Genomic DNA, 52,970 nt, shown 5'->3' on the forward strand with positions numbered 1-52,970 from the left:
TGATTTCTGTTTCCAATATTTTAAAAATTAGTTGTGTTGATCAAGAACTTCCATCCAAATTCACTTTTTGGTGTTTTTGATGCCCACACTATCTAACTATTTAAGATATTAGCTTCTTATTTATTATTTTGACTATTTGTTTTTTTCCATGTATGACGTACGTTTTGTAATAAATGTTTTATTTTATTTTATTTATTTTATTATCATTAAGCTCAAATATCAATATAGTTTTAGTGTGGGTAGGGATTGAACATATTTTTTTTTTTTTTTTTTGAGAAACATCTGGGTTTAACACATGAGACCTCTTATTCAACAACTTCTCATATATGATTCTCAAATTAAAAAAAAAAAAAAAAAAATCTCATATAGGTTAGAGAGTTTTAACTTATGGCATCTGTTCCTGATAATAGTTCTTTATCATCAGACCAAGACACCAATCGATTTTTAGAGTATGTTTGGTAGACTGTAATAGGCATTGTAATGTAATAGTTATTTCTATAGTTTAGCTATTCAATATTTTTGTTATGTTTTTATTACAAGGAATAATAATTTCTTATGAATAGTTATTTTTTAAAATAAGGAATAACTATTTATCTCTAAAAGTGATGTTATAGCTATTCCTTAGTAGGTGTATTAATTTTTACAATTAATATATTTTTAAATAAACAAATTTTCCGTATGCACATAATAATTATGAAAATAAAAAATCATAAAAAATAACTAATTTATTTTTCAAATTGAAAAAAAAATGTTATTAATTATATTTCCTAAAATATACCTTAAGTTTGATTTAAAATGCTTTCATTTCATTATTTTCAAAGTTTTATTATTGTGTTGTCACTAAACAAATGAATAGTAATAAGCATTACATTACAACATTTTATATTTCTTGTAATATCTATTTTTATTCTTATGTAATTACTGTTACAGTCTATTAAACGTGCCATTAGTGTAGGCAGATATTGAACCCATATCTCTTATTCAACTACCAGAATTTTTATCAGTAGAGCTAACTAGAACATACAAATCTCCTATAGCTTATAGACAATTAAATTGCAACAACTTTTGATTTAAACAAGCTGGCCGACTAATGAATTTTTTTTCTTATTACACATGAATCGTAAATGAAACACAGCCCATCTAAAACATCTTGTGCACTAAAATGGACTATTAAATGTAAAACATAAACTTTAAAGCACTGTTGATGGGCTGCTAGGTGGCGTCTGAGCCTGCATATCATAAAATTTTGATCCAGGGAGGACATAATAAAACACTGTGGCCTGTGCGGTGCAGTTTTGTTCTGCCCTTCCATCAAAAAAAACACTGTGGCCTGTCAACTACCTGTCACCAAACATTGCAATTTGCAAACACGTAATATATAGTCCATTCATAACCCCCCCTTGCTGATCCATACGAATCAAAAGTTAAGGCAGGTGAGTATTGAACACTGTCGTAGTCAATTATTTTCTCAAGAAAAAAAAAAAAAATCTTACTTGAAAAAGATAACATTTTCTGTTTAATGTAATCCACCAATTGGTTCAATTCGTGTGTGTTTGACTCAGTTTAAAAAGTCAATTTATTTTATTATTTAGTTTATTTTTGCTATTATTCATAGGTTTCACAGCATTTTTTTTGTACTATTTATGAGTTCTACTGTACTATTTTAGCTAACTTTTACCTTTATCTACCGTATTTTCAGTAAAATTTTTTTAATTTCAACAAAGTAAGCAAATCCCAAACATATCATTCATGTATTTGTTAGGGGTATTTTATTGTTAGCTCAACCCATCAAATCTCTTTGCGACTCTACCCACACAAAAAAATTATTGGTATCTTGGCATAATTATAAAGAACAATAATCATGGGTGGGTTCTCATTAGTTTAACTGGTAAAATCTTTTGTCCTTGAATATGAGATTTAGGGTCCAAACTTTGCGGTTCTATTTACACAAAAATTCAATTGGTGCCTTAGTCTGATGATAAAGAACAATAATCATGGATAAATTTCCATTAACTCAAATAGTAAAATCTCTTGCGATTGAATTTGAGATATAGGGCCCAAACTTTGCTTATACCAAAAACTAATTGGTGTATGGCCTAATGATAAAGAACAATAATCATGGATAGGTTTCAGTTAGCTCCACTGGTAAAATCTCTTATTGTTGAATATGAGATTTAGTATCCCAACTTTGTGGCTCTACTTACACTAAAAATCAATTTGTGCCATAACATGATGATTAAGAACAATAATCATAAGTAAGTTTCCATTAGCTCAATTGGTAAAATATTTTATTGTTAAGTATGAGATTTAAGGTTCAAGCTCTATAGTTTTACCTACACTAAAAACTAATTAGAATCTTGGTCTGATAATAAAAAACAACAATTATGGAATAGACCCGCAAATCCAATCCTGGAACTCATAAGAGCATCTACAATAAGGTTGCTAGATTAACTAAAAAGTCAATTTAGCAACCAATACTGAGCTCACTGTAGTTTAAACTCAAAACAACATACATGCGTGATTGTGGTGGCTAATTTATTTTATTTTAATAAGTTGTTTATATTTATTTTAAATGTCATGCTAACGAGTACCTTTAAGACACTCATTAATAGTCCATTTCAAGAAAGTTTAAATACTACTTTTATGATAAATAAAAAAAAGCTGTTAAAATATTAATTACTTTTTTTTCATTCTCCATACAAATTTTCTTTAAATGGATTATTAACGACTAGCATTTTCCTTATTTTAATGGGATGAATGTAAAAATAAAACTTTTAATGTAGAGTATATTGTAAATTATGTTGTTAAAATAGATAAAATAAAATTTTTTTTTGGGATAAAATGATTTTTTGAATCGCAAATTTTTTGAGAATTGAATGCGAATGCTTTAACCGAAGATTAGAAGCAACTGGCGCAATCAAGGGCCGGCCATGATGTGTTGTGACAAAAACGGGGATGTCGTGTTGTACTCTTACCTTACCCACCAAATAAATTACTCCTACATTTATTAACAAAATTAAATCAAGGCCCCATTCTGGCCCCTATATTTTTTTTTAATTTAAATTTTCATTTGTTCAAAAATTTCAAATGTATAAATTATCCGCCTTGGCTTAAAACTGGGTCAATGACCTTTCTCACTCAATTCAGACACAAATTTCCCTCCCAAATTGATGTTTGGTGAGACAGAAAAAAAAAAAAATGAAAGAAAGTGAAGGAAAGCACAACAAAGAACGAAACCTACTAGCTCTCACCGGAGCCGCTGCTCTTCTCGCTCTCGCCGCCAACCTCGCTTTCTCAGCCTTCAACTCTCACAGGAAAAAGACAAAGAAAAAAGGTCCTCTCTTTTTTCTCTCTTTCTTTCACTCAAATTTTCCACCTAACCAAACACAAACTACACTAGTTTCTTTATACTGTTACTGTTTGATTCTCTAATTAAAAATTTTCGTTTTGGTTCCAGATCTTCCGGGCTCGAATGTCCGTGTTAATCTTTCGCCATCGGAGATTCTCCGATTGGCGGACCGAATCATCGCGAACTCTAAAGCGGTTCACGATAAAGTTGCTTCTGTTCCTCTTGACAAGGTATTCAGAAACTCGAAGCTTGTTTTCCACATTTTGATTTGCGAAATTTCTCGTTTTTCAAGTTTGACTGTAGTGCTGGTTTTGAAAAGTGCAGGTTTCGTATGTGAACGTTGTTTCTCCTCTGGCGGAATTAGAGGCGGAGCAATTTCCGCTGATACAGTCTTGCGTGTTTCCGAAGTTTGTTTCCACTTCAGATGAAGTGCGCAAAGCCAGTGCTGAAGCTGAGCGGAGACTAGATGCTCATGCTCTCATGTGCAGGTTTTGTTTATTAATTTGTTTTTTTTTTTTTCAATTTTCATCGAATTGGTGCAATATGATAAGGCTTTTTAAGTTGTGTGACATTTCCATAATACCATATATTATATATATCCTATGGGTGCTTTAGCTCGAAAACCGAAAAAAAGACTGCACCTTGACATACTTAACTCAAGCTGATTAGAAATGTGATTTTTAATTCTTTTTGATAATGTAGGAAATCTTTATAAAGAAGAGACATTTGGACTTGCGTTTAGCCACTAGAACGTTAATGGGCAATTGACACCACCCGCCAGAACCATTTGATTGAGAAATGTGATATCAATGGAAGATTGTGAGAGAAAATACTAAACTTATGCTAAAATGAACTCTAGCAGTCTAGCTCAAGTAGTTCCACTTCCCCTCTTAAGAATGGGATGGAGGATCTGGTCAATGGTTTAAGACCAATTGGGTCTGGGTGTAATCTGAAAATTAAAAATTTAATGACTAAAACTTACTTAAAAAGTTGTTTCAAGTGCACAAAGCACGTCTCTTTGGGTGGAAAGAATTTGCTGTTGTACCAAGGCCCAACATCTAACACTAATCCTTACATTGTTTTTGAAAAGAAAAAAAATAAGGGTTTTTACTTTTTTGCTCACTTTTTTTAGTATGGAAATAAATCTGTGCTATTTCATGCAATTTAATCAGCATGCGTGAAGATGTATACCTTGTCATGAAAGCTGTTGCTGCAAGGGGGGAATGGACGAGCGCTGAAGCTAAATGCTATATTCAGAGTCTGGTAAGGACACAGCCACATTTGCATGCTCAGATTCTATGTTGGTGCACGTGTGATCCCATACATGTGTATTACTTTTGTTGGTCAAATGTATTGATTTTGTAAAAGTTGTTTGGACTTCTCGTTTAGTTAGTACTTGCTTTATGGTACTTGAAATGGATAATTACTCAATATCATCCATGGAACACGAGCACCATCTTGAATCTGAATGGACATAATATATATGTTTGGTTGATAAATGTCAAAAGATTTTAATAATCTGCATCAAAAGTTAGTTCTGGATGTTGATTCTTTCCTGATCAGTGACAGATGAGAGAATTTGAGCAGAATGGTTTGAACCTTACTGTAACCAAGAGAGAAGAAGTGCAGCGCTTGAGAACTCAAATGGATGAGCTAAGCTTGCAATATATAAAAAATCTGAATGATAAAAGTACTTTTCTTCTCTTCAGTGAGGCTGAGTTAGCTGGGTTACCGCCAGAGTTCTTTAAGGTTTGATATGTTTATTCTTTCCTCATCTATTTTCCACTATTCCAGATATGCTTTTCTTCTACTTAGTAATGGAACTAATGAATAGATTCCTTTCCCTTTGCCTTATCCAAATAATATTTCAGGCAGTGTTAATTTTGTTTTTAGGTGTGTGCTTGTAACTAGTAAATTCTTTTATAATAATGGTCTGAAGTAATTTACAATTCTATGTCAAGATTATCAAGAAACATACCTCTGCTTGTGTTGAAAGGGATCAGTTGATAGGGATCAGACCCTGCATATTTGTTCAATTATGTGATATTGGACAATGCCTGATGCAAACTAACCACTTGAAGATGTTGAACGAAATATTTTCTTAAATAATTTAATATGAGAATGGCCACAGCAGAAATAAAGGCAGATTGAAGATTTAAAGAAAGATCTAAATATTAAATATTTATTGAATATGGTATGTACTGCCGATGCTCAATCATATCAAGACTGACCTATGGTTTAAATGTTGTTGATATTCTTCTCAGTGAAATATGATTTTTAATTTAAACCTTAACTCAAGCAAACCATGTCCAAATAAAGGGGGTGTGTGAAAGCTCATTACTGCATAATCTCTTCACACTATAAGGAAGTCAATGTATTTTCACTGTAATGTATTGTGTGCTGAAATGATTTTTTTCCTGGGCAGGGCTTAGACAAAGCTGAAAATGGTAAATTCAAGGTCAACCTGAGAAGTAATTTTGTTGCTGCAGTGCTGGAACTCTGCAAGGTATTACATTCTGGTATCATTAATTGTGCTCTGCTCTGTGCTGGTACCAAATTTACTATGATATGTCAATCTGCATATGTTAATGGAATCAACAAATGCATTTACTGGCATACTGTGCTTTTTGGTTATTGAATCTTGGATGCATTTCCATGTTAAATGCATAATTATAATAATCATATCTGAAAGAAAACATACCTATAAATATATATATATATATATATATCTCTGAGAAGAAACTTAAATCATTTTTATGTTTTGTTGTTTTGGCCTGTAATTATTTTATATTTAATTCTTGCTTTGAATGTTTGGGACACGTATTTATTTTGTTAACAAAATCAATTTTGAGCCTGTGAAGGTAGGAAGGACAAGGAGGATGGTAGCTGTGGCATATGGGAAGAGATGCGGAGATGTCAATCTTTCCGTCTTAGAAAATTTGGTATGAATCCATTAGATCAGTTGTAAGTTTATAAGATATATAAAGCTGAAACCGAGCCCCTTTTTTAACAACTTTTTTCCGAGTTTCTTAAATGCAATCAACAAGTTAGAATACATATGGCGGACCGTAACTAACTTGTTGAGGATTTATAGCGGACTCCAAAATTTTGGGACTAATGTTTTGTTTATTGTTGTTAAATGCAATCAACAAGTAGATTTTATTAGATGAGCATATGTAGATCAACTTGTGACTTAATCCTGTCTTTCAGCACCAAAATTATTTATTTCCAAGACTTTTCAATTATTTGCCATGAATGTTTATTGAATGTATTAATTGTAAAAGAAATCACAATGGGCTTCTTTGAAAACCAAGACATTGTGGTTGTTTTGAGGAAAACTTCTAAATAGCATGCCACAAGTTTAGCTTTTGGTTGGCAACTCTAGGAAATCTCTTATTGTCAAAGTTCTGATTGGCTTTGGTATTTGAATGTCATTAGATGATTCCTATCAGGTGTTGTATGCATATTACTGATGCTCAATGGTAACTGTTTTACTAAACAGGATTCTTGTTGGAATATCTTCAAAAATTTAAATAAGAGAGCAGGATTTTCTGCTTGAGGCTTGAGTTTTTCTTTCTGCCTTCTACTAATATTTTTTTGGCTGTTATGCATTGATATTATTTTCTTATGATTCAGGTCCAACTGCGCCATAAATATGCCCGATTACTTGGCTATTCAAACTATGCAGACTATGCCGTGGATCTTAGAATGGCAAAGACAACATCAAAGGTTTAAATAATGTTGATTAAAAAGTGATAATGTACAATATTACTCTTAAGGCCAGATTTATTATTATTATTCTTTATTTTTCACAGTTCAATAGTTACAATAATGGGGGAGGGGGATTTGAACCTTGGATGTCTTTGTTAAAAACACCAGGGGGTGCTAATCGAGCTACAAGGCTCTTGGTTTTAAGTGATAATGTGCAATTTTACTCGAGTCCATATTCAAATAATGCATTGTAGTGTGTACTTTTTTGCTCAATATTTTTTTAGATGAAGCTTGCATTGACTTTCTGTGAATCTTCTTCCAGGTATTTGAGTTCTTAGAGGACATCTCCATCAATTTAACAGACTTGGCGACTAAAGAACTTAATCTGTTGAAAGACTTAAAGGTTATTATTTTTCCCCGTGTATTTATACTTAAAGAATAGAATGTGCTTGTAATATGTTCTCCTCTGCGACAGTTTGTTTCTTGTCTGATCGGTTTTCTTTCTGATGGTTCATCAGAAGAAAGAGGAAGGGGAGGTTCCATTTGGAATTGAGGATTTATTATATTATGCAAAGAGAGTTGAAGAACAGAAGTTTGATATTGACTTTGGAGCTCTTAAGCAATACTTTCCTGTCAATTTGGTCTTATCTGGGGTCTTCAAAACATTCCAAGACCTTTTTGGTGATTATATATTTTCACTTTGGATGAGATTTGGAGTGTCTTTATAATATTCTCACCCCTTTATCTTTATATATTTTATGTTGTCCAGTTTACTTATTCATTTCAATTTCAATAAGTAGTGATACTCACCCCTATATCTTTGCTTCATACAGGTTTAAGGTTTGAGGAAATTTTGGATGCTGAGGTTTGGCATGGTGATGTTCGTGTATTTTCAGTTTTTGATTTAAGTTCTCGTGAACTCTTCGGTTATTTCTACCAAGATATATACACAAGGTTGGTTTTACTTAAATATGTTTTTCTAAAATCTAATTTTCAGCTCTTGATTTATTACTGGTTCGTTTGAGTTTGAAAGAAATGGCCATATGTTGTAACTTGGATAGGGAAGGAAAATATGGTCAGACCTGTGTGGTGGCTCTGCAAAATGGTGCATTATCATCAAATGGTGCACGGCAGGTGACTATTATAACCCTAATGGCTCTGCTTTACTTTTGTGGAACTAAAAACTTTATAATATGTGAAGTCAAGTCTTATGGTGTTGGATTGGACTTCTCAAGTATTTATCATGTAATGCACTGCATCTGTTTGGAAAGATGGAATCAAATGATGAATATTTCCACAAAAGAAATATATAAATTTTTCAGTGGAAGTAGAGAAACTGTATAATTCTGGATGTGTTTTCTGTGTGCATACCTAATGCCCTTGTTTTCCAAATGATTTCTTATTGCCTTTTTAACCTCAGGCAATTTAATTAACTTTAGCATATTCAGATGGGAGCATGTGTGTCTGTTCCATGGCTTTAACGTAGATTTGGGGTAATAATGATAAATAAATATGCATGACAAGGCAGAAAGATAAGTCTACAAATTGAACTATCAAAGGTCTTCAATTTGGAATTACTGTGTGTCTCTTGGGGAACTTATTAGAACCCTTTGTGGAGCCTGCTCTTTCTTTTCCATAGGCGTTCTTTCTATTTTTTTATTAAAATAATTTCCAATTATTGCACTTATGCTTATGGTTTTCCTGTGCTTCATCCCTTCATGTTATCCGAATAAATGAATTTGTATAACGTAAATTATTAAACCTAGGTTTCTGCAATTAGGTACCAGTGGCACTACTTATTTCTCAATTTGAGAAGGACATCAGTGGCCATCCTGGGTTGTTACGATTCTCTGAAGTGGTTAATCTTTTCCATGAATTCGGACATGTGGTATGTTTTCTTTGATTTTACACTTTATCTGCAATCAGAACTTGCGTTCTCCTTCACTGTATCTATTTTAGCATTAGAAATTGTATTAAAAATGAACTGTATTTGTTTGGTGTAATGAATTCTAGAAAGAGGTCTGAGTAATGGCAGACTGATTTACTCTATACTTCAGATAACCATTCTCTCAAGGATGTAACACTTTTCAGAAATAGAATGAGTCCCCATTTCAGTGGCTAACAGACCCAAACATTTTTGACAGTGGAAAATAATGTTCTTTAGACCATGGGTGTGTGGTTGCTTTTATGTGTGGAACCTAGCTTTTAATATGCAATGGTTTTTCCACACTACTTAGTAAGTAATAACAAGATCCACTTCAGTCAATGTCTTTTCACTCGATGTATTCTCTTGGCAAATAACTGTTTTTATAGCAGATGTGATAAATTATAATGTCCACTGTGATATGATGTTTCTAACTGTCTTTTTTTGAACTTTAGGTCCAACATATTTGCAACCGTGCATCATTTGCCAGATTTTCTGGGCTGCGTATAGATCCTGACTTTGTGGAGATCCCTGCTCAGGTTCTAGAAAACTTGTAAGTAATAAATCATGTTGTTCCATGTTCTGATTAGATAAAACACAAACTCACCTTTCAATAATCATGGAATTTTAGGTGTTATGAGAGCTTTGTACTGAAGTTGATATCTGGATTCCATCAGGTGATACATGCTTCCAATTGATTCGTTACAAGAAATGCTTGGCCTGTTAATCTGGTCCCCCCTCCTCTTCTTCACTCCACATATACAAAAGTGGCCCTATTATATAACTTTTTCATTTAATTACCATGATTTGTCTGAATTGTAGGATATCACAAAGCCCATCAAGGATGATATATGTAAATCACTTAAAAGATGGCGACATTCCTTTTCTGCACTTAAATTGAAGCAGGAAATTCTTTATTGTAAGTTCTCTTATTATTCAACTTGCTTAATTAAGACTAAGGAATGTTTCGCTTTACTGCTTGAGAGATGGACATTTTTGGAGAACAGATTATGAATGATCAGGATCTGCAGATAATTTCTTTTATAATGTTTGTCTTCTCAGGCCTTTTTGATCAAATTATACATTCTGCTGACAATATTGATGTTGTTGAGTTATTCAAACATCTTCATCCAAAGGCAAGTAACAATTACACTAGTTCCTTTATCAAGTGGTGTTCATAGATATGTAATAACCCTTTGTTCCTCCAGGTGATGTTAGGTTTGCCAGTGTTGGAAGGAACCAATCCAGCTTCATGCTTTCCACGTTCTGCTATTGGTTATGAAGCTGCTTGTTACAGTCGTATTTGGAGTGAGGTGTGGATCTCCTATTTATCACAAGTTCTTGTTGTGTGCAACTACTGTAGAGCAACAAATTTTCTCTAATTGTATTGATCATTATTATTGTTTTACAATTATTGACTTTTTAGTTACTTTGCTCAAAAATGCTGTAATTTATGTCCAAGAATTGCAAAAATGGTTAACTTGAAGGACTTCTGTCCACATTTCTTTGAATCTAATGATCATTACTGATGCCTCACATATGCCAATAGGTTTTTGCGTCTGATGTATTTGCCTCAAAGTTTCATGGTGATCCTTTGAACCAATATGTTGGCATGCAGTTCAGGAACAAGGTGAATAAATTACGTAACTTAATCAACCATTGGTTATATAGTATTTTGAAGCATTCAGTTGAATTCATTTGTTATTAAGGACCTCAGGAAGTGTGCCTTTGGGGTCATTTCTTGCCTTTTATTGGCAGTTGTCTCACTCTAAAATCTGTCTGGGCTTAAAATTTACAATTGTTTAGGTCTTTTTTTTTGGTTTGTATTTCGATTTAATTTTTTTTTAATTTTTTTTTATATATATTAATAATATGGCAGGTATTTGGCCCGGGAGGAGCAAAGGAACCTATTGAAGTTCTTTCAGACTTTCTTGGAAGAGAACCATCAATTCAAGCTTTTGTTGACAGTAAATCCGAATATAGTTTGTAATGCAAATGAATTTAGGTAATGTTTTCGCCCCCCCTCTCTCTGCTTCTGTGAGATAAAATTCACTCAGCATCCTGAAATTTTGTTGTCAGCGGAAACTATAGTTTCTACTTTCAACTATTTAATCATTGAACTTTCATGTTCAATTTGATGATCACATCTTGTTCTCGCTCTTGTAACGATTGTATATTTAAAGCAGCAATCAATCTTAGCAAGCACTAGTAGGATGAATGATTAACAGATGAGCATCCTACAGTTTCAATTGCCATAAAATTTTTGTTGTATTTATGTTTTGTAGATAAGCCTTCTTCTCAGAATGATACATTTCACTGTTTCTGTAATGCTTATATAACTTATGTATTCAAACATTGAATGCTAAATGAAAGCTATTGCTAGAATTATGTTTCAAATTGCATCATGAACTTTGTTAGTGGAGTGTCAATGGAACAATGCTATTAACAAAGGTTCACCCCATGGTGCAGATGTGTCATCTTGGGCATCCCATTATTGTTTTGAACAGTCCCACTTATCTGCTTTGATTGTAGTAAGTTGGCAAGGTTGACCTGCATGATGATTTCATCTCTAAATATTCACATTGCTGCTTGTCAAAGAATAATCAGTGAGATTGATCATTTGGTTGCCACAATATGCTTTCAGCCACTTGAATATAGGCTTCTGTCATGGACTTAGGTTATGTAATGCTGCATTGTAGAGACTATCAAATTGGGTTGTATTGTCTGGTCATTATGATGGTGTCTTCCACTCATTGCCTTAGTCTTGAATTCTTGCATTAGCTCATCGACATTGCTACATACATGGGATACGGGCATGGGACAACCTAGTTGAATAATGAGAGACTACAGTACCTCCAACAATACCAGTTCACCCGGAAAAAGAAAAAAAAGGACTCAATAGTGCAGAAGAAAATTAAGAAACCTATTATTGTTTCATTCAACCAACTTACCAAATGCGCATTGTGTAATATTCTTTTCCTTGTGGTCACATGCATTGTATCAAGTTGATGTTTTCAGACATATTATGAAGATTGCAAAATCTGCTGTATTTGGAGGACAACAATGTTTTGAAAAGTACAATAACATGGGCCAACAAGCGGAACTTCGCTGGTCCAATAAGCTCATGCCGCCAGGAATAGGATCATGATTGCTTTTGTTTATTCATTGTACAATTCTATTGCTACATGTGCCTTTGAAAAAAAATCTTTTGGCTTTGAGGATATATTTATTTATTTTAATTCCAATTACAAACCCATGATCCCTTCATACGTGCATGCGTGTGCTGGTTGATTTCTGTTTGTGATTTTTATTTTTATCTTTTGTCAAAGTCAACAATAATCAATAAACACGTTCTGTACTCGGTCTAAAAAAATATCACATAAAATTCCCATCTTGACGGTCAAATAATATTAATTATAATATCAAACAATATGTAAAACAAGATATTTTAGTGACTAGGACATTTTTGAAGCATATTTTTTGGTCAAATAAACGCAGGCCTGCACTCAATTCTGATCTTAGTCCCTTGGTGAAGGCGAAGACAGCGCATACATTTAATTTCCCAGTTTGGCACTCCACCGCGAGACTTTGTGATCCAATACTTTTATCTCTTTTTGTTAACTCACTCCCCACGGCAAGTCCAACACAAGGCAAAATGGAAAAAGCTGAATGGGACTCTATATGTTTTTAAGACTAATAAATAAGTTGATAATTTTAATTATAAGGACACATTTTGTTACCAAACTTTGTAGGTAGAAATTCCCTTCTCATTCTATTTGGTTTCCTTGTTTTATGGGTTAGGTTTTAGGTATGCACTAACATTAGCAAATGGACAGGATGATGATGATCCTCTACAATATGAGGGGGTATCTTCTACAGTAGCTGCATCGAGAAGTATGCTTTATTTGAAAAGGGCGTTTCATTTGAGAAGGTATATGTAGCGTGTCTCTCATTGTATGCGAGTCTTATATACTAATGAAGTTTACATTAAATGAGAGACATAATGTATATAGTGGATGCAGCATATCATTTTTCACCCTATCTTGATATTAGATGTCATGACTCATGAGTAATTAGAAATTAGAAGGATGGTGAGACAATGCTTAAGGCAGCCAAACAAAAAGGCAAAAGACTTTTTTTTTGGGTGAACAAAAAGCAAAAGACTACCTTCTTGGTAACTTCTCCAACACAAGAAAGAAAATGGAAAGATTATTAAAAAGCAAAAAAAAAAAAAAATTTCCTTTTGGGTAGACATTGGCACATTACTATCAGGAAAAAAAACAAAAAAAACACTAGTAGCAGTTTAACAGTAATTTTTGTTTGAAAAATAGTAAAAGATATTACAAATTGTTTTTATAACTTTTACAATTTAAGGTGATATCAACAAATGTGATCAACAGATTTTACTTCAAGGGTTCGGTTAATGTATCATGCATATATTAATTATTTATTTTAAAATTTTTTTTTTATAAAAAATGGAAAAAATTGTCGAAAAAAGTTAGTCACTTTTTTCACTTTCTTATAAAAAATTTCTTGACATATATCCTAAAGCCATTCGTTACTAAAACCCTTTCCTTAATTACTTCTTTTTGTTTTGGCAAGTGCATCTCATATCACACTTTGGTATGTAATTACTAATTAGTAATTACTGGACAGACTCAGCTGGCATTGGGTTTTCACTGCCCGTTTTGTTTTGTCTCGAATTTGAAGTCTCAACTCAAAATCAGCCCAGAAGAAGTAAGTAGAAAAGCAAAGGTTGACTGGAATTCAAGAAAAGTAAATTATAAATAACGGACACACGGAAACACTTATAGGGAAAAAAAAAACACTTTTCTAAAGTCAGCAAACAACAACTAGACCAAACTCAAGCCTTTTCTCTGGCTGTAAACTGTAAGTGATATCAAAACTCAAAACAAAAAGTCTTTCTTTTCAAGTTCTGTTATCACTTCTCACGTTTCTTCATCTGGGTTTCTCTTTATTGGAACTCTCTCTATGCCCTTTCTTGCTTTTATTTTTTATTTTTTGTTTTTTTCATCGTTCATAATCATTAGTCTTTCATTTGATTCATTTTCTTGCTGAATAATCATATTCTGATAGGTTTAGGGAAAAGGAAATGGGGTGCATGTTGTGTATTTTCCTTGCTTTTTAAGTGGGAAACACAGACAAGAAAAAAAGGGGTTTGTGAATTGATTGTGGAAAGTTGGTTGGGGATTTTTTTTTGGTTTATAGTGGCTTTGGGCATCTGGGTTTTTTTGAGTATAGTATAAAAGTTCGATTTTTTTTTTTTTTTTTAAAAAATGGGTGGTGGGTTTTGATGAAAGTGAGGGATTTTGTAGGTTTTTAATGAGGGCATAAAGCTTCATGTGGGTTTTTATGTTGGGTTTTTGAGACTGAGATATAAAGTTTTTTGGTTTTTTACTTTCAGATGAGAAGGGGGTTTTGCCCCCCCTTTTTGTTCTGGGTTTTCTGGTGTGGCATTATTGTTGGACAGGGTTTGTGAAGGTTTTGGTAAATAAGTATTCTGGTTTTTTGGAGGGTGGCGTTTTATTTTTATTTATGTGAACTATGTTGAAGCAGATACTTAGTAAGCTTCCTAGAAAGCCATCTAAGAATGCCGATAATCGTGAACATGGTGGAAGCCATACAACATTTTTGAATTCTTCTACCAGTTCTACAAGCAGTGATTTAGGGACAAGCAAGTCTGGAAATTCTATTACATCTCATGTGGCCCTTAATTATGCTTCGGATATTGGACCATATTATGATAAAAAGTTTGCTCGAGGTGCAAACCCAAAGCCGAATGGGATTCCAGTGGCTTCTTTTTATGAAGCATTGCCTGGATTCAGGGATGTTCCAAGCTCTGAGAAGCAGAGCTTATTTATAAAAAAGCTTAACATGTGCTGTGTCATATTTGACTTCACTGACCCAACAAAGTATATCAAGGAAAAGGAAATCAAGCGAAACACATTGTTAGAGCTTGTGGATTATGTGACTTCAGTGAATGGCAAATATACTGAAACTGTGATGCAAGAAGTCATAACAATGGTATCTGCAAATTTATTTAGAACTTTCAATCCTCAACCACGTGAGAACAAAGTCATAGAAGCTTTTGATGTAGAAGAAGAGGAGCCTTCCATGGATCCTGCATGGCCTCATTTGCAAATTGTGTACGAGTTTTTCTTAAGGTTTGTTGCATCGCCTGAGCTGGATGCAAAATTGGCCAAAAGGTACATTGATCATTCCTTTATTCTGAAGTTGCTGGATCTATTTGACTCTGAAGATCCTAGAGAAAGAGAATACTTGAAAACGATTTTGCACCGCATCTATGGAAAATTTATGGTTCATCGTCCTTTTATCAGGAAAGCTACCAACAACATATTTTATATTTTCGTTTTTGAGACTGAGAAGCATAATGGGATAGCTGAGCTTCTAGAAATTTTAGGCAGTGTTATTAATGGGTTTGCTCTGCCACTGAAAGAAGAGCATAAATTGTTCCTAATTCGGGCACTGATTCCCCTGCACAAACCAAAATGCTTGCCAATGTACCATCAGCAGTTATCTTACTGCATTATGCAATTTGTAGAGAAAGATTGCAAGCTTGCTGATACTGTCATAAGGGGTTTATTAAAGTACTGGCCAATCACAAATAGTTCAAAGGAAGTCATGTTCCTAAGTGAGTTGGAAGAAGTCTTAGAAGCAACTCAACCTTCAGAATTTCAGCGTTGTATGGTTCCCTTGTTTCACCAGATTGCTCGTTGTCTGAGCAGTTCACACTTTCAGGTAGCAAGTTTATCCCACTTTGCTTTTATTCATTTATATCTATGCAAACTTCACTTTCTTTTTTGGAACATGATTGATATTTGCAACATGACAGATATCCATGTTCAGCGCTTATTTAATTTTTACCTAGATGCATTCTCTGCTTTATATTGAAAGTGCAATTTATTCCATTCTACCTTTTATTCTGGATCATCCCTAATTTTCTGTTATGTCTTTTTCTTCATCTCTGCTTTAAAGTAAGTTTGGAAGTATCATTCATTCAAATTGTTCTTTCCATGTTTCCGCCATTTCCTACACTGTGATCACTATTGTTATGTTCCCATGTGTGAATTATTGGAGACAATTAGGAATACTGCAATTCTCTTCGTATGGGTTATTCACCGTTGAGTGCTGATAAGCTGATCAAGTCCAATACACTTTAGTTCCTGACTACCTGCAGTTTGTTGTTTACTTTTGGTGTATCTTACCTTCTTATTTATTATACTACTAGAATTTTCTGTCTGGAAAACTCAAGTATGTTCAGTTTTTATGAGAGATTAATGTTGATGCAAATGGAGGATCCGGACTGAAAAGAGTGGATATGTAAATAGTATTGCTAGAAAGTGCCAACGAGCTCTAACCAAAGTTGTGAATATCATAGTGATGACTGTTTCTGATTTACCGAAGAAACGAAATATTTTGGTGCTGTTGGTCCCAGGGTACTGTTTCAAGATTACTGCTATATATATATATATGTATGTATATAATAGTTATTTGCATTCCAATATAAAACAAACAATTTTAGTTGTATGAACTCGTACAAAATAAATTTTTACTAGACTAATATTTTCTTTTAGTAATTACTAAGCCAATCAATACTGTTTCTTTTGTGATTTTTATCCATACCATAGAATAGGTCTTGATTTGAAGCGAGAAAAGAAATTGTATATTATATTTTTTATTTATAAAAAATTAAAAGTATATTCCAGGCTGAAAAGCCTGAAATGTATTTTTTACTCGGAATGGCTTGTGTTGGCCAGAACAATCTGGAATGTTTTCTGATATTTGAGGTAAGTTGAAACAAGGGGGTGTACTTGTACCAGGGCACTGGTATGGCAAATACCACATGTACCAGCCGGTATGAAATGGTTACCACAATGTTGGCTTTAACGCAAATGTCACCTTCTCCCTTTGTAAGTGCAAGGGTGAAGAATGAGATTGTGGGTTCAAGACTCACTGGATGTGTGTATAACTCAATAAAATAAAGCAGTGTCTCACCAAAAAATGAACAGAAAAAAATACAGATATGAGTTAATATGGTATCTTGCTCTGTTGACTGTTGATTTAGTTAAGCCAATAGATGGTCAATATATTTGTTATGGTTCTCTTTCTTTATCTTCACCTGCTCCTAGTCTCCCTGCATTATAAGCTTTGGATCCCCACACGTGCAATAGATTTTTGTCCAATGGAGTAGTTAAATGGCATCTCCTCCTCTTGCAAGAGCAAGATAAAGAGTGAGGTCGTGGGTACATGTATAACTTACCACCACCACCACAACAACAAAAACGACCACCAAGCCTTAGTCCAAATATTTTTTAGGTCAGTTATGGATCCTCAACAAATTAGTCGAATTTGGTCCTTTTCTGCCATTTATTCTATCCAAAGTAATTTCTCTGTTATTTTTTTAATTGATTTATTCTTTTTTTAACTAATTTTACTGAATGAAATATTATTACTATTTTTTTTTTTTAAATTTCATTGACGCATGATTGAACTAGTTCCCTTCTACAGATTTGGTGCCATATGTCTATGTGCACCTAAGTTTTGTTCTGTAATAACAACTGTTAGGTAATCTAGTCTACACATCTGGAAGTTAATTGGAGTTTGTATTGTAGAGTGATGTTCGGAGCACCTAGTGACAAACCCAGAGAAAATTTGGATTTTAATTGGATATTTCAGTTTGGCTTATGTAGGAATGTGTTGATGTTAAGCAACCATGATATATTTGTAATGGATTTTAATACTTGTAAGATTTTGTACATTAGTAAAAGAAGTATATTTGTTAATGTGCCTAGTGAACAGAAAGTAGTGTTCACCTTTTCATTTAGTGCTGTTCAAGCTTACTATATCCTTTGCCTGGCAATCAAGGCTTTACCTCCTAATCAATACCTCAGCATTGGTTGTTACATACTTATTTCGTAGGTGAGCTCAGTGCCTTAGCATGTTTTTATCAAACTGTCCCATGTTATAATATTCTGAAATGTCGGTGATTTTATAATGCTGTTAAAGTTGTAACAAGTTCTATAATGTTGCTTAAGTTATGATTGATTGAAACAGATTTTTACCGTCTTTCCACAATCTCAGTTCAGGATACAAAAATGGCTATTTCTATCCATCAGATACATAATTAAAAATCTTACATAATATGGAAAAAAGCTCTTTCCCTATCTTATGTCCTGAAAATTAGCATCCCAGAACTTCAGTAATACAACTTTTCTATCAACTTGAAGTTACTCAAGAAAAGTGTGGTTGTGGGGTTCTCTATTTTAACCATATTGCCTGAGCAGTTAAGGAGGCTTCCTATGCTAATTGCAGGATCTGCTACCTGAACCTAATGGATTCTCAACTTGAAATTTTCTCTGAACAACATATGCATTGATGATGCATTTGTTTTTAAGTCTACACAAAACTAGGTGGAATTAAATTACATATACTTGACATCAGTCGTTAGCCAACCCCCAACCCCCCCCCCCCCTCCTTACTTTTTTAATTTTTGTTTTTGTTTTTGTTCTGTAATGAGCTTTAGCTGACTGTACACGTATTTTTTTGGCTGGAATATCCTCTACAGAAATGGATAGAGCACATTGATACTTTCTTCTCATTTTGCTTTTATGAGAGCATAACGTCCTTCCATTCCAGTCCTTGATACATTAATCTCACATAATGCTGTTGATTCTTCTTTCCTTAGGTGGCAGAGAGAGCTTTTTTCTTGTGGAACAATGATCACATTGAGAACTTAATCAAACAAAATTGTGAGGTCATACTGCCCATTATCTTTCCTGCATTGGAGAGAAATGCTAGAAATCATTGGAATCAGGCTGTGCATGGTCTGACCATAAATGTCCGCAAGATTTTCTATGATCTTGATCCTGAGCTGTTTCAGGAATGCTTACAAGAGTTTCAGGAAAATGAATTGAAGGAAGATGAGGTCAAAGCAAGACGTGAGGCTGCATGGAAACGTCTAGAGGAACTTGCCGCAAAAAAAGCTGCCAGTAATGAAGCTGTGCTTGTTCTTCGGAAAGCATCGGTTCCCAGCTTTTCAGTTTAGCGAAAATAAGAGGTATTTGTTGGATATCTTGTTAACTCTAATATACTACAGAAAAAGTTCAAGACAAGAGTGTATCCATCTAATCCAACAAGCATTTTTGGGTTTGTAGAGAGGTTCAAGACAAGATAATGTAGAGTGGTTCTTATCCATAACCATAGACAAGCAAGCATTTTTACAGTTATTTTTTTATTCTTAAACTTTTATGTATCTAATCCTTTTATAGCTTGAAACAACATATGCAAGACTTTATACCATTCATTTGAAGTCTGGACATGGCATATAAGTGTATTCACACCTGGTAGGCTAAAATGGAATTTTCTCTAAAATAGATAGTATTGTACCTAAAATGCCCCAAAAAAGCTCACGCCCAGTTAGCCATTACTAGTTGAAAATTTGCGAAAGCTAAATCACTGTAGCGTTTGTAAAACTTTTTTTGTGTTTTATTCCTCTCTCTTTCTCTCTCCGTTGAACAAAGAAGAGCCACCACTCATCTAGGAGTCAAGTGACTTTACAACTTCGAAGGAAGCCGAGCTTGTGATGGTCTTGCCGGCATTGTCAGGGCGGATGATAACCTATCAAAAATTAAAGCAAATTGAAATTGGGAAGTTATCCTTTCCTCAAAGGCCTTAAGGGATTTGCAAAGAATCTTTGAAACAATTTTGTATCAAAAATTACGGAGGCAATTGGTCTTTTTTTTTTTTTTTTGGAGGAAATCTAATTGGTCTAAATTGACCAAAGTTTTCGGCACCTGCCACCTTAATCAACTGCGTCTATAACATCCCAACAATTGACAATTCCATGGAGAATTCAGCATGCATGGGACTCACATGCTTGTGAGAGGCCTGAGGCCTGCTCTATAGGATGGGTGGATAAGATAATTTTTCTTAAAAAAAGGGCCTATCTAGCTATACTATGTAGACCTAGCAAACAGTTTGGGTCGGGCTTATTGGGTTTGGATAAAAAAATGAGTTATCTTAAATGGGTAGCAAGTGGATTGAGTCAATTGGGTTGCTAGTAGATTTGTATTTTTTCCTATGCAAAAATAAATAAATAAATAATTAAACCAAAAAAAAAAAATGTCAAAAATAACAAAATACTCAAAAATAAAAGCTAAATAATACAATACATATTGTATTTGTATGGTCACAAGGCCAAAACATGGGGGACATGATGGGTATTTCCCTTAAAAAACATCAAATCCATTTTGGCCATCCACACGTGCAGGACAAGAGCATAAATATTCTAAAGGCTGAGGGTAGAATTATTAAATCAATGGGAGACACCCCAAGCAAGGGTTGCAAGAGTTGTTATTGGATACTCCGAAAGTATACTCCCTCCCTCTTACATAAGAGTGAGTCCTCTTATTCGAGCGGGAGGGAATATACTCTTAGAATACTAAATAATTTTTTAGGACGTAATGACATGCTCAGAGCAATGATCATGAATTGATGCAATAGGCATGCCCATGCAAAAGGACACCGTATGTACTCGCACATACAAAGAATGGAGCACCACAATCCAATCCCATTAGCTGAATGACCCTACTACAGAGAATAATCACCTGTAACTATGCCAGCCAATTTGATCGTTGTTTGATTTACCCGGTGGTAATGGTGCAGCATTTTTTTTTTGAGAATCGTAATGGTGCAGCATTAGTGGACAAGGCATTGTTGTATCAATTTTGTAATGTATCTGTGACCAATAGGTTGGTAGGAGAGAACTTTGTAAAATAAAGGGGTATTTATATTCTATAAGCATCAGTTTCAGGAGCAAGGAACATCCCTTGCTCCAGCCTAGATTACATGGAGTTTTCTACGTAAACTACTGACTTTGGATGGTTTCAATTTCCATATTCATAAATAGGGTGCCCAATATTCACAGAAGACTTTTTAGTGGCTATTATTTGATTCAACGAAGTCATTACATTTGGATGGGTGACTTCATGGTATCTTTACACGGTTTAGCTTATATGGTATGATTAAAAAATAATATGTTCAAAAAATGGGTCAAGTCACAGGTTAGGCGGGTTGATCCGACCTGATTTGGAAAAAATGGGTCAATTAATGAGTTAATCTGTTTTTACTCTGGGTTAGAACTTTTGGATTCTGGTTGGGTCGTCTAATTCTGACAGGTCGAATATTATTGGAACAAAATTAGTATATCTAAAAGTGTGACTTGTGGAGTACCATTCAATAAAAGAATTTGATCATCAAAATTCTAGCAATAATATTTTCTATAGAACAACGAGGGGAGGCGAGACTTTCTGAAGCAGGAGTATAACATTCAAATTCAATGCGTCGCCCTCTCAAATTACAAACTTGAGGCCTAGTTTAGTTACTTACTTTGGTTACTGCTAGTAATAATGCTTTTGATTTTGCTGTAATGGTCATCTATCAATTCTTTCCATGCAAAGATCTACTCCCCTCTATGATTTCTTCCAACTGTTGTTACTTGTTATACAACCTTTGTCTTCACTAACGGCCACGTCAAAATTAACTTTCACAAAAGGTGGTGGTGGCGATCCCAAGAGCTACTTCTCTTCGCTACATCACAATTCACAAGCAAATCCCAATACTTTATATGATCAGAATATATCTTATTAATTTGTCTTAATAAAAGCATTTGATGTACTATTTGTCTTATGATGCGGTTTCTTGTCGACCATATTGTATCACAACAAATTGCCGCAAATAGTATGAATTTTCTTACTCCTTCCTTGATAGTTGTGGCTTGAATTTTGATTGTGTCATGAACCTCACCCATTTTGATATTGAGTTAAATTGCATTTCAAAAAATTTGGAAGGCCAAGGGAAATTGACCCAAATAATGTTTGTTATTGACCAATTTAGTGAAGAAGTTTTCAAGGATTTCTTTCTCGTACTTCTAGAATATCGATTCCTTTTCCTTTTCCTTGTATTGATTCTTTTCCTAATCATTGACCTTGTTGGGATATTTCTCAAGCGATTTTCCATATTAAAAGTTTAATTGTCTCTTAGATCTTTAGTTTTCAAAGCTTCTCCAAACCTTACTTTTCTAGTGGATTGTTCTCAATATTGTTCTCAATATCTCTAAAGGATGTTACACTTGTTTGTGTTTAGTATCAGCTTGTATAGCTTTTTGCTGAAATTATACTAAAATATATTCGTACTTAAAAAAGTGAGAGAGAAAGAAAAAAAGAGATTTTAAAAAGGAAAAATTATTGAATACTCAGAGAGTACAAAAAACGCGTACTCCCTCATCTCACATAAATTGTGTGTCCCACCATAAATTTAATTAGTAGGACTCATAGTTATGTGAGAGGAGGGAGTATGCACTTATGGTATTCCGAGAGTGCTTAATAATTACCCTTTAAAAAGATGTGTATAAAAGTTAAAAGCAAAAAACTTGTTAAATAAGTTGGAGGCAAACAAACATTTAGACCAATTAGCCTTTGTAATTTTTTATACAAAATTGTTTCAAAGATTCTTGCAAATCCCTTAAGGCCTATGAGGAAAGGATAACTTTCCCATTTCAATTTACTTTTATTTTTGATAGGTTATCATCCGCCTCGACAATGCCGGCAAGACCATCACAAGCTTGGCTTCCTTTGAAGTTGCAAAGTCACTTGACTCCTAGATGGGTGGTGGTTCTTCTTTGTTTAACGTGGCGCCGCCGGGGGGCGGGGGGGAGGGGGGGGGGAGGGGGGAGAAAAGTTTTACAAACTGTACAGTGAAAGTTGCACTGGTTCAATAGTGACTTTTATACATTAAAGAAGATAAAATTCATGTAAAAATAAGTGAAAGAGATTTATAAGCTAGACATATAATGATAGAATATCTAGGTAAGCATAATAATTGCATACCATGTACCGTAGGAATGGTAACGGGGTAGAGATGTCATTAACTACTCTTGCTCCTACACTTGTTTTAGGGGTAGGTGGGATTTTCTCCAATTTCATAAATAATATATTGAAGGTTGTCTTAACTTGAATAGAGAAATAAAATATTTCAGTACCGATCAATATTAGTGTACTTTTTCAAAATTGCCTCTATATATATGTTTCCAAGAACTCAAAAAATAACTTCATTTAACTCATCATGTATGTATCTATTTCGTCACTAACTCAAAATAACTTCTTTGAACTCATCATTGAATTTAGAAAAACCCAATATCATTTTTTTGAGAAATTATTCTCCCAGGTTTAAAAAAAATCCAAAAAATGGATGATTTTGTACTGACCAAAATAGTTGGAGCTGATCAAAATAACCGGTACAATCCAAAACAACCCATATATAACACGATAGATTTCAAGGGTTCAAGTGTACTAGATTACTGGTGAGTAAGGAATATTTCTACTAGTACTATTGTTACGATACTATTTATAACTATGTGGTTTTCTCTCCCAATGCATGCCCCTATCCCATGTTTGGGTGAAAATTTAAATCTCCACCTTGCATCATCCTTTCCACGGGGCGGATTTTTCCTAACTAATTCAAAATGGGCAAATGTTATTATCTAGTATGGTCAATTCCAATCCATTCTTGTTGAAAATTACCGACCCTGTTTTATCTTGGCCTCAATTTTAGACGATTCCGCTAAATTTTAGCTAATATGATATGTTTTGTAAAGATGATTTTCAGAATAACCCTGATTTAATTTTGAATTAATTAATAATTTAATATGATATAACATAGTGTAATAAGGATTTAGTATTTTTTATTATATAAGAATAAAGTTAGCTCTAATCCTAAAATGGTACCCGAATAAAAAATTATAAAAATCCATAGTATTAATAATAATTTTACTTTCTATTGACTGAAAGAGGTACTAAAATGGAATTGACAACTTTGTTAGCATCTCATAGTAGGATCAAATAACATCCATGCTCTCCTTAAGCGTGTTTTTCAACAGTAACTAATCTGATCCCTTAGTTTAGACCTTTCCGCACGAAGGGACAGAGAGAGAGAGAGAGAGTTTCTCTTTTCATCAGCAGCAGCTATTGTCAACTTTATTTTATCTTACTCTCAAAGGTTCCATTGACGGACTGTGAATGTTCTAATGACTATTTTGGTCAGTATCCTCTCTCTCTCTCTCTGTGTCTGTGGCCCAATGGAATTGAGAAAAAGGAAAAGAATAATATCTAAACTTCTCTTGCACTGCTTCTCTATGAAGTCATTACCTCTTTTACTATAAAAAAAACATTCTTCTGCTCCTTTTTTTTGAACTTAATCTTATCTGGGTTTGCTTCACCTTCAATGTTCTTTTGCTTTTTTTTTTTTTTTTCGTTCCTACTATGTAAGTTGTTTACTTTATTTCTTTATCATTCATTCTTTTTTAGTTTTTCAAGAATTGTTTTTGAATACTAGTTTGATAAAAAAAAAATGATGTCTTGGTGTTATAGATCGAACCAGATCCTGCCATCGTCTGAGCCAAGCCGAGTTAGCTGCTAATTTTGAAGGAAAAAAAGGGGCAAGAAGGTGAATTTTCTCTTCAACCCAGTTCTTAGCTAGAAGAACTTAGTTAAAAGACTGGAGCTTTTGGTGTTTGTATCTAATTTTGGAAGTTGTTACTGGGTTCTGTTTGAAGTGTCCTTGTCGTTTTTGTTTGGTTTTATCTGGGTGTCTGAGTTTGAGTCAAAGGGTGTCAAATCATGGAGATAAGTTTGCCAAATTGTTGAATTTTGGGGATGGTATGATAAAAATCAAAACAAGTGTTTCTCATTTGATGCTTTTTGACTAATGCATTGGGGTTTGTGTAATCTGTATATGGGAGTGGGTGTTTGTATCTGAGATTAATACAAGTGGGTCTGTTTTGTTGTTCACTGGTTTAAAATGGATTTTTTGCATCTGGGCTTTCTTCCCTGATGGTGAGACTCTTGTCTCTTTGATGGATTGGGTTCTGCTTTGAGAGAGCCTCTGAAGTCTAGAAACAGCTGGGTTTGATTGGACTTGTGTTTAATATCATTAATTTTCTTCAAGTTATGATCAAACAAATATTTGGTAGGCTTCCCCGGAAGCCATCTAAGTCGGGTGATAATCGTGAATTCGCTGGATCATCTGACCCTTCATCAAATACTTCCATCAATTCGAGAAACAATGACGTAATCTCGAATAGTGCAACGCTTTCAGGCCCTGACTTTGCTCCAACTTCAGGATATAGTTATGGAAGTAAAATTCCCCAAGTTGTTAATCCAAAACTCAATGGTAATCTGGTAAATGGTCCTTATGAAGCATTGCCAGGATTCAGGGATGTCCCCGGCTCTGAGAAGCAGAACTTGTTTATCAAAAAGCTGAACTTGTGCTGTTTTGTCTTTGACTTCACTGATCCAACAAAGAACCTGAAAGAAAAGGACATCAAGCGGCAGACGTTGCTTGAGCTGGTGGATTATGTTACTTCTGCAAATGGGAAGTTTACCGAAACTATCATGCTAGAGGCTATAAAGATGGTGTCTGTGAACTTATTTAGGTCATTTACTCCACAGCCCCGTGAGAACAAGGTTTTAGAAGCTTTTGATTTGGAAGAGGAGGAGCCTTCAATGGACCCTGCATGGCCTCACTTGCAAATTGTGTACGAATTTCTTCTGAGGTTCGTTGCATCTCCTGAGACGGATGCAAAGTTGGCCAAGAGGTACATTGATCACTCTTTTGTTCTAAAATTGCTAGATCTCTTTGATTCTGAGGATCCCAGAGAGAGGGAGTATCTGAAAACAATTCTACATCGCATCTACGGGAAGTTTATGGTGCATCGGCCATTTATTAGGAAAGCAATCAACAACATCTTCTTCCATTTTATTTTTGAAACAGAGAAGCATAATGGGATTGCTGAGCTTTTAGAAGTTTTGGGCAGTATAATCAATGGGTTTGCTCTGCCACTAAAAGAAGAACACAAGTTATTCCTTGTTCGGGCTCTAATCCCTCTTCACAAACCAAGATGCTTACCAATGTACCATCAGCAGTTATCGTACTGCATTACACAATTTGTGGAAAAAGACTGCAAGCTTGCTGACACAGTCATAAGGGGTTTACTGAAGTATTGGCCAATCACAAATAGTTCAAAGGAAGTCATGTTTCTAAGTGAGCTGGAGGAAGTTTTAGAAGCAACTCAGCCAGCAGAATTTCAAAGGTGTATGGTACCCCTGTTCCGGCAAATTGCCCGTTGCTTGAGTAGCTCACATTTTCAGGTAGTGAGCCCTTTAAAGTTTGATCTTAATCTACTTCAGCTTACACTTCCCATCTTGAAGCTTGCTTTGAAATATTTGGTGTTCCCACTTGCTATTTTTCTGGTTCTTTCCTGTAGTAATCGCAGTTTGAATCTGGTGACATGCCTGGTTATGTTGAATAATGATGATTAGTTTCTTTCCTTTCTAAGTGGGAAGAAGGGTGCCTTATGGCGAATTTAACAGTGAAATCTGAAATGTATAGTTGGCTTTCTCACTTGCTGGTACTTACCTCTGGTTGGTTTTATTGCACTAATTTCTCTATCCAGTTTATAAAGCAATGGCTTTATAAAAGAAATCTAAGATTGTTGTGATTTTGCAAATATCTTTGCCTGTGTCACTTCTTTTCTGAGTTGGTGTATCATTACTTTTAGTTTTAGATGATAATGTGCATATGCAATTTTGGTCTTTGTTAAAATCATAAACATTGATTTTGACATGTTTATTTTGGTCAATTTAAATAAATACTTTAAACTTGGTCAATGTTATTGATAAATTTAGATTAAATTGTGGACAGTGGTAATTTGTGTTAGTTATTTGTGCTTATCCATTTCCATTAATTTTGTGATGAAAAGAACTACTTAATCAGTGCTAGATTTAGTATAAACTAATCTTTTGTATTTTTTTTTTTATTTGGTAACTGAATCAAACTCCTATATTTTATCCCTAGGAATGTTATTAATTGACTAGAATTGTTGGACAGGATTAAATATTGAGATGATGAGTTGAGGACCCCTAGCAAAAAAAATTAAATTAATTAATGAGTTTTGAGCTCAATTGCTAGGGTAATTTTTCTGGTCCATAAATAAAATTTCTTGAAATAGTGGGTAGATTTCTTCATGGCATTCCTGCACATTTCTTGGGATTCTGATTTTCTTAAGGTATGCTTGGAATGTACTTGGAGAATCTAAAGGACATGGGCGATTGACTAAGGAGACTTAGTGGTGGAATAAGGAGGTAAAGCAGCAATTAGATTAAAGAGAGAGTTATAGAAGCCTACCTAGATGTAGGGACAATGCTGCTTATGAAAATCATAAAAGGCTGTCCAAGAGGCTAAATGTAAGGCTTATGAGGAACTATATAGCAAGCTGGGGGCAAAGGATAGAGAAGAATATTTATAAACTTGCTAAGACAAGTGAAATGAAAACAAGAGACTGGAATGGTGTCAAGTGCATTAAATATGAAGATCAGAGAGTGTTAGTAAAGGAATAGGAGATTAAAGAGAGATGGAAAAGTTATTTTGATAAAATTTTTAATGAGAGCAATGGATTGGAGTGAATTGAGTAACCCAGTTGAGGATAGAAACTGTAGGTTTGTTCGGAAGAATTAGGTTGACCAAGGTATAAGGCACATTGAGGAACATGAAAACAAGAAAAGCTACAGGACTTGATGAAATTCCCATTGAAGTTTGGAAGTGCTTTGGTGAGTGGATGTATGCTGGTTGACAAACCTTTCAATAAGATCTGAGGTTTTAACAAAATGCCGAGTGAAATGGTGGAGAAATATTCTGATACCTATTTACAAAAACAGGGAGATATTCAAAATTTTATAAGTTATCATAGAATCCAGCTTACGAGTCACACTATGAAACTTTGGGAGAGAGTGATTGATTATAGGTTAAGACACGAAACAACAATATCAGAGAATCCAAGGATGTTGTTTTCTAGGGAGATCTACCATGGAAACTATTTTCTTACTTAGACACCTAATGGAAAAATATTGAGAAGCCCATGAAGATTTTCATATGGTTTTTGTTGACCTGGAGAATAGGCTCCCTAGAGAAGCCCATGAAGATTTTAAACGAGTTTCCATTACTATAGGTTTATATCAAGGATCAATATTTCAGTCAATTATCTCCTTGCATTAGTGATGGATGAGCTTCCATTACAGTTCTGGCATGACATATGGCGTGGGGATCATCATTTGAAGATGGTGTTTGCCAATTTGTACGCACATTCCATAGCTAGAGAAGCGTCAGTTGATTTGTATTGGTTAGAAAGATAGATGGGGAGATGTGGAGCTAGAATATAAGGTTTCATACAGATTATAATGATTGGGAGTTGGAGTCAGTAGACTCCTTTCTAAATGTTCGTTACTTAAACATCCCTAGAAGAAAGGGTTGTGACAATGAGTTGTAGATTGAAAGGGAGAGGGGACTTTGGTGTTTGTACTTTTAACAATGTCTTACGAGGTCCATGTGCCCTGTCTTTCTCATGGAATAGTATTTGATGTGTAAAGGCCCCAAGGAGGGTCGATTCCTTCGTATGGACAACAACATGGGGGAAGATCCTAACATTTGATAGAATCATCAAGAGAGGGTACATGTTAGTAGGATAGTGCTGTATGTGTTGGTCATGGGGATGTGGTGGATCATTACTGTTACATTGCACTGTTGCTTATGATTTCCCATGGAATGGTATTTGTTGTGTGAAGGCCCCAAAAAGGCTTCGTATGGACAACATGTGGGAAGATCAAGAACCTAACATGTGATAATCTCATTAAGGGAGGCTACATGTTAGTAGGTTGGTGCTGTATGTGTCAGTGCAGCAGACTAAAAGCTCTAATACCATGTTGTTTGGATGAAAAAGTATTTTTAGGGTTTATTAGTTAACAACCCTAACGCTATATATATATATATATATATGGGTACAGTACAAAAATTACGGTTCTGCCCCAAACATTATACTAACTCATAACAGTTACTGTTACATTGTGGAGTGTAGTCTTTAGATCTTTCGGGATTCAATAGTTGTTATTGGAATAGGTCGTTGATCTCTTGTGTGGTTGGAGGAATTAGGTTGGCAAACATTCCTCAGATACTTAGAACACAGTCCTGTTATGTTTAATGTGGACATTGTGGAGGGAACAAAATCGTCGTACTTTTGAGGATACAAAAAGTTCTGCGACTCAATTGACAACAATTTTTTATTAAATCTTTGTTTGATTAGTCTTCTGTCTGGGGTTGAATTTCAAGAGTCACAACACTTTTGTACATAGTACCTTTTCTTTTAAATTCTATAGGCTTCTGTGTTCATGATACATGTTACATAACACCTTTTCTTTTTAATTCTATAGGCTTCTGTGTTCATGATACATGTACACGGAGTGGTCATTTTTTCAATAAAAAATCATTACTTATAAAAAAAACCAGCTTAGCTTACTGAATGTTGGGCTGTTGATGAACAACATTTTCATAAAATGAGTGTAGTTGAAATGAGAATGTTAAGATGGATAACAAAAGGAAAGATAGGATTTTAAATGAGAAAATTTGCTTAAAAATAGGGGTGACCCTTATTGATGAAAATATGAGGGAGAATCACTTGTGAATATTTGGTCATGTACACAGGAGAGCAGTTAATGCACTAGTGAGAAAGAGAGTTAATTCCCGTTGAGGGAATGTAAAAGGTAGAGGAAGACCTAAAATAGCATTAGTTGTAAAAAAGGGCAGGTAAATTATGGAGGTAATAGAGAGTATGAATTCGGATAAAATAGAATGGTGGAAAATAATACATGTGGCCGACCTTGATTAACCTATTGAGGATCCATAGCTGACCCCTAAATTATATTTTGTAATTGAGGGAGATGGGGAGTGAGGAGAGGAGAGAAGAGGAGGTGGCCGGAGCATACAATTTTTAGTATATTTTGACAACCTTTGCCTTTCCTCCTCTCTCCTCTCCTCCTTCCTATGCCCAAAAAAAAAAAAAAAAAAAAAAAAAAAAAAAAATTCTCATCTGAGCATAGGGTATAGATTTGGAGGTGTATATCTTACTTAGGGTTGTAAAACATTGGTACCTTCCCCTACGTTAGTCTTCCTAGGGATATGTGGGATTTCATTTGTAGCTTGAAATACTGTTTATATATATATGATAGTAGCAATCGTGATGCCTCTGTTGACACTGGTGTCACAACACCAACATTTTTGTGACTGCTTTGAGGACCTATTCTCGTCATGTTATTCTTTCATTTCTTATGATTGGTTACAACTCTTCAGTAATTACTAATTATATATATCAAGTCTAAACAGGATGGCTTAAAAAAGGATCTCTGAAACTGGAAAAAGTAAAAAAGTATAAAAGAAAATAACTATTAAAAAAGAATATTAAAGAAAATATTGGGCAGGCTACAAAAGGCACTAGTGATTTGCGTTTACTATGGAGTATTTAGCCCCTCAAAAAGTTCATTTCCCATAAGCCATTCCTTGATTCTTGTATTGTAAAGACATGGGTTCAAGGCTCAAGTCCATTGTATTATCCTAGTTAAGGCCCAAGCCCATTATATTATCCTAGTCCAAGTTGTGCTAGGAACTCTAGTTGTAATTGTAAAAGTTGTCCTAATTATACTATTGTGACCATAGGGTTAGTTGAGGGTTAGTTTACTGTATATACCTGTCAATAAGTACATTATAATACAAATAGAGAGGTGAACAGTGAAGATGTAGTCATTTAGGGCTTTATGTTGTAGATGTATGCCACTAAGGTTGAACTATGTTAATCCTGTGTAGCTACATCCAGTCTCTCTCTCCTCTTTATTTATTCTTAATATTTTTTTTCTCATTTTTAGTGTTGTGAACTGTGAAAAATTAGTTAACATAATGTTCTTACAAACTTGTAAAATAATTTTTTATCTATCATGATTGAACATCTGATTATGGTGCTTGGGAATGTTTTAAAACTTTTCAGCTTTTCTCAGGGCATATAGGGATATGAATTTCAGTTGCTTATGTTTTCAGTGCAAACTATCAGTGATGGTAAGCTAAAAGATGCTAGTTTATATTTGCTGTTTAATAAATTTTTTTATGTTCTTGTATTGGGAGAGGTAAAATTTGTATTTAACATTGAGAGGAAACAAATGCTGCCTATGGTTCAATCGGAAGTGTAGGGATGGCTGGGTGAAGGGTTGCTGGACTTGCAATCTGTCCTGTTGGGTCTGTCTGTTGAAGCAACTGGTTGGCTAATATGTAAACCTCTATTATTGCTGGCTTGCTAGATAGAGGCTCTAGGTAGGGACGTGACTGCTTGCATATAGTGAGGTTGCTGCATTGCTCATTTATTATGATAAATTATTAACTTATTAGGTTTGATTTTAAGGTTGAGTCTTCTCTTTATCTGATTTATAAATTGCTTTACTGGCAGCTTGATCCTTGGGTGTTAAGAACTACTGACGAATCTTTTTGTCTACTTTGAGTTTCAAAGCTTAACATAGTTGTTCAGCATGTACTGCACTGGACATGATTAATGATTGAAAAGTCATGGTTACTTGTGTGCCACTGAGAAATAATGATTGAAAAAGTTCATGATTGCCCAAATGAGTATTGAGCTTGAAGTTATAATGCATATGGTTGCCAGTCATTTGTAGATCCTACTGTTACATGAACTGAAGGAAAAAATGATGGACAAGAGTGGATGAGACAGACTTGATTTAGTGTTATTTGATGTCTGACACTGGTTTGACCAGGCGAGTGGTCTACCTTAATTTGCAAAATTTTCCTGTTTTACATAAAAAATGGGAGGTGGAGAGAGGTTGAAGTGTGATGGTGTTGCAGCAGCATCAGGGGTGGAAACAGGTTAAAAGTATGACAGTAGTTAAGATGTTAGGGTAGCAGTTGTGGTCTGATCTGGTGGTCTGGATGGCAATGCAATTTAGTGATGAAGTTGATGGTGTTGTTGAGTGTTAGGGTGGTGGCAATGGTGATGTGGTGGCTGTAGTAGCTGGCTGGTGGTGGGGTGATGGTGTTGTTTTGTCATGGGAGTGAAGGTGGTTGTGGTTGTTTATATCAGTGCTGTGGATTAGATGAATTGTTCTTAGCTCATGATTTTTTTATTTTTTAATAAATGAATGTGAACCAGGTATAGTGAGTAAATCGCTCTTTCTTGTTCAAATCATTTGATAGCCTGGGTTATTTTTCAATAAACAATAATTATGAATTGAAGTAGTATAATCAGTGTTTTAAAATCCGAACCACTGACAGGATGATCCAACCGGATTGACTATGAACCAGGAGTTCAGCTGGTTTTATAAACTCTCAGAACCAGATAATTTTACATTTCTGTTTATAACTGTACATGTCATGATTGGACTGTTTGACTCACAAAACCATTTGTGGGTTGAGGTGGCCTTTCAGGAGCAATTCTCACGCTTCCAATAGATTGTGACCTAGAGCTCAATGAGGCATGAATAAGATATTGCCGAAAGTAAATCTAAGTGGTGACCAGCCGGAGATCAATTGGAATGTCTGGTACCAGACTAGGGGGAGAAATGTGAGTCACCATTGCTAGCATCTATCTTACTAGTGATGTGATGGGGAATTTTTGACTCGGAGTGACAGCAACATGAAGAGCCCAAGTAGAAGGAGATTGCCAGAGTAATGTGATTATGATTGATTTGATGGAAAGATGAGGCCATATCTTTTTCCACCAAGGATAGATTTATCCCAGGATGAGAAGGTGTTTGCTAGTTTGCATGTTTGTATTGTTAATTTAGGCACATTTAGACCTCTAGCCTGGCCTACTTATTGCTTAGCATGATGAGTTTTCCTCTGCAGTGAAGTGTTCCCTGTGTAGTAAAAAAATCCAATAAATGTATGCAATACTAGCAGTCTAGCTAGAATCTCCAAAATGGATTACACAGATCTTTTTTTTTTGAACCATTGTAGTTCATGAGTCATTAAAGTCATTATATATATATATATATATATTTGGTGAATGGATATTATTTTTATGATGTTACAATGCGATATAGGAAACTATTTGTTTGTTTATGCCTTTTTACTTTAAGATTTATTATTATTCTAAAATAATTTCTATTGTTTAGGCTTTATTGTTTTTTAGTTTTCTTATATAAGTCATGAAATATGCTTCGAAGTTTTTTAGATTTCTTTAGACATTTTTTAATTCAAAATAGCTAAGTTTTTACAATTTTTTTTCTTCTATTTATTTATGTTTTAATTAATTATTCAATTATTTATGATGTGATCATGGTCTGACCTTTGGTTGAATTCTAGTTCTACCTAAAATCTTGAATTTCTTCCTTTTCTGGTTCTTTGTATGGTCTGGTTTCTAAAACATTGAGTATATTTGATTCATGTACTTAGAAAAAGAAAATTTACCTTGTTCTAAGTTACCATTCAATTTAAGTAGTAAGCATTGAGAGGACTTCTTAGTCATAGGGGCATATTCCAGGAAAAGAGCTTGGAATTGGTATGAAGGCTTATTTAATGCATTGATGCATATGTTTATGTTGGGCATAATACATCTATCGAAACTTAGCTAAGTAAAGTTTGATCAGATGTTTGTATGATATTTTCCTTTGGTGCATTTTCTAGTTGCACTGTTCTTTGTCAAGGGAGATTGGAGGATCAGGTGCTACAGTGCTCTCCCATCTTATAGGTTGTGGTTCAATATTGTTCTATGTACTAACTGTTTCCAATTGCTTATGGAGTGAGTATCCCATAATGGTTGCAACTGAAATTTGTGCCCTTTTACAATCATTTTGATTTTGTTTGACTTGATCAAATGTCAAAGTATATTCAGTTGCCTTTGGCATACAGGCTGATGTTGGTTAAAAATTCTTTTGTGCGTCAAGATTTAACATGAGATTCTGGTTTAGGACTTCCATACCTTGGTCATCTACTCATATTGGGATCCTAATCCTAGTTTAAACTCTAATAGATGATGATAATACATCATATGTGTTTCCTGAAGTTTGAATACTTGGATGTTTAAAAAAAAAGAAAGAACTTGAATATTTTAATGGATACTTTCTTTTACAGGTGGCAGAGAGAGCTTTGTACTTGTGGAACAATGACCACATTGAAAACTTAATCAGACAAAACCGTAAAGTTATACTGCCAATCATCTTCCCTGCTCTGGAGAAAAATGGTCGTAACCACTGGAATCAGGTGGTTCAAAGCTTGACGATTAACGTCCGCAAGATCTTCTCTGATGTTGATCCTGAGCTATTTGAGGAATGCTTGCACCAGTTCCAGGAAGATGAAGCAAAAGTGGAGGAGATCAAAACAAAACAGGAGGCGATATGGAAGCGTTTAGAAGAGATTGCTGCATCCAAAGCTGCAAGTAGTGAAGCACTTCTCAATCCGCACAATATAACCACTGAAACATCTTCAAACTAATGTGAAGGTCTCAATTTTTTGGTTAATAGGAGCATTAGATGGTTAATGGTGCTTTAAGAGGTTGAATGCACATGGATGGTTGTCTAAACTTGTAGCTGCTCATGCCGCTTTCAGGGCTGTTAGTGCCACAAAGATCAACTGCACATGACACCTCTATGCAGCACTGAAGTTTGTAATCTGGAATTCACACAGATTCTGTATACGGGGATACACTGCAAAATTAAGTCGGAAACTCCACTCCATGTCTGTGAGAAAGAAGACATAGGTGATATTTATGGCCTTTTCATTGATATTTAAATTGTTGAGACGAGGAAGTTGCAGATCAAAGGTAATTTACACATCTGGACTTGATTTCAATGAGTTCTGAAATACTTATTGAACTAAATTTCATTTGTGTATGTGTATGTATTAATATTATTTATTGATTGATCTTAGAGAACCCTTTTTTCAGTGTGAATTGTTGATTACATAGATGTTGATATATTTAAGTGATCTCAATTGGAAGAAACCTTTGTATTTTTATTTTTTGGTCTGACAAACATTTGTTCTCTCTGTAGTATATTCTCAATCTAAAGGTATGTTTTAGAGTTTGGCAGTAAGTGTATTAGAATATTGGGGTGATTTCACTGATTTGTTCTAAAGCAAGATGCTCAGGGTGAATATGAAACCACAAAGGGTATTCCTCCCGTTTCACTTTTGCTGTTAGAATTCCATCCGTTTGTTTGTTCATCCTATGTTTATGCATGCATTGTCTGGATTCAGAACTTCTAGAGGCTTGAACATCAAAATACTTACCATTTCCGTTTTTCTTACAAATCTTCCAGCTCCATTCCAGATGTCCTGCTAATGACTCCCATTCTAGGAGTTCATAAACTCATTATTACAGTCTTCCTTTTCATCTGCTCACCAATTTTACCATTCTGTTTTGGTTTATTTCTTCAGCTGCCACAAACTGAAGAAATCAGGATAGCTCTAAAGTTTTCTCTGCATTCTTTTTTTTAGTCAATGACATTTATTTTGTTTGTTTGTTTTGCTAAGCTATACCAAAAGCACTTGATAGGTTTATGGAGCTCCTTTGCATTCTGCTTGGTCTTTAAGAACACCAAATGGTTTTCCTCCAATCCACGTGGGCAGATAGTGTGTCATATATATATATATATATATATGAACTAGCTAGCCAAAGCAGGCAAAGTAGAGGCTGAGAGCCTATAAGAGTACAGAGCAGAAGCATTAAAGCTTAAAATACTAGATAATTCAGAAGAGGGAGTTATCTAAAATTACAAAATCATCTTGGTTGAGAACAAACCCTCTTGCAAGCCCATCCGCACATTGATTTGCTTCATGGTAGACATACATAACGCTTATTTGTTGAAGCTTGCTGAGCAATGACCTACAATGCAATCATTCAAATGGGGGGAACAAGCCCTCTTAGTCTTGGAAAATTCTTCCGTCACACTAGCAGAAACTCCAATGGACCTAGAAGAGCCTTTGATCCAATTTCCAAAGGGAGCCTCTTCTCAAACCCCCTCCACCTGCTTTACCTGGGTTGCCTTGAGATGCATCAATCATCAGTATTTAATTCGTACCAACCAGCAGGAGGCTTAACCCAGAATATTGGGACAGCTATTTTCTCCTTCAACTAATGAGATCTTCCCACACAGAAATAGAACTCTTAAGGCTTTGTTGGAATAGGTGATCCCCCCCAATTGAAAGCACTGATACAAAAGGATAGTGTCATTTTTGTTTGTGAAACTTATATTCCAACCCCATGAAAACCCTCGTGCCTTGTTCTAGTGTGATTCTTGAAATTATGAATTACTTAATGAGAAGTGATACGTTACAAAAATTTTATAACATTTTTACAACAAATTATAGGTGGTAAGTTATTATTGGTTATAATTTGAACTCACTATTAAATTTACTTTTTTATTCACTAATAATAGCCAGTAACAATTTGCCACTTAGATTTTTATTTTTTTTTATTTTATTTTTATTTTTATAAGTTGCCATTTAGAATTTGTTGTGAAAGTATTATGAAAATATTATTAGCGTAACATTTTTCATTACTCAATATAACAAGCTTATTTAGTCCAATACTATCGCTATTATTAGATTGGACCAAATATTTTTGATGATGCATTATCACTTAAATGGGAAAAATCTTGCTCACTCTTAAATATTTTCTTCTCTTCGCCAATGTGCCCTACCTGAGTTGGAGTGCTGGGATTTTAAAGCTAACTAACCTGCGTGATGTGTTGAAATTTTGCATTAACTTATATATATTTATAAAAAAAATATTACACACGGGAGAAATAATATATAGGAAGAATATTCAAAATAGACTAACAACACTGAACCCCATAATCGGTTTAGCCCAAAAATAGTTTTAATCAAGTTTTAAACAAAGAGATTTCATTCAATTGAATATAAAATATAATCAAATTTTACTGAACCCAAAACATATACCTAACTCCAAGGTACCATATTGTTAGTTCAATATGTGTCTAAAACACCCTTGAACGTTTAGACCTCAAATTAAAAAAATATCAATTCAAGCTTATAATTAAACAATTAATGTGCGGAACATGAACATAAGCCAATCACAGAATTGATAACTAATCTATGCCAAATATAAATACATCTATAGCAGTAAATATAAAGTAAAGATAAAGAGAAGGAAGATGCAAACACACGGACAACACACGATGTGTTATCGAAGAGAAAACCGAAGTCCTCGGCGTAAAACCTCTCCCTTGCCCTCCAAGCGGTAAAATAATCCACTAAAGAATGTAGTTAGGATACATGAACAGCAGAAGACCCTCAAAACCTAATCTACCCAAGTATCTAAGCCCTCCAAGCTTCTTGCTCCAACGAGGTTACGCCGAACTTATTTCTTCTTTAACTTTTCGGATTCCGCTATTAGACCATAGCATCAACTAATGTATATTAGTTCCTCTAAATTGCTTCTCTTAGCACCAAATAAACATTCTCACAGACATAGGTGTGGTGAGATAAGGATTTGGTCAATGACCTCTCAAGGGTATGACAATGGAGAGGAAGAGAGTAGAAGAATTTGTAGAGTCTCTAAGGTAAAGATTGGGGATGAGGCAATCTTGTTTTTCTCTAGGGTTTCTCTCACAAAATTCTCTCTCGAAACTCTCTCAAATTAGTGGGTACAAGGGTCTATATATAGTGGTGTGTGTTTGGAATACGAAGAGTCAGTTTTTGTCAAACAGGGCTGATTGGTGGTTTGACCTCGCGGCTTGTCCAAGTTGCAAGTTCAAGTCGCGACGTAACGGCCTGACCAGGTTGGGACTTTTGTCCTGTAGTGCGATAGCTGGCATGACCCTTTAGCTCCCCATGTGTGCATCTCATGTGCCTGCAGTTGGCAGCTTGCCAGCCGTGAGTCAGCTGCGAGTCCTAGTCGCGAACCCCTACTTTCTTGCACATATTTGAGCTTCTCTTCACCTCTTCTCATACGCTACCCTTACAATAATCCCACCTAAATACAGGGTTACTAAGTGCTAAATTACAAGCAAATAGACATGGAATAAAACCAACAAGATGGTTGATAAATTTTAACCTTACAATCTCCCCCTTTGGCTATTCCGTGACAAAACCCTAAATTAAACTCTAAACGTAACGCGTAAGTTGGAAACAATTGGAAAACTCATTCACACCTAACTTTAGAATCTATGGAGCTTTAGAATTATAAGAACAAGTAACTCCTGAAACATAACAACACAATAAGTTCATTGTATACAGAAAACTTGTAAAGCAAGTGGAACAAGCACAATGCGATCAAGCATAAGGAATAAAGCAATAAACCATGGCAAGACCAAAACATTCAATCACTATAACCAAGTGATCACAATGCTCATTCACACTTGGAATGAATATCCGGACATTCAAGATGACAAACACAAGGCAAATCACTTGAATGACTAACACTCAACCAATGCACAATACATGAAATATGTGCATCTAAGAAAAATCCTACAAGGGCACAAGAGTGACAGTACTTAAAAAAGAATGCATAGCATTATGTTAGAAGTACTGATTTAACAAAGTACAAAGGCTGCATAAAACATGGCATAAACCACAAAGGCCTACAAGTGTGCATAAACAAACTCTTAAAGCTTACAAAAGCAACATGGGTACAAAATTTAAATAAAAGCTTAAAACCTACAAATGTAGCAGGTACAAACCAACACAAAAAGAAAAATGTGCTAAAAGCATACAAAGTGGATACTGAAATATAATATGATAAAAGCTAAAGATAGATAAAAGCAATAAACAAAAGCCTGTTAGCTGAAATCTCCCCATTTCGTTGAGCTCCCTCTGCCAACAGCATCTCCCTTTTTTTGTCATGGAATAGCTAGACTTCATCATCTTCTAACTTTCTTTGAATTTGATCCAATTGAGCTTGAATAGAAGTGAACTTCGTATCCCACCGAATGTTGAGATGGTGCAAGATGGATGTAAGTCCTAACATCTTTGTACTTAGCTCATTGACAGATGCTACAATAGAGTCTAGCTTCTCGTCGGTGGAAAATGAGCTGGAGTGCGAACCATTGCGGGACGCTGAAGCTTCTGTTTTGATTCCTTTCTTGCTATGGCCAATGCTAGTGTTGAACGTACGCATGTTGATTGGACATGGTTTTGGGTAGGAAGATTCATTTTCAGAGGGATGAATCCCTTTCAGCTTTAGAATCCTTGAAATGAGACAACAAAAAGGAATGTAAATCCTTGACTCTGTTCGTAGAACAATTTTGCAAAGGATATGAAATATACGAGCACATATATCAATCTCAACATCAGAAATCAGATCATGAAGGAACAGTGCATGTTCGAGGTTCATATACCCTGTGCTGGATAAGGGATACAGGTTGTGAAACATAACAATCGTAAGCACCCTTAATTTTGGAGAAAGAGATGAAACACTGATTGAGTTCCCATTTGAGGAAAATTCCAGATCTTCTCCAAGAACAGCTTTAAGTAATCCCTCATCTAGATGTAGATCATCATAAACTGGTGAGACCCCAAGTATTGGCCGGTTGATGTGCAGAATCTCTGCTAAGTATGTGGGAGAGACCGAGAAACTTTTTCCTCTAACCCAGCACTTAAGTTCGTCTCCATCGACAATTGCATTGGCATAGAATTCTTTTACTAGATTTTCATATGCATCATCAAGGTCGGAGAGGAGATAATTCCAATCCTTGTGGGCAAACCATTGAGGAATGTTGGTGTCAAAGAGAGAATGTTGGTCAAAGACTCTTTCAATTAGGGGTGTAGCCTTTTTGAAGTAATTTTCATAAATCTGAAAAGCAGTATACGATCGGAACTTGTTTGGATCGAACACATCGGATGGGGAACGAGTCCTTTTTGGTGTAGGGGAGAAATCATCAATTTCAATGACAGGTTCCTTCCCTTTGCCGCTACCTCCTTTCATAGCTGATCTCTTGAATGGGGACATTTTGACACTACAACATGATGTAACACACACAAGAGACACCAGACAAGACACCAAATATTGTTAGCAAAGAGTCAGTTTCACACCATGAATACTGAAGAAAAACCCTAAACACTTGAGGGTTAGGTTCAAATCATGACAATGAGAATGTGTATACACCTAATAACCAAATTAGGTACACAAGATAGAGAAAAACAGTGTATATACCATCACCAACAGACATTATACCCAGTAAATCAGAAACCCATGTTCAAACATGATAAATTACAAACCACAATAAATCTCCACAAAACAGGAAAAGATGCCTAGAGCAGTAGGTATGAAGGAAAAAAAGAAAAAAAGAAAACCCATACCTTTTTGATGAAGATTTGAGAAGAAACGATGCAGAGATGGATGATTTTCAAAGAAATACTTGGAGTGTTTGTGAGAGTGAAATAGGGAAGACACTGAACAGTCACAATAAGGATGAGGGAAAAACTGAAAACCATTTTTCTTCAAAACGCAAAACACGCGTTTTTCGCGATTGGATCAAGTCGCCAGTAAGTCACCAGGGTAAGCCGCGAAACACTATGAAGCAAGATTCTTGAAAAATCTTCTAAGTGTTTTTCGCGACTGAAAGATATACCCGCGAGGGAGTCGCAAGCTGAGCCACGAAAATCTCTGTGTATTCCTCGCGATTGGACCTTCCACTCGCGAACAAGTCGCCACACTGAGCCGCGAAATGTGCAAAAACACAAATTTTTTAAGTCTTTTTCGCGACTGGGATGCTGACCCGCCAGTGACTCGTGAAAACTCTCTGAGTGAGCTTCGCGACTGGAGTATGCGACTGGACTATCCCGCGACTTAGTTGCCAAAACAGGGCAACACTGTTTTTGAAATTTTTGACTATTTTGTAAAAACAAAACACTTTACAAAAACAAATTAAAACACTCAAAAATCTTTTTGTGTTTGATCAACACAGATTGAGCTTGTGAAAACACATTTAATCAAGTACAATCACACAAATGAATATGACATTCATTGAACATAGACTTGTGTGTTGTGTGTGGATATAAAAAATGAGATAGTCCTTAGTCTAATGTGAAGCTTCAATGATCAATTCAATTAAGGCATACACAACTAGCACTAGATAATGTGACCTATCTCAATTATAGAAACATGTATATATGACCTCCCATAAACACTTGATAACAATTCTTTGAAACTTTTCATTTGGCTCCATAGTCAACATAACATTTGTATTTTTTGAGCAAAGAAAATCTTTTTTTGAGATAGATGCTTGAAATTTTTGATATTTCAATTGATGAGTTAGCCTTTGGCTTTTTGGGCATCAAACATTTTATTTTGGTCGCTTTCCCTTTTTTCTAGTCGAATACCAGTGTGTGCGACAGACTTTTGCAGCTCTATATCTCTTTTCATTTGGAGATTTACATTTAGAGAGCTTTTTTAATCATAAAAATAAAAAGTGGGAAGATATATAGGCATGAGTCTATGCATGTTTCAAGATCAACAAAACCATTCACTAATCATTCATGACAAGGTTGAAGATTTATTTACAACAATCACATAGATTTCAGAATTTCTTCCACAATGATATGAGTGCATGAGAGACAAGATAATCTCGTTAAATGCACAAAGCCATTAGTACAAAGGTACAAGGCAAAACATGCTTTGAGACAAAAACTCAAGAAAGTCAATCAAACTTTTTGGATTTTCTACTTTTTATGTGTTTTTAGATTTTTGACATAAAAGCAGTAAAAGATTGATCAAAACAACATAACAAACAAAATGTAAAAACATTTGAAACAAAGACAGTCACACACAGAAAAAATCCAGACAAACATAAGTCACACAAAACAACCTAGAACACAATAACATATCATGGAAGATTGAGTTTAAGGAATGATACCGACACCAATTGTCTTATGCAAGGATTCAAACCTCGGGCCATCAAGAGGTTTGGTGAATATGTCTGCCTTTTGATTGTCAGTGTTGATGAATTCTAGACATACTATCTTGTCCTCTACCAAGTCCCGAATGAAGTGATAGCAGATCTCGATATGCTTTGATTTGGAGTGCTGAACTGAATTCTTTGACAAGTTTATGGCACTGGTGTTATCATAGAACACACACATAGTGTCTTGAGAGATTCCATAGTCATGCAATAACTTTCTCATCCCTAACAATTGGGCACAACAACTTCTTGCTGCAATGTATTCAGCTTCAGCCGTTGACAGGGATACTGAATTTTGCTTTTTGCTTATCTATGACACTAAGTTATTTCCAAGATAGAAGCACCCACCAGAAGTACTTTTTCTATCATCAATGCACCCTGCCCAGTCAGCATCTGAATATCCTACCAAACACTCATTCGAATCTTTTGTATACCAAATCCCATAGTCAGATGTGCTATTTACATAGCGGATGATTTGCTTAATTGCTGTTAAGTGGGATTCTTTAGGAGCAGCTTGAAACTGCGCACATACCCCGACACTGAATGCAATATTTGGCCTACTTACTGTGAGATAGAAAAGATTGCCAATCATACTTCGATAAAGTATTGGATCAACGTCAACACCGGCTGCATCAATGCTTAACTTAGCTGAGGAACTCATGAGAGTAGAGGTATGTTTCTTAGAGTCCAGACCAAATCTTTTGACAAGATTTTTGGCATACTTCTCTTGAGAAATAAATATTCCATCTCTCCGTTGTTTCACTTGAAGCCCTAGGAAGTAGTTTAACTCTCCCACCATGCTCATTTCAAATTCCCTTTTCATTTTTTCTGAGAACTCGTGAGCTAGTTGATCAATTATGGATCCAAATACAATATCATCCACGTACACTTGAGCTACAAGGAGGGATTTCTCATCTCTTTTAACAAACAATGTTCGATCTGCTTGACCTCTTTTGAATCCACGATCCAATAGGTAAGTAGTGAGGCGATCATACCATGCTCTTGGTGCCTGCTTCAACCCATACAAAGCTTTCTTCAATCTTAGTACATGACCCGGAAAGTGAGGATCTTCAAACCCCTTTGGTTGTTCAACAAAGACTTCCTCATTTAGAAAGCCGTTTAAGAAGGCACTCTTTATATCCATTTGGTACAACTTGAAATCCATGATGCATGCTATAGATAAGAGAATTCGAATGGACCCTAGTCTTGCTACTGGAGCAAACGATTCATCAAAATCTATGCATTCCGCCTGAGTATATCCTTGAGCCACCAATCTAGACTTATTTCGGATAACTTGACCATCTTCATCTGTTTTGTTCTTAAAAATCCACTTAGTACCGATCACATGTGTATCTTCAGGCCTTGGAACCAATTCTCACACATCATTTCTAACAAATTGGTGTAGCTCCTGGTGCATAGAGTCTACCCAATTCTCATCTTTCAGTGTTTCTTCTACCTTTTTTAGGTTCAAATTGAGCAAGACAGCAGTTGTATGTTACATGGTTCGCAGTGTACTTTGGCCCTTTTCTCAAACGAAGTCCCTTGTTCACATCTCCAATAATATTATTTGATGGGTGATTGAGAGTTACTCTTGATGAAGGTTTCTTGGAAGTTGAGAGTTCCTCATCACGAGAAATTGGGGTTTGAACTTCTGGAGGAGTGAGTGGACTTGAGACTTCTTATGTTGATCTAGTCTCTCTTCTTGATATAGGAGGTGTGGACTCCTTTTCGGGTGTTACTTTCTCAGCATCATCGCTTAGAAGTATATCATCATCATCCTCATTCTCCTTGAGTTTGAGCCCCTTTCTATCATCCTCAATTTTCTTTTCAGATATGGTGTCGTCTATGACCACATTGATTGACTCCATCACCGTCTTAGTACGCTTGTTGTACACTCTATAAGCTTGGCTATTTATGGAGTAACCCAGGAATATCCCTTCATCACTCTTAGCATCAAATTTTCCCAGATTTTTCCTGTCATTTAGAATGTAACATGTGCTCCCAAATACTTTGAAATACTTCACCTTGGGTTTCTTTTCTCTCTATATTTCATATGACGTCTTCTTTGTCCCTGCTCAGAAATAGATTCTGTCACAAATGTGACAAGATGTGTTCACAGCTTCAGCCCAGATCCTTTGAGGTATGTTTTTGTTGAGTAGCATGACTTTTGCCATCTCTTGGATCACTCGGTTCTTTCTTTCAACCACCTCATTTTGTTGTGGAGTCTTGGGAGCTGAAAATTCCTTCTTGATACCATGCTCTTCACAAAACGCTTCAAATTTAGCATTCTCGAATTCCTTCCCATGATCACTTCTGATTTTGACTATGGGAACTCCTTTTTCATTCTACAGTCTCTTGCATAATCTTTGCATTTTATTACATGCTTCGGACTTCTCTCTAAGGAATTCCACCCAAGAGTACCTTGGAAAATCATCAACTACCACCATAATGTATCTCTTTCCTCATAGGCTTTCAGTTCTTGGAGGCCCCATTAGATCAATGTGAAGAAGTTTCAAACACCGTGAGGTAGCAATCACATTCACTTTGTGATGGTTTACTTTTGTTTGTTTCCTCATTTGACATGCTCCACATATAATCTTCTCCACCTTTCCAAACTTTGGGAGTCCTTCAACCGCCTCAAGTTTAGAGACTTTACATACTTGTTTGAAGTTTGCATGTCCAAACCTGTGATGCCAAAGTTTCAGCATATCAACGCGAGCACTTCTACACGAAATAGGTGCTGTAGGAACTACTCCATAGCAATTATCGGTAGTCTTATTTCCTTCCAAGACTTGAGTCACTTTTTCATCAATGATAATGCACCCCTTCTTTAAGAATTGGACAAGAAAGTATTCATCACATATTTGAGTGATACTTAAGAGATTTGCCTTCAATCCTTTGATGTATAACACTTCTTTCAGTAGAGGTAATCCCGATATTTCAACCATCCCTTTCCTAAGAACTTAAGCATGACTCCCATCAGCAAAAGTCACATAATCACATGCTTTCTCTTTAAGAGTCTTAAACAGTGATTTATTTCCTGTTATATGACGAGAACATCCACTGTCAAGGTACCATAAGCATGAGTTAAATACCTTCAATGAGGTGTGCACATACATACAAGCATGAGACAAGCATTCTTGACCATCAAACAAAAATTCCTTTTTATTTTCCATGCCTTTTCCAGATTGAATTTTCTTTTTCAGATTATCAACCTTTTCACACAATGTTCAATTTCTTCTTTTGTATTTCTCAATTAAAGAGTTAGACTCACATAGACTATTGTGTAGAATGTGGTTCTTATTTTCAAAGTATTTCAGCATGTGAATGAACATCCTAGCATGTTTCCTGGATTTAATTAACTCTAAGATTTCATTTGTGGAATACCCTTCAAACATACTCATAGAGTTATTATCACAAACACCTAAACCACAATTCTGTATGACCTTTTTTATAGCTGCATCCATAGCTAAGGGGTCTAGGATTGCACTCAGGTAATCAAACCACAAAGAGTGCACCTGCTCTGATACCAATTGTTAGTTCAATATGTGTTTAAAAAACCCTTGAACGTTTAGACCCCAAATTAAAAAAATCAATTCAAGCTTATAATCAAACAATTAATGTGCAAAACATGAACATAAGTCAATCACAGAATTGATAACTAATCTATGTCAAATATAAACACATCCACAACAATAAATATAAGGCAAAGATAAAGGGAAGGAAGATGCAAAAACACAGACAACACACGATATGTTATCGAAGAGGAAACCGAAGTCCTTGGTGTAAAACCTCTCCGCCACCCTCCAAGCGGTCAAATAATCCACTAATGAATGTAGTTGGGATACATGAACAACGGAAGACCCTCCAAGCCTAATCTACCCAAGTACCTAAGCCCTCAAAACTTCTTGCTCCAACAAGGTTACACCGAACCTATTTCTTCTTTAACTTCCCGGATTCCGCTACTAGACCATAGCATCAACTAATGTATGTTGGTTCCTTCCAAATTGCTTCCTTTAGCACCAAATGAACCTTCTTACAGACGTAGGTGTGGTGAGATAAGGATTTGGTCAATGACCTCTTAAGGGTATGACAATGGAGAGGAAGAGAGTAGAGGAATTTGTAGAGTCTCTAAGGTAAAGATTGGGGATGAGACAATTTTTTTTTTTCTCTAGGGTTTCTCTCATAAAATTCTCTCTCGAATCTCTCTCAAATTAGTGGGTATAAGGGTTTATATATAGTGGTGTGTGTTTGGAATACGAAGAGTCAGTTTTTGCCAAACAGGGCTGATTGGCGGCTTGACCTCGCGGCTTGTCCAAGTCGCGAGTTCAAGTCGCGACGTAACGGCCTAGCCAGCTTGAGACTTTTGTCCTGTAGTGCGACAGCTGGCGCAACCCTTCAGCTCCCCATGTGTGCATCTCACATGCCTGCAGTTGGCAGCTTGCCAGTCGCGAGTCAGCCGCGAGTCCTAGCCGCGAACCCCTACTTTCTTACACATACTTGAGCTTTTCTTCACATTTTCTCACACATTACCCTTACAATAATCCCGCCTAAATACAGGGTTACTAAGTGCTAAATTACAAGCAAATTGGTATGGAATAAAGCCAACAAGATAGTTGATAAATTTCAACCTTATACATATCAAAATTGAAAAAAAATGATAACAAAATAGGCAAATGAATATCACAATAAATCATAGGTGACAAGTTGATAGGTCTTCAAATTTCCTAACTTTCGAATGATTATAATTACAAATTTTAAGTGATAAGTAATTATAGATGGGTAAAAAAGTGGCGTTAGTGATAGGCATAGATTAGATCTAATAACAATTTGCCATATATATATATATATATATATATATTCACGTATGTCCATGTGTAACAGTATGAAAAGTGTTGACCAAATTGAATGAAGTGGACCAAAAAGACAGAATTAGAGCGAAATGGAACAAAATGACCAAATTGGAAAATATGGACCGAAGTGGACCAGAATGGACTAAAGTGGACCCAATAGAACCAAAGTGGACCAATTGGACCAAAATGTACAAATAGACTGAAGTAGACCAAGTGGACCAAAATGAACTAGATTGGATTGAAATGCTAAACTGATGTAGCTCAATAAAAGCGTAACAATAATAAAAATAGATTGAAGTAAACCAAATGGATTGAATTGGGCCAAAATGGATAGAATATGTGGACCAAATTGACTGAAGTGCGACATTGATATAGCTCAACAAGGGTGTAGTAACAATAAATACTACATTTTAGTTTTTAAATATTAATATATAGTTATAGATGGGCTGAAATTATTATTATTATTTTTATTATTTTTATTTGAGAAAGAGATGGGCTGAAAGTTGAACCAACATTTACACTTTGGATTGGACCGATAAATATTTTTCATTAACGGTGACAGAAACGCTTTTCTATGGGTAAATGTAATTGCTTGGTGAAATATTACCCCAAGGTTATGGGATGTAAAAACATACACGTGCACTCAATAATCCTAACTTTTATTTGATTTTATCTAACAATGAAATCTAAATATCTATATCATATATTATATAATAAAAGTTGGGTTTAGAAGCAGTAGTTGCGCCATATGACTCCATCAAATTACAGAAAATTTGTTAGATTTTTAAAAATATATATAATTTTTTTTTTCTTATCTTCTTCTCCTATAACTTCTAAGTTGATAAAAATTTCAATTTGAATACAATCTAAATTCTTCATCTAATCATTTTATTATTAATTTATCTATAATTTCTAAGTGGTTTATTTAATTAGCAATAGGAGATCTACTTCATTTATGATTTATAAGTTCTAGAATTTTGGTTTCACACTAATTGTTCATATCAACATTAATTTTTAGGTATGTATTTGTTTACACTAATTTTTTATATATTTGTTTACTCTAATTTCTTTCATCAAATTGAATAGGTTTTGTGTATTTTTGTCTTTTGTTTAACCTAAATTTATTAAGTTTTATCTGATTCATATGGTTATGGTTTGAGAATCAATTATTAATAAATTTGATGATGAATTGTTCTATCTATTTTATTATTTAACTTTACTTATGTGGGGATAAAGGCCCAAATTTGTGTATTGGGCCTAGGGCTCTATGTGAAGACTAAGGCATGTCTGAAGAGGAGTAAATGATTGAGAAGGACCTTAGGTGGGAGAAATATGTACGGAAATGATCAAAGAGTATAGTCTGAAGAGTGTGACATTAGTTCGAGGAGTGTGTCCTCTTCGGATATGAAGAATATCGATCAAGTAAGTACTTGGGAGTTTTGAGTGACCTTCATAGCAGTTCTAATGATAAGGATAAACTTCAGACACGTATAAAGATGATTAGAACAGAGAAATATCTAAAGTAAAAGCTGCTACCACCGCATTAAATGCACTGTAGCAACTTTTCTGGCCGCATTAATGTGAAGAAAACATCTGAACAGTGCAGTCTCAGCTACCCCCACTCATGGAGAATCGATGAAGATACATGATAGGACATATACTCAAGTGAGCGTTTAGATGAAGAACAGGTGGACGATTAGGATAGTCTAGAAGAGAACTATATAAGTGTAAAAGTCCTCTTACAAAGTGGGGGGGGGGGGGGGAAGAGAAGGAAGAAAAAAGAAGAAGAGTGACTGTAGCTTTGATAATTGTATTAGCCTTTCAAACACTAATTTACCTCTTCGGACATCAATTTATTTGAATTTTACGTGGGTTTTTATACTTGTTCATCCTTTGCAATCTACACGGGACATTGCTTAGATCACTCAATCTAGTTCTTTCACCCACTCTTTACAAATTCATTGTGTTGAGCTTGTTGGGCTTATATCCCATATATTTTGGGCCTGGGCTACAAACTGAGACCCCACAACTTAAATTCAAAAATGTTTTCCTATTTTATTTAGTTTATACATGATTCTTGATTAAGTCGTGATTACACTAAGTGGCTTCACCAAATTGTAGTTTTTATTTTATTTTATTTTATTTTATAGATTTTTAAGAAAATAGATATATATTTTTTTTTTTTTTTTATTTTTATCTTTTGTTCTTCTTCTATAATTTCTAAGTTGATAAAAATCTTGATTACAATCTAAATTTTAATCATTTTATTATTAATTATTTTTTACTATTTTTTTTCCTCTTCAAGGTCATACACGGTTACTTTTTTTTTTTTTCTTTGGATTAAAAAAAAAAAAAAAAACCAACGCACATAGTTAGGAAGAGTTAGACATGTGCATGAGTTGGAGAGTTATAACTTATATCTATTTGGTTATTGAGATAAACCAATCTTCATTGTGATTTTTTCCTCTTCACACACGGTTACTTTTTTTTTTTTTTTTTTTCTTTTCCTTTTTATGTGAAAAAAGAGTTACATATGTATTGGAATATACATACACATCCAAGTCTACTTGGTAACCCCATAATGTCATTTGTTTATCTATAAAAAAAAATATAAATTCATTATTCGATTTTTTTTTGTATTTCTGATAACTCAAGTTTTTTTCCTATAGAGACAGACCAACTAGAGAGAAATATTCACGGCTAGGACCCTTTGAAATTATCAAGTTAGAATTATGGGTGCCATTTACATGAATTGAAAAATTATTATAATTATTATTATTTTTTGAGATTATTTATTAGATGAAGACTTTATAATCCTAATTGAGTTAGAATTTCTAATATATATATATATATATATATAGAGAGAGAGAGAGAGAGAGAGAGAGAGAGAGAGAGAGAGAGAGAGAGAGAGAGAGAGAGAGAGAGAGGAGAAGAGGAAGAGAGAGAGAGAGAGAGAGAGAGAGAGAGAGAGAGAGAGAGAGATTTTTTATTCAGTGTATTTTTTTTTTACGGCTTCTTTTTTATTTTTATTTTTTATTTTTTGATTTAAAGTAGAAACACTACTTATTATTCTAATCAATTTTCTCCTCCGGTACCAATAATTCTACCTCTCATAATTTGTGAAATCCATATTGGAACGCTTTGTCAAATCTTCCATCCACACTATTACAAGTATGTATTTCTCTTCTTCATTTTTGTGTTTTGTGTGTGTGTATATGTGGGGCCTGTTAGTTAAAAAAGGTATGGTAGTCCTCAGAAGTAAGCTCGGGGCCCAAAGGCCCAATCCGAGAACACGTAGTTATCCGAGGACAGCCTAAAAAAGTTTCATTCTTATCAAATGAGTAGTACGAAAGAAACGAGTAGATATTATATACAGCGGCATAATACACGTCCGAGGACACCAAAGTCCGAGGTCAGGGTAACCTTCATGTTAGCGGAAAGACTCTGCCAAGTTGTATCTAAACTAGAAATTGGGTATAGCTTAAGGAGACGTCGAGGAAGGTAGCAAATATCTTCTAAAGGCTATTACCTCCACATTAAATGCTTTCCAACTAACACTCTGGCCGCATTAATGTGGAGGTGATACCTGAACAGTAACTAAGCAGCTTTATGACCACTAAGCTGAAAGTTCTGCTAAGTACTGGATGGGACAGAAAGGAGCTCCCAGGATAAGAACTACACGTGTACGATGGAAACAGGGGGAAAACGGAGTATATAACATAGGAACGAAGGAAACAAGGGGGACTTTTTGGCCAGAAAAAAAGAAAGGAAGAAAAAAAGAAAGAGAGAGACCAACTGAAAGAAGGCCGAGGATAGTTTTCCTCAAATAGCAAACCGAAAGTATCCCTTATTACCTGATGAGTAGAACCTTTCCTGAAAAACAGTACTAGTTCTTGGACCCATACTCTAAAAATTTATTGTTTGGGCTTATTGGGCTGAAAACCCACCACTCAGGGTCAATCCAAATTGGGTCCCTATAATTGGCGCCGTTTGTGGGAAGAATTTGATCTGTTGAGAAGGAAGGGCAGGTGTGATACTCACGATGGAAGAGGGAGTACCGCAGCAACCGTTGGCGGGCCCGCAACAGGCAGATGCTAATCAACACCAAGTAGAGTCTAGGGGCTCTCAGCACGGCGATCCGTTGGTAGACCACGAACAAGGGGAGGATCATGAGGGAAGCACCCGTACAACCCATACAGATAGAAGCCGCTACCGGGGGAAAGGCCATGTTTCCCCTGTAAAGAGCGGGGGAAATTTGCAGCATGAGATCGACAAGTTGAAGAGGGAGTTGCGATATGAACGACGAAGGCGTAAGGCTCATAACTCTAAGCACTCTTCTAAGGAGTCGGATGACACCAGTTACAGGCAGAGGTCGAGAACTCCCCCCAGTGAGTCTTTTTCGTGCGAGGAAGAGCACCACCGTAGGCGAAGAAGTAAAAGTCCGACTCGCCAGGGTCAGGGGAATGATGCCTTGAACAAGGCTTTGAATCAGGTATCTAAGTCGCCTTTCACATGACATATTGAAGACGCTAGTCTCCCTCGGCGATTCCACCAGCCTGTGTTCACCATTTATAATGGTCGAACAGACCCAGTGGAACATGTTAGCCACTACAGCCAGAGAATGGCTATTCATGCCAGGGACGAAGCCTTGATGTGTAAGGTTTTCCCGTCTAGCCTGGGCCCGGTGGCAATGAGATGGTTTAATGGTTTAAGAACCAATACTATTGACTCTTTTGAAAAGCTCACTCAGACCTTTGGCGCTCGCTTTATTACCTGTAGAAGGGTTGTTCAACCCTTGGGGTCTCTACTATCCATGTCTATGCGAGAAGGGGAAACCCTAAAAGCCTACTCAGACAGATACTGGGAAATGTTCAACGAGGTGGATGGGGCTCACGATGACGTGGCTATGAATACTTTTAAGGAAGGTCTTCCAACTGAGCACGGTCTGAGGAAGTTAGGGATGGCAATTTTTACCCAGCCCAGCCCGACCCTAATGGGCCGGGTTTTACCCGGTCCGATTAGAAATAGGGTCGGGTATGGGTTTAAAAAAAAAAACCCGAAGCGGGTCCGGGTCGGGTCCGAGTTTTTTAAAAAAAACCCGAGACCCGACCCGAGACCGGCCCGAAACCCGGCCCGGTAAAAACCCGGTTAATTGAAATGACTTAAATACCCTCATATATATATAACCTAAAATTTCTTACCCTAATGCTCATTTCTTCTGCACTCACTCCCTAAGCATAGCAGCCTCCCTACACTCTCTCCCTCTCAATCTGACACAGCGTCATAGCCCCTACACTGCCTCACCCTCACTCCACCGTGAACCCAGATGGCCTCACCTCCTCACCACCAAATCACAACACCACCGTCACAGCCCCTACACAGCTGTCGCCGTTTTTCTTCGCCAAGTCGGAGCTGTCATCTCTTTTCCTCAGCAAATCGGAGCATCAGTAAATCGGAGCAAATCGGAGCATCAGCCTTCAGCCTTCAGCTCAAGGTATGCTCTTCAGAAAATCGGAGCTTCAGTCTCTCTCTCTCTCTCTGTATTTTTTTTTAATTTTTAATTTTCTTTTGCTCATTGTTTGGTACAGAGGAACTTTGAGCTGAGTTATTTTTGTTTCGGTGAAGGACTTGTTTTGACTTTGTAGTTTTCCATGCGTATAGTTAGTGTTAGCTAAGCTTGTATGATGGGAATGTTGGTAGCGTGGTTTTATTGTTGAAGAAGAGAAAAAAAAGAAAAAAGAAAAAGGGTTGTGTGTATAGCTGCTGGTAGAAATCAAATTGAATTTTGGGATGGTGCAATGTGCATAGATGTGTGTGTTTACAATTCATCTCTTTCTCTCTATGTTTGGGAAGAAAATGCAGAGGCAGGTTGAAAGAACAGGGAGCCTTAACCAATAGAAACAATTTATTGGGGCCTAATAAAAGACAAGAAAAAATCTAGATATTTTATTTTTGCTAAGTAAAAAAGAAATGAGGATTAGCAAGACAAAACTCACTCAATTAACTACCTGGATAGAGGGGCATATCGTATTACATCTGTTGCGGGGATAGGGGCTTACTATTTAGAAGATTTAGAAGAAAAAACCATACTCCATCCTGGAATGTAAGCAACTTGAGAAGGTATTATTATTAACAAGTTATGTTTTACTTTCCCTTATATTTTATCCTGCTCCCGCATATGTTTTTATAGAATGAATGGAAGTATTAAACAGAAGCTAAGTCATGTCAGGTCTCGGACCACAGCTTGTGGAAATTAAGTACACTATGAATGGAAGTATTAAAAGAAACTAAGTACA

The 52,970-nt window shown here is 35.4% G+C and overlaps 3 protein-coding genes across 7 annotated transcripts; all 3 read left to right on the plus strand.

Annotated features, from left to right (window-relative positions):
* Window positions 1-3,018: 3,018 nt before the first annotated feature.
* On the plus strand, window positions 3,019-14,272 carry LOC112015579 (probable thimet oligopeptidase). 4 transcript variants are annotated; one of them, XR_010630491.1, is made up of 22 exons: window positions 3,019-3,334; window positions 3,458-3,579; window positions 3,674-3,837; window positions 4,522-4,612; window positions 4,919-5,098; window positions 5,775-5,855; window positions 6,211-6,291; window positions 6,986-7,078; window positions 7,383-7,463; window positions 7,579-7,741; window positions 7,894-8,014; window positions 8,122-8,194; window positions 8,841-8,948; window positions 9,440-9,537; window positions 9,616-9,661; window positions 9,807-9,903; window positions 10,047-10,120; window positions 10,193-10,297; window positions 10,534-10,614; window positions 10,864-10,989; window positions 12,821-12,915; window positions 13,641-14,272. XR_010630491.1 is itself a non-coding variant. In XM_024047995.2 (21 exons), the coding sequence occupies exons 1-20, from the start codon at window positions 3,199-3,201 to the stop codon at window positions 10,972-10,974; spliced, it is 2,106 nt and encodes a 701-aa protein (XP_023903763.1). In that variant the 5' UTR covers window positions 3,019-3,198; the 3' UTR covers window positions 10,975-10,989; window positions 11,766-12,253. The 4 variants fall into 4 exon arrangements, 3 of the variants coding, with proteins under 3 accessions (XP_023903763.1, XP_023903762.1, XP_023903761.1); XM_024047995.2 differs by lacking the exons at window positions 12,821-12,915; window positions 13,641-14,272 and adding an exon at window positions 11,766-12,253; XM_024047994.2 differs by lacking the exons at window positions 12,821-12,915; window positions 13,641-14,272 and adding an exon at window positions 11,454-11,759.
* Window positions 14,273-14,519: 247 nt separating this feature from the next.
* Window positions 14,520-19,399, plus strand: LOC112015578 (serine/threonine protein phosphatase 2A 57 kDa regulatory subunit B' theta isoform). The gene is made up of 2 exons (XM_024047992.2): window positions 14,520-15,764; window positions 18,712-19,399. Exons 1-2 carry the CDS (start codon window positions 14,550-14,552, stop codon window positions 19,069-19,071), a joined length of 1,575 nt encoding a protein of 524 aa, XP_023903760.1. The 5' UTR covers window positions 14,520-14,549; the 3' UTR covers window positions 19,072-19,399.
* A 4,522-nt stretch (window positions 19,400-23,921) lies between these two features.
* On the plus strand, window positions 23,922-34,985 carry LOC112015580 (serine/threonine protein phosphatase 2A 57 kDa regulatory subunit B' theta isoform). 2 transcript variants are annotated; one of them, XM_024047997.2, is made up of 3 exons: window positions 23,922-24,120; window positions 24,452-26,230; window positions 34,035-34,985. In XM_024047997.2, exons 2-3 carry the CDS (start codon window positions 25,031-25,033, stop codon window positions 34,392-34,394), a joined length of 1,560 nt encoding a protein of 519 aa, XP_023903765.1. In that variant the 5' UTR covers window positions 23,922-24,120; window positions 24,452-25,030; the 3' UTR covers window positions 34,395-34,985. The 2 variants fall into 2 exon arrangements, with proteins under 2 accessions (XP_023903765.1, XP_023903766.1); XM_024047998.2 differs by lacking the exon at window positions 23,922-24,120 and adding an exon at window positions 24,127-24,345.
* Window positions 34,986-52,970: the final 17,985 nt, after the last annotated feature.

The sequence above is a fragment of the Quercus suber genome, unplaced genomic scaffold, assembly GCF_002906115.3.
Source record: "Quercus suber isolate HL8 unplaced genomic scaffold, Cork oak 2.0 scaffold_159, whole genome shotgun sequence".
In the NCBI taxonomy this organism is placed as follows: Eukaryota; Viridiplantae; Streptophyta; class Magnoliopsida; order Fagales; family Fagaceae; genus Quercus; species Quercus suber.

Bases quoted from the DNA above. Each gene is read 5' to 3' on its own strand.
- LOC112015579 (XM_024047995.2), top strand. From the start codon at position 3,199: ATGAAAGAAAGTGAAGGAAAGCACAACAAAGAACGAAACCTACTAGCT. The intron at 9,662-9,806 runs GTGATACATGCT...TCTGAATTGTAG, and splicing joins TGATATCTGGATTCCATCAG to GATATCACAAAGCCCATCAA. The intron at 10,615-10,863 runs GTGAATAAATTA...ATAATATGGCAG, and splicing joins GCATGCAGTTCAGGAACAAG to GTATTTGGCCCGGGAGGAGC.
- LOC112015580 (XM_024047997.2), top strand. From the start codon at position 25,031: ATGATCAAACAAATATTTGGTAGGCTTCCCCGGAAGCCATCTAAGTCG. The intron at 26,231-34,034 runs GTAGTGAGCCCT...TTTCTTTTACAG, and splicing joins TGAGTAGCTCACATTTTCAG to GTGGCAGAGAGAGCTTTGTA.
- LOC112015578 (XM_024047992.2), top strand. From the start codon at position 14,550: ATGTTGAAGCAGATACTTAGTAAGCTTCCTAGAAAGCCATCTAAGAAT. The intron at 15,765-18,711 runs GTAGCAAGTTTA...TTCTTTCCTTAG, and splicing joins TGAGCAGTTCACACTTTCAG to GTGGCAGAGAGAGCTTTTTT.